This window comes from Nicotiana tabacum, chromosome 17 (genome assembly GCF_000715075.1).
Source record: "Nicotiana tabacum cultivar K326 chromosome 17, ASM71507v2, whole genome shotgun sequence".
In the NCBI taxonomy this organism is placed as follows: Eukaryota; Viridiplantae; Streptophyta; class Magnoliopsida; order Solanales; family Solanaceae; genus Nicotiana; species Nicotiana tabacum.
This window is the reverse complement of record NC_134096.1, coordinates 15719982-15792070: the sequence shown is the minus strand read 5'-3', so window position 1 is coordinate 15792070 and position 72089 is coordinate 15719982. Positions and strand designations below refer to the sequence as shown.

Below are 72089 nucleotides of genomic sequence, written 5' to 3'. Positions count from 1 at the left end.
CGGTACATTATTTCGTACTGACGTCCCTTTTTGGGGGCGCTGCATTTCATGCGTGCAGGTTCAGACAGACAGACGGGTAGACCTCCTCAGTAGGTGTTTCCCGAGTTCCGCCTGATCGGTAAGCTCCACGTCTTTCGGAGTTGCCAGGTCTAGAGTTTTGTGTACATCTTATGTATATCTGTATATATGTTATGGGTAGGTCGGGGCCCTGTTCCGATCACAGTACATCTATCAGTAAAGGCTTGTAGGCATATCCTGTTGGTTAGTGCAGTATGTTGGGTTTGTATAAATTGGTGGTTTGTCAGCTGTAGTAGCTATGACGGCCTTGTCGGCCTAGCTTTATATTGATATTTAGTTAGCGCTAGTTTCCATTCAGTTTTATATTTTGCTTCGCAAATTGTCTTGCAAGGTGGCCCAATGGCCAAAGTATGACATTATGTGTTCAGAGTCCCTTAGTCGCAATTTGGTACGCCAGGTTAGGTGAGGCACAGGGTGCTTGTCTCGCTCCTAGGTTCGGGGCGTGACAGACAGTTTCTCGTTCCTACTCTTTATATTTGTCTTTGTATCTTTGTTATTTCCGGACACACTTTATATTAAGTTGAGATCTTGTACTCTTATTAGATGCTTGTAACTAGTTGTGACACCCAGATTTTGGGAGAGCCGTTAAGACAGTTGTGGTGTGTAGACCATATCTAAGATTTATGCATATTTGATATTTGAGTTATGTCATATTTCTCTTTGCTTTTATATTATTGATCAGTTAATGGCTTAATAATTAAACTTTGTTGTTGATGTGAGAGTTGCCTTGCCTAGCAAGTGTGTTAGGCGCCATCACGACCTTTGGTGAGATTTTGGGTCGTGACGAATAGGTACTTGCAGCTCGCTCGTTATCACTAAATGAGCATTGCCCTTCATACTCTTCATTCTGTTTCTGCGTTATGTTTTTATCTATCGTACCTTCAGTCTTCCTTCATACAAAGAAAACGTAACACATATAAATGGTTCTCTATCCTTTTTTATATTGGGCTATGGTTCAAACAACTAGACAGGTGTAAAGTAAGGTATTACAAAACTAGAACTGTAAAGATATTTGGCCAATCAGCCAAAATTAATTATAGTTGCTAGTTAAACATACAAATACTGTACATTGATTATGTATAAAAATATTTATATTATATACTAATATAAGAAACATACATATATGTTGACTATTATTTTGGAGGGCAGCTACATTTGTAGATTTCACAAGAAATCCTCGATATGCGGGGTGATAGATTAGGGCTGCAGAGTCTATCTACAATCTATCTTATGGCTTCAGATTGAAGATAGACTTCGCAGCAATCTATCTTATGACTTCAGATTGAAGATAGACTTCGCAGCAATCTATCTTATGACTTCAGATTGAAGATAGACTCTGCATCCCTACGATATTCAGCCTTGATGTCCATTAGTGAGAGAATTATAAGGGCAAATAGCTAGTTCTATGTAGTCTTCTTTCTTTTTAGATTTAAAATCAAATTTTAACGCAAATTTTAAAAAAATTATTAAAGATAATATGTTTCATCCAACTTTCCATCTACACGAAGAATTAATCAAGGTTAAGTCAATAATCAATCCTGATTCTACTTTTGTCCTATGTAGCTACATCATGGGTTAAAAAACTCCATTTTCCAGTCAATAGTTAAGATAAAATATTTCATCTGTATTTTATACAAATGCCAATATAGATTAAATATCCACAGAAGCGCAACACAGAAATATTGACTTGAGGTCAAACATAACTATTTTCACCATTATATACGGTCAAAATCGAGTTTGCCCTTTGTATAATTAGTCAAGATTGGAACATAATGGACCGAGGGTTGTCATTATAATATTGAGATATGATGTGAAGCCGGGTTATCGAGCTCAAGACCCAGACCGATCAATACCGAGCTCGAGTCAATATCTAGCTATGATGTGAAGTGGTGTTATCAAGCTCGAGAGCCAGAGACCGATCAATACCGAGCTAGAGTCAATATCGAGCTCGAGATCCAGAGACCGACCAATACCAAGACCAACCAAGATCTAACTAAGAGACAAAGAGCCGTTGTAGCCGCACTAGGGGAGAGAATCTCGGCGGGAATTAAGGAAAATCTATTTAACTAATCTATCATGGGATCGCCACTATGTATTTTTTATAATATTCAAAGTAGGATTCCTCCACTATATTAAGAGTGGCTATCATTTTTGTAAAGGGCATCAGACATCAATACACTCTCACATTTCACAGACATTGATATACTTTCACATTTCAAAGATTGTTGAGATACACACACATATAGTAAATATTATCCCTTTTTTGGGCTTTAGTCATTGGTTCATCTTGTTCATTCATAGATCATTCTCTACTCAATTTGGGTTTGTATTTCATTCCTTTTTTACAGTCAATATTCGATATATTTCTACTTATTTTTTTAATTTGTATCAAGTTATACCTACGTATCCTTAGAACTACGTTTAAATTCAACTCTATCCGTTTTTCGGGTAAACAGTTTGGCGCCCACCGTGGGGCTAAGGATAACAGTAGTTATTTGGTACGAATCTCTGCAAAACACACCATTTCACACTTGCTCTTGGAAGTATCTTTGATTTCAGGTTGAAAACGACTAACTCTCAATTAATGGCCCTACCTATCGATAACAAAGTTGGCCTTCAATATGAGAACAACAACCTGACAATCGGGGATGAAAGGCCACATGTAGACCCCATTGGATATCGGGCCATAGATCCAATTGACGATAATTCACATATGGCCATCGAGGTGAACCAAAGTTCTGACCCCGAAAACTGCATTCATAGTTGAACTCGATCTGCAGTTCGAAATACCCAAAATGTTGGAGTAGACGGGATCAGCCTGCGTATGATTTTCAAAATGTTACAAGCTCACCGAGCAAGGCCGAGCCCTGTCCACCCGGAGAAGTCACCCACGAAACGGGGCCAGCTGTAGTAAGATTAAATGAATAAGAATCGGGGACTAATTCCGAAATTATTAAGGTGATAGAGGATCTGACAAAACGAATTGATTCAGGAGAAAATAGGATTGAAGAAAACGACAAAAGAGTAGAAACTTATAACTCCAGGGTTGATCAGATCCCGGGTGCACCACCAGTATTGAAGGGCTTGGATTCCAAAAAATTCGTACAAAAGCATTTCCCCCCGAACGCGGCTCCTAAATCGATCCACAAGAAGTTTTGCATGCCCGAAATTCCTAAATATAATGGAACAACCGACCACAAAGAACATGGCAGCTCTTACACATGTGCCATTAAAGGGAATGATCTAGAAGACGACGAGATCGAATCTGTACTATTGAAGAAGTTCGGGGAAACCCTGTCAAAGGGGGCAATGATATGGTATCATAATTTACCGTCTAACTATATCGATTCTTTTGCTATGCATGCAGATTCTTTCATAAAAGCACATGCCGGAGCCAAAAAGGTTGAGACCTGGAAGTCGGACCTTTTCAAGGTAAGTCAAAAAGACAGCGAGATGCTAAGAGAGTTCGTATCTCATTTACAAAGGGGACGAATGGATCTACCACCGGTCACGGACGATTGGGCTATACAAGCTTTCACTCAAGGACTGAACGAACGAAGCTCGATGGCTTCACGACAGTTGAAGCAAAATTTGATCGAGTACCCGGCTATTACCTGAGCCGATGTACACAATCTATATCAATTGAAGATCAGAGTTGAAGATGACTAGCTGGGTTCTAGGTCCGTTATTAAAAGGGACATCGACCGAGAACCAAGGTCGAACAAGGACCGATATCGGTTGTATAACGGAGATCGTAGGGGTAGCGAACCTACACGTAACTCCGTATGAGGCGAAAGGAGAAGTGATCAAGACCAAAGGTCTCGGGGGATGATGAACAGGAATGGGTTCGATAGGCATACCGGACCTAAGAAAGCACTACTGTTTTCAGAATATAACTTCAACATTGATACATCTGCCATCATGTCGACTATCGGACGCATCAAAGATACTAAGTGGCCTCGACCTCTGCAGTCCGATCCAGCCCAAAGAAATCCCAATCAAATGTGCAAGTATCATGGCACCCATGGCCACAGAACCGAAGATTGAAGGCAGTTGAGAGAGGAGGTAGCCCGTTTATTCAATGAAGGGCACCTTCGAGAATTTTTAAGTGACCGGGCCAAAAACCATTTCAAAAATAGAGATTGCAATAGACAAAACGAACAAGAAGAGCCACAACACATCATCCACATGATCATCGGAGGTATTGATGTCCCCCAGGGACCAGTGCTTAAATGCAATGAGATGTCTATTGTAAGAGAGAAGCGATCTCGGACTCAGGATTACACACCTAAAGGAACCTTGTCCTTTAGTGACGAAGACGCAGAAGGAATCATGCAACCCTATAACAATGCACTGGTAATATCTATACTTATGAATAAACCTCAAGTTAAGCATGTGTTAATTGATCCTGGTAGTTCGGCCAACATCTTTCGATCAAGGGTCGTAGAGCAACTCGGTCTACAGGATCAGGTCGTACCCGCTACCCTGGTACTAAACGGATTTAATATGGCATGTGAAACTACTAAGGGCAAGATAATCTTGCCAGTAAACGTGGACGGGACAATTCAGGAAATGAAGTTCCACGTAATCGAGGGCGATATGAGATATAACGCCCTGTTCGGGAGGCCATGGATCCACAACCTGAGAACAGTGCCCTCGACCCTTCACCAGGTTCTAAAATTCCCAACATCGAAGGGAATCAAAACGGTCTATGTGGAGCAACCAGCCGCAAAATAAATATTTGTCATCGATGAAGTGATTCAAATATCCTCGCTATCATCGACAAAGGGATCAGATTCAAAGGAGGAACGGGATACCAAATAGTAATCTCAAACATCAGCCTCGACCCAACTAGAGAATCAGAAGACTGATGACTATGGGGTCCCTCGATCCTTTATGGTCCCTGATGATTCCGACGCTACCCAATCAACGGGGTCGAAGAAATGGAGCATTTTTTTGCTTTACCAGATGGAATTTCGGATCCAAGCTGAGTCTATGAGTGGTTATTTCCGGCGGGATCCCTGTTATGTCAAGATGGGACCAAGCAAAACAGTTCATGTTAGCTATACGAAATTGAATAAGCTTATTTAGGAAAACATGCCTTCATCAAGGACGAGGTAATCAAACTTCTTAAAATAGGATCCATTCGAGAAGTAGAATACCCCGAATGGCTAGCAAATATGGTGGTAGTCCCTAAGAAGGGAAACAAACTTAGAATGTGTATAGATTATAAAGACCTGGACAAAGCATGCCCTAAGGATTCCTTTTCTTTGCCTAGCATCGATCGTATGATCGATGCCACGGCCGGCCAAGAGACTCTCAATTTTCTCGAATCCTACTCTGGGTACAACCAGATACAAATGAACCCGGAGGATCAGGAAAAGACCTCGTTTATCACTAAGTATGGTACCTACTATTATAACGTAATGTCATTCGGTCTAAAACTTATTGGTGCAACTTATCAACGCCTAGTAAATCGAATGTTCGAAAAATAAATAGGAAAATCAATGAAAGTTTATATTGATGACATGTTAGTTAAGTCCCTGCAAGCATAGGACCATTTAAAGCATTTACAGGAAACTTTCAACGTACTAAAGAAGTACAATATGAAGCTCAACCCCGAAAAATATGCATTCGGGGTTGGCTCGGGAAAGTTTCTTGGTTTCATGGTGTCCAACCGAGGAATCGAGATCAACCCCGATTAAATCAAACCTATCGAGGACATCACGGTAGTAGATAATGTAAAGGTCGTGCAAAGATTAACGGGGAGGATAGCCCCCCTGGGACGATTCATTTCGATATCCTCAGATATGAGCCACCGATTGTTCTCACTACTTAAGAAGAAAAGAAACTTTGCATGGACTCTGGAATGCCAGCAGGCTTTGGAAGAACTAAAGCGGTATTTATCGAGACCGCCTCTGCTTCATACCCCAAAAGTACACAATCAGCTTTACTTGTACTTAGCTGTCTCAGAGATAGCGGTAAGTGGAGTCCTGGTTCGAGGAAAATGAGGTACGCAATTCCCTATTTATTATGTCAATCGGACCTTAGGCGAGGCCGAAACTAGATATCTAAACTTAGAAAAATTAGCGTTTGCTTTAATAAGCGCCTCTAGGAAAACAAAACCATATTTCCAATGTCGTCTGATACATGTTGTAACAACTTATCCTCTTCAAAACATTTTGTGCAAACCCGAGCTTTCGGGTCGATTGTCAAATGGGCCATAGAAATTGGTGCATACGATATCGAGTATCGACCCCGAACCGCTATCAAATTTCAAATCTTCGTAGACTTCGTGGCTGACTTTTTATCGGCCCTCGTAACCGAGATTGAAAAAGAGCTACTGATAAAATCAGGTACTTCTTCGGAAGTTTGGACCCTTTTCACAAACGATGCCTCGAACGTGAAGGGGTCCGGATTATACATTGCACTAAAATCACCCACAGGTAATGTAGTTAGATAGTCTATCAGAACTACAAAATTGACTAACAATGAGGCCGAGTATGAGGCCATGATTGCAGGTCTCGAACTAGCTAGAAGCTTGGGAGCGGAGGTCGTAGAGGCTAAGTGTGATTCCCTCCTGGTGGTAAACCTAGTTAACGGGACTTTTAAAGTCCGACAAAATCGAATGCAAAGGTACTTGGATAAATTACAGGTGACCCTACATCAATTTAAAGAATGGACTTTGAACATGTACCCCGAGAACAAAACAGCGAGGCTGGCGCTCTTGCAAACTTAGGTTTATTGGTCGAAGATGACGAACTCAACTTGGGAATTGTCGTACAACTCATAAGATCGGTGATCGAAGAAGGTCACACCGACATAAACTCCACAAGTCTAACCTGGGATTGGAGAAACAAATCTATAGAGTACTTCAAGAATGGGAAGCTACCATCAGATCCAAAGGAATCGAGAGCTTTGCACATAAAGGTAGCACAGTTCACCCTGTGCGAAGACGGAATGATGTTTCGAAGGACGTTCTATGGACCATTGGCAATATGTTTGGGACCAGGAGACACCGATTATTTCCTACGGGAAATTCACGAGGGCACTTGTGGAAACCATTCCGGTGCCGATTCGCTGGTCCACAAAGCAATCAGAGCAGGGTACTATTAGACCGATATGGGCAAAGATGCGAGGGAGTTCATTCGAAAATATGACAAATGCCAAAGACATGCGCCCATGATTCATTAACCCGAGGAGCTACTCCACTCGGTCCTATCTCCATGGCCTTTCATGAAATGGGGAATGGACATCGTCAGCCCCTTCCCATCTGCCCCAGGTAAAGCTCGGTATATTTTGTTTATGACTGATTATTTCTCTAAATGGATTGAAGCACATGCTTTCGAGAAAGTCAGAGAAAAAAGAAGTAATAGACTTCATTTGGGACCACATCATATGTCGATTTGGGATGCCAGCCGAGATTGTATGTGATAATAGAAAATAATTCTTTGGCAGCAAAATAACTAAAATTCTCGAGGATCACAAGATCAAAAGGATTCTATCAACACCGTATCATCCCAGTGGAAATGGAAAAACCGAATCGACCAACAAAACCATCATCCAAAATCTTAAGAAGAGATTTACCGACGCCAAAGGAAAATGCAGAGAAACACTACCCGTGGTCCTATGGGCATATTGCACAACATCGAAATCCAGTACCAGAGCAACGCCATTCTCGTTGGTCTATGGAGTTGAAGCTCTGATCCCAGTTGAGGTCGGAGAACCTAGCATCAGGTTTCGATATGAAACAAAGGAGTCGAATAACAAGACCATGAACACGAGCCTAGAATTATTGGATGAAATACGAGAGGCCGCTCTCGTCCGATTGGCCGCCCAACAATAGGGGATCGAAAGATACTACAATCGAAGAACCAATCTTCGACATGTTAAAATCAAGGACTTGGTGCAAAGGAAAGTCACCCTCAACACCCTAAAAACAAGGGAAACTGGGTCCGAACTGAGAAGGACCATATCAGGTTCTCGAAATCGTCAGAAAAGGAACCTACAAGTTGACGTAATAAACGGCAAACAACTACCGAGCAATTGGAATGTGTAACACCTAAAACGATACTACTGCAAAGGTACGACCCTCTCATGTTCATTTGTATTTTGAAATTAACCCTTGCAGGTGTTCGACCAGAAACAAGGATGGATTATTCAACTCGAAACCTTTAGGACTGAAAGCATGTGTTAACTTAGAACAATTCGAGCAAGGTTTTTAATGAGGCAACCATTGATCGTATTAACTTAGAACAATTCAACAGTATCCGAGGCCTCTTTACAATCAACCTCGAATATTGGGGAACATTTCCCTCGAATATATCAAGTTCGATGCAAGAACGTTACTTCATGGCAACAGGGTCTTGATAGGAAAATTTTGTAAGGGCCAAATGGTCAAACAAACAATGCCCGCGTATTTTACTCGAGCCCTGGCACAAAACATGAACACACGTATAATGACTTATACAGAGAAATTTCTTCTTTACCAATATCTCATATCTCACAAAGATTCTTCTACTTCATGCTCTCGATCTATTATGTAAACAGGCTTAAGGGCCGACCATGATCGAAGTATGAATAATTACCCCGCAAATCGGGGACTGCCAACCGAAAAATCAACGAGATCAAGCTCCATATAGCCTAAGGGCTACTCTTAACTCGAGTTTGAGCAAATACTCACTCTACCATTAAGCCTAAGGGCTACTCTTACTACGAGTTCGACCAAACACTCACTCGACCATAAAGCCTAAAGGCTACATTAACTCGAGTTCGAGCAAACACTCACTCGACCATTAAGCCTAAGGGCTACTCTTTCTACGAGTTTGAGCAAACACTCACTCAACCATAAAGCCTAAAGGCTACAATAATTCGAGTTCGGGCAAATACTCACTCAACCATAAAGCCTAAGGGCTACATTAGTTCGAGTTCTAGCAAACATTCACTCGACCATTAAGCCTAAGGGCTACATTAACTCGAGTTCGAGCAAACTTTCACTCGACCATAAAGCCTAAAGGGCTACATTAACTCGAGTTCGAGCAAACACTCACTCGAACATTAAGCCTAAGGGCTATATGAACTCAAGTTTGAGCAAATACTCACTCGACCATAAAGCCTAAAGGGCTACATTAACTCGAGTTCGAGCAAACACTCACTCGACAATAAAACTCACTCTACCATTAAGCCTAAGGGTTACTCTTACTTCGAGTTCGAGCAAACACTCACTCGACCATAAAGCCTAAGGGCTACATTACTTCGAGTTCGAGCAAACACCCACTCGATCATAAAAGCCTAAGGGTTGTTTTCATTTTGAGTTCGAGTAAACGCTCATTCGGCCATTAAGCCTAAGGACTACGTATAAAATCTAAGGTCTACCTTAATTAAAGTCCGAGAAATCATTCTCACTCGACCATAAAGCCCAAGGGCTACATTGATTCAAGTTCGAACTATTGCCCCGAATCAGGGACTACGTGTCAAGCTTAATAAGGCTATTTTGCTTCATGTTTGAGCAATTAATTTCATTTGACATCTATCTATCAAGCCTAGGGGCCACCTCAGTTCGAGTTCGAACATTCACTCGGGGACTACCTATAAGAAACGGTCGAGTGCAGTACTTACTATCGGCCCTTACTATCTCAATCTTGGACCTTCGAATAATTATTTAATGCTAAGGCACTTTTGACATTTGTATAAATTAACAAAAAGTCAAAAGATTCAGAAGCCATAAAAGGGAAAAGTTTTATATATAAATCTTTTACAAAGGCAACTCGGCCCGAAGGAAGTTCTTTACAAAGGCTGAAAGCAGCCTCAATAGAAATAACAAAAACTACCTAACATCCTAAATGGCTTGGTCTTCATCGGAAGCCGCGTCCTCGGGATATTCCCCAGCTTCAGATTTGCTTGAGCTATCGGATTCTTCCTCAGGGAAGGCCAACCTTTGAGCCTTGTTTTCCTCCGCCTTGGCAATTTCAATCTCGGCCCCAACATCGAAGCCCTAAGAACTGACCTCCTCGAGAGCTTCCCTCTGAGCCTGCCATTTAGCATGTTCGACCATGCCCTTGGCCTTACCTTGGTTGACCTCAACATCGATCCTGAATTGAGCCACTTTAGCATTAACTCGGATATGGCCATTTCGAGTTTATTATCCAAGCTTGCCATATCGGAAGTGGCCAAATCTAACCGACTCTGAAGCTCTTTAACCCTCTCGATCAGCATCGAGGCATTTTCTTTTGCAGCCCGAAGCTGGACATCAGCCGACTCCAGTTGCGCTTGAACGGCCTCCTTTCTGGAAGCAATGGTATCCATACTTTCTTTGAATTTTTCCCCCTCGGCCATTAGCTCATCCACTTGCGAATTGAGTTGTCCGGTCTGCTCAAGGCTCTGCCGAACCTGCAGAATCGGATTGTTAGTGGTTATCTCCAATTCATCTTCACGGTCATGAAGAATTTGAAATACTTGCTCGGCTATCTCCTCGTGCTCGTCCCGAGCCGCTGCCAAATTCGCTCGGAGTTTCTCGCTAAGAAATTTATAGGAGTCACTTTTCTCAGTGAGGTTTCGAACTTCGGCCTCATGCTCCTCTCGGATTCGGAGGAAAGCCTTGTGATGCAACACCGAATCCTACATACATGAGGAAAAAATATTAGAACCATCTACAATTCTAAGTATAAAAGAAACAGTAGAGATGCCATCAGAGTTACCCGATTCAGAGCATGTTGGGCCTCGTTGAAAAGGCAGGTGGGTCCTACCACATTCATCATTGATTGATCCTCTTCGATCACCAAGGACAAAAGGTAACTGGAAACCCCTACGGGGGGGAGAGAAAATTTGGGTATCCTCCGAGACGGAGAGCACTACCTTCCGCCTACGATCGGGGTTAACACTCGGGGTCGAGAATCGGTCCACCAGTTTTAGAACTGATGAAGACCCGCCATAGCCCGACCATGATGCTTCCTTTGGTATTGGTAATCCACCAAACCCGATAACCTCCTCTGAGGCAGCTGACTCGATCACATCCAGAAAACCGTGGATATCGGTCGGCTCCTAAATGCCCTCGTTAGATCAACCTTCCAACATGCTGGCCTCATGGATCATAGCATCCAAGATCTGAGGGGATCCACTAATATCAAATATTTCGAGCTCATCCCTCGAGATATCTTCTACTTCCCGAGAAATCCTACCCTCGATAACCCTTCAACCACATCAACTCGAGACGAAATAATCTCGGCTTTTTCTTGTTCTGGGATTATGGATAGGGTTCCTTTATTTACTTTCGCCGATTTGGAAGATTGTTGTATCACAACATTAGTCCGTACACAGGCTAATTCCTTTTCTCCTTCTTCGGGCTCGTCTCTTAATCGGCAGATCGATTCCGAAGGCATGACACTGGAGCCCTCCTTTGGCTTGCGAGATTTATTAGCCGATTTTTTCTTTTCCGAGACCGGATAACTCGGTACGTCTTTTCTCTTCTTTTCTTTAACCTGCTTGGGGGTAGGAATCTTTTCATCACCATATGGGGGCCTCATGGCAACATCCTTCCCGAGTCCTACAAAGGGAAAAAAGGGATAAGCAACTAAAAAAGAACAACTTACAAACAAATTAAGAAAGAGACTTACCATGACTACGGGCCTCCCATCGACCCTTTGATAATTCCACCCAAGCACGCTCGGAGTATGGTCTCTGCAGCACCAGACCTTCAACCTATTGTTTAAGATCCGAAATTGGTTCCGGCATCCGAGCCACGGCTGTGACAAGAAAGGAAAAATGATCAAGAAAATGAAATGCATGTCACAAAATTGAAACAAACGAAGGGAAATAAGCACTCACGGTTCATATTCCATTTCTCAGGAAACGGCATGTCATCGGCAGGGATCAGGTCCAAGGTTTTGACTCGAACAAAACGGCCCATCCAACCTCGGTCACGAGTCTCATCTATACTCGATAACGACGCTTTAGTAACTCGGCGAGTAAACTTGATTAACCCTCCTCGATAAAGTCGAGGGCTATAAAGGTGCATAAGGTTATCGAGGGTGAAAAGACACCCCTCAATTTTGCTCGAGAAAAATCGAAGAAGAATCACTATTCTCCAAAAAGAAGGATGGATCTGGCCAAGGGTCACGTCGTATCTCTTGCAAAAGACGATGATGACAGGGTCTAAAAGACCCGACGTGAAAGGATAAGTGTAAACACTTAGGAACCCTTCCACGTGGGTAGTAATCGATTCATTAGGTGATGGGACTACCACGTGCTTATCATCCCAGTTGCATTCTTGTTTGACTTTCTCGATAATCTTCTAGGTGATTGTACATTGGTACCTCGACATCGGCTCACATCGGCGCGGTACCAAAGAAGGTTTTTCAACTTTGAAGTCACTGACAGTTGAACACCCTACCGAAATGAATTTTTCAGGGCGAGGCTCTGCCACATCCTCACTGTCGGCGAGTCGTGATAAAGAAGCGGCCTCTTTTTGCGGAACGGTTTTAGATATCTTGACCATCTAAATTTTCAAGAACAAAGAAGATGGGATATTGAAATATTTGGGCCATTGTAGCCGCACTAAGGGAGAGAATCTCGGCGGGAATTAAGGAAAAGCTATTTAACTAATCTATCATGGGATCCCCACTATATATTTTTAATAATACCCAAAGTATGATTTCTCCACTATATTAAGAGTGACTATCATTTCTGTAAAGGGCATCAGACATCAATACACTCTCACATTTCAAAGATTATTGATATTTACACATATATATAGTAAAGTTTATCCTTTTGGGAGCTTTGGACATTGATTCATCTTTCTCGTTTATAAATCATTCTCTACTCAATTTGGGTTTGTATTTCATTCCTTTTTTACAGTCAATATTCTATATATTTCTATTTATTTTTCCAATTTGTACCAAGTTATATCACGTATTCTTAAAATTACGTGTAAATTCAACTCTGCCGTTTTTCGGGTAAACACCATATTAGATTGAAGTAAGAAAATATTCTAAAAAATAATATATTATAGAGAGAACTTTTATTTGTGTTTATTCGCGATCATTCAATACATATTTGATATGATTACTCATCAATTGGCATTGACAATAACTGCCTTTTCTTTTGCATTAATTTGCTTGGCAAACTATTTGACATGTACAAAGGCTTTGATTACTTCCTGCAGCTGCACATGTACAACTATGAGGCATCATACTTGCTGGCCACTGGAATAGAGCTAGATTGCCACAACTAATTTTATCACATGTTTGATTAGCCTTGAAACTTCCTGGACAAAATTTAGGATCACCTAAAACAATAAAAGAGAAGACTACATGTTAATAAATGCGATTAAAAAGATGGAGATGGAAAACTTTCAAAGACATATATACTAGCGGGAAAAAAGGTTTACATATGCATTGAAGAAGACAGTCGTACCTAGTGCAGGATCAAACAAAGTGAAAAATATTGCCATAGAGAGGAGGAAAAGCATAATGTAACTCTTCATTTTTGTTCACTCTTGAACTTTTGTATATGTGAAAGTATGAATTGTTAATGCCATTTTGGCCACTTATATAGGGCTTTAAGGAATATATGGTATTACTTCAAATAAAGCTAGTAATCTGGATGATAGTAAACTACTTGCTAAAAATAAGTTACCAAGTAACTACTTTTTTGCCTCATTAAGTACCTACCAAGATATTAGTTTAGTACTAGTATATAGATTACATAACTTAAAGATTTTGAGATATTATTCATGTTCAACCAATAAAAATATGGTATTCTGATTCTCCATCTAAAATCTGCAAAAAACAATAGAGCCTAAGATTCCCTCTTATCATTTTTCTTGACTTGAGATTGCTCTACTCTACCTAATACATTGTTCTGCATACAGCAACTACGTCAAACTAGCTAAAAGAGGCAACAATGTTAAACTAGCTAAAAAAAGGCAACAATGTTAAACTAGCTAAAAAAAGGCAACAATGTTAAACTAGCTAAAAAAGATAATTATTCGCCGTCTGTGGGGATCGAACCCACGACCACGTGGTTAAAAGCCACGCGCTCTACCACTGAGCTAAGAAGGCTATTATGTCCTCCATAAACTATGGACATTTTAATCTCTAAGGCACAATTAACTCCAAATCAGCTAAAGAATTACTCTTAACTGCACTGCATAACATTACGGCTTAAAAAGATACAAAGGCTTTTTTTCTGGAAAATTATGTTCCACTCGACATCATGCTAGAATTCCTATTTCCCCTTGATAGCTTTCTTTCCAATTCTTATTCGATATAAAGCATGGAAGTAGGCTTATTTAATCTCAACAAGTGCATTATATGAAGTTCGTAAAAAAGTAATTAGGAAATTTTTAGTTGCTTGGTTATGCAGGGATTACAATATATGAATATAGTAAATACCTTGTGTCCCAATTTTTGTGAATATGTTTGTGTCATGGCCCCAAAATTACCAACCGGCTGTGATAGCGCCTAATTCACTTGCTAGGCAAGCCAAGTATAACAAAAACGAAATATAAATACCGAATTAACAGAAATAGTACAAGCCTAAGGCCAATTAACATAAATATTAGTGTCGATACATAACAAATTCCGCAGATCTGGAATAAAGAGTCATGAGCTCTAAGACAAAATACAAGTCTGAAATGACAAATAACAATACTGTCTGAAATGACAAATAACAATACTATCTGAATACAAGACAACAGTATAAAATGAAAAAAGATGCCAAGACTGCGGTTGAGATGCAGATCTACCTCGTCTCTCGGATGACAACTCAGCAAGTAAACCTCAGCTACTAGTGGCTCGGTCCAACACCAGGATTTCCACAATTAAGTCATAATAACTTTAAATACGGAACATCAGTAACATAATCCCCAAAAGCATAATATGAGTTCACCACAACGGTACTTAGTAAGTATTAAGCCTAATCTCATTTAGAGTAGTGACGAGGCCAGGTCAAGACACCTACTAGGATAGGAATAACTGAACAAAATATAATATAGTCTAATAATGTGAAGCGAGGTAAATAGATGACAATAAGTCTGTATAATAATGTAAGCTAATAACGGGAATGAACACATGATGAGAACAACAAGTAATCAAGTACGGATAAATACAAGAAAGGCAAAGGAGGAAACATCAAGAGTTGTTCAATCAACAAGCATTTTATTATAGAATGTATATCAAGAATCACAACCGAGGTACCACACCTCATAACTTCATTTCACAAATCACAATCTTTCCTTATATCGCCACGTGAGCCTTAATTTAGAATTTTTGAAAATATTTTTAACGAAATAGTAACACGTACTTTAGCCCCCTTATGTCGTCATGTGGCTTCAAGTAATTCCATTACTAGCAACGCGCACATAAATCCCACATTATGCCATCGCATGCATATTAACCTCTATTATTATACTGCCGTATGTGATCAATATCACAACACAATAACAACTCGTACCACAAGTGCCCATATGCCACAACTTGCCAAAATCAACAATACCAAAGTTACCACGACATATAGCCCACGGCTCAACCACAATGTGAACAAGAACCTCAATAATAACAAAATGAATGAGAATTATTCAACAAGGAAAGATAACTCAATAATCAACAACTTCAACCTCAATGTGATAATGGCTTTCATAACTTCCACTTCAATAACTCAAAATGAAGATATTCCCACAAAAAAATAACTTCCAATTCAATTGTATAACATAAGCTTAACAACGAAAAAGATAGTATGAAATAGCAATTATGTCTAAATGCATGAGAATAATTCAACACGAAGAGGCATTATGGGATAATAACTTCAAATGAGAATAACTCCACAATTAAAAAGGCACATAACGATAAGAGAGATAACAATATCAATTAAGGCATATAAAAGCATGTTTAACAATAAAAGAAAGAGCAGGTGATAACAACATCAAGTAAAGCATGCAAGAGCAATTTAACAATGGAAGATATAACATGTATTATAGTTTTAATTAAATGCATAAAAGATCCTAAGTGTCTAATCCGGTCAAAATCGTGTACACGCTCGTCACCTCGGGTACACGTCTTTCACATAATTCAAATAACACAAAGCCCTAAGGAGTATTTCCCTCACACAAAGTTAGACAAGTTACTTATCACTCCACTAATAAGACTTTTTCGCGAAAATCTCACTCCGAACTGCTCGAATCTAGCCAAAATATCTTAATACCATAAATACAAGCCATGGGAAGAAATTTCAGATAATAAAGTTTCAATCTTTAATGAAACTTAATATGTCAACTCAAAAAGTCAACTCTAGTCAGCACCTTGGAACCCGACCAAACTTATATATTCCGAATACTCATTCCGATACGAGTCCAACCATACCAAAATTATCCAATTCTGACCTCAAATCGACCTTCAAATCTCAATTTATGGTTTAGGAAAGTTTTTACAAAATCCCTAATTTTTTCAACTCAAATCACTAATTGAATGATAAAAACAATGATGGAATCATGATTAATGAACAAAACCGAGTCGAAAATGCTTATCCCGGTCCAATCCTTGAAAATTCCCTCCAAAATCGAGCTCTCTAACTCAAAAGGTGGAAAATGAAATAAACCCTCGATTCCATTCTTTTTCTGTCCAGTCTTTCTGCACCTGCGGGCAAATGGTCGCTTCTGCCACATCACATTTGAGGAAAATGATCGCAGATGCGGATTGACTAAGGACTCAACAAATTCCACTTCTGTGGACCATATGGTGCATCTGCGCATCCGCTTCTGCGCCAAAAATATCGCACATGCGGTCCTCCGTCAAAGTCCAAATTTCCGCATCTGTGGAGCATTGCTCGCTTCTGCGATGCATACCTGTGCGCTCATGTCTGAACCTGCGGACCCAGTTCACCAAGCCAAAAGTCACACATGCAGCCATACAGCCACTTCTGCGGCCCAAATTGCGCAGGTGCGAATGCACCAGACTTCAGCAGGCATCAAAATCCTCCAAGTCTAAAATCAATTCGGATTCGATCTGAATCACATCCTGGGCCCCCCGGGACCCCGTCCGAACATACCATCAAGTCCCAAAACACAAAACGAACCTACTCGATGCCTTAAATCACATCAAACAACATTAAATCTATGAGTCTCACCCAATTCAGGGTTATTGAACCAACGAACATTCAATTCTACAACTAACGCCAAGTCATATCAAACCAACTCCGAATGAGCTCAAATTTTGCATGCAAGTCCTAAATGACAAAACGGACCTAAATCAACTCCTGAAATCACAATCTGAGTCCGATATCAATAAAGGCAACCCTTGGTTATACCTTTCAAACCTTCAACTTTTCAGCTTTAGCCAAAAAGCACCAAATCAACCTACGGACCGCCAAATCAACATTTAGGCATATACCTAAGTCTAACATTACCATACGAAGCTATCAGAACCATCAAAGCTCCTTTTCGGAGTCGTATACACAAAAGTTAAACTATGGTTAACTCTTCCAACTTAAGCTTTCAACCTTGGGACTAAGTGTCCCAATTCACTCCGAAACCCACCCGAAACCAAACCAACTACCCCGGCAAGTCACATAACCAAAACTAAACATAGAGAAGAAAATAAATAGGGGAACGGGGATAAAATACTCAAAACGACCGACCTGGTCATTACATTCTCCCCCTCTTAAAACAAACATTCGCCCTCGAACGAGTATAGAGACATACCTGAAGTGCTGAAAATGTGAGGATAACGGTTACTCACATCATGCTCAGTCTTCCAAGTCACCTTCTCGACTGGTTGGCCCCTCCATTGAACCTTCACTGAAGCAATGTTCTTGACCTCAACTTTCGGACCTTCCTGTCCAAGATGGCCACCGACTCCTCAACATAAGTCAAATCCTTGTCCAATTGGACTAAGCTGAAATCTAATACATGGGACGGATCACCATTATACTTCTGAAGCATGGAAACATGGAACACCAGGTGAACTACCGATAATATGGGTGCAATGGAAGTTTATAGGCCACTTCCCCCACTCTCTCTCAAGGATCTCAAAAAGACCAATATACCTAGGGCTTAACTTGCCCTTCTTCCCAAACCCATAGCTTCCCAAAGCTATGGGTGAAACTGTCACGACCCAAAATCCATAAAGGTCGTGATGGCGTCGGACACCATTGTTAGGCAATACAATAATAATTATTTAATTTGGTTCTCATTTTAATATTTTTTTGAAATCATATTTCCTTCAATTAAATAGTAAAAGATAGAATTTATAGAGTGAATAATAATATTTTTACAAATTTCAATACAGGACAAACCAAATCACCCCAAAACCGGGTGTCACAAGTGCATGAGCCTCAACGATGAATGTAAAATAAAATACAACATCTATCCGGAATATAAATTCGAACAGGAGAAAGATAAGTACTTTGAAGGAGACTCTGCTGGCTGCGGACTCGTAACGTGGAATGCAGCTCACCTAAATCCCCACAATAACCGCGCCTCTACGCCCACAAGGCAACTAGACATATACGCACATGCACAAAAATGTGCAGTAAGTGTAGTATGAGTACGTAAATCAACGCGTACCCAGTAAGTATCCTGCCTAACCTCGAAGAAGTAGTGACTAGGGGTCGACCTTGACACTTACTATGGGCTATAAATAAAATATCAATGATATAATTAAGTATGGATTACGTAGAACGGATGTAAGCTCAATATCATGAAATAAGTGAATAATTATTTTGTTAATAAGAAATTTCCAAATTTATTTTTTCATCATTTATCAATTTGTATCTCAGGCCAATGAAGCAATATCAATTATCATAAATTTCAAAGCAACCAACTCAATCATGCGCAAATCATGTCGAGGTCATACGGCCCGATCCAACATAATATTTAAACTGTACACTACTGAGGATCGAACGGCACGAACCATAGATGCATCTATTTAACCTGCCAAGGTGTTCGGCCCGCTCCACAAAAGAGAAAACACATTAAACAACCAATTCAAGATTTATTAAGGTATAATTATTCCAAAATTTCAAATTCTTATTTAACGGTCAAGTAAATGAAGTTTAACCTTTTTAAAGGTCCCTTACCAAGTTTCGATATGATTTAAGCAATTTAGATTAACAAGTAGGATGCAAGCATCGCAAGTACGATATGATATGAGTCCTAGACTACCCAGACATAAGCATATTAGTAGCTATGTACCGACTCCCGTCACCTCGTACGTATGTATCCCCCCACAAATAGGAACACATAATGATTTGATTCACCTATGGGGTTAATTTCCTCTTACAAGGTTAGAAAGGAGACTTACCTCGCTCCGAAATTCCATAACCGGCTCCCAAGCCCTTCCAACAACTCAAACCGATGCACATCGCTCCAAACTAGTCAATAAATGTGCAAACCCATAAATATATACTCTAATACTCAAAATAATTCAATTTATAACAATTTCCAACTCTGCTCGAAAAATCGATAAGACAACCCTCGGGCCCACGTGCCCGGATTCCGAAACTTTTCGAAGACAAACACTACCCATAGCACTACGAACTCAAATATATAATTTATTCCAAATTCCATGTCCAATTTCGTGGTCAAAATCCAAAAATACCAATTTTTAGGTTTTTATTCAAAATCCCAAATTTCTACTAATTTTCAAGTCTAAATCCTTATATAATCCAAGTATTTAACTTGCAATAGGTGGGAATCACTTGCCATGACATAGATGACGAAAATCGCCCTTCCAAGAGCTCCAACAATCGCCCAACCAAATGAAAAAGGGGTGAAATGAACCCAAACCCCGCTTTAAAAAAATATTCTACCCAGCTCGACTTTCTGCATCTGCGGTACACCAGCCACACATGCGGCTCCGCACATGCAAAAATTCCATCGCAGGTGCGGTTCCAGCTCGGCATAACAATCCCCACATATGCGCCCCATGTAGCGCATCTGCGCGTCCGCTTCTGCGACTCTTCATGCGCAGGTGCGGTCCCGCTTCTGCGGAACTTGATCGTATCTGTGATCCCATCCTTCCCCAGCTAGAACCGCTTTTGTGACCCTCTTGGCCGCTTCTGCGGCTTCGCACCTGCGGCCAAAACCTCACAGGTGCGGTTACACCAGATACCAGCTGCCTTAGCATTTCTTCCAAGTCCAAACTTGATCCGTTAACCACCTAGAATCCACCCGAAGCCCTCGGGAACTGAACCAAATATACCAACACATCCCAAAACACATTATGAACTTAGTCGAGCCTTTAAATCACATCAAACAATGCTAACAACACGAATCACCCTCCAATTCAAACTTAATGAACTTTGAAACTTCAAACTTCTACAATCGATGCCAAAACCTATCAAATCACATACGTTTCACCTCAAATTTCGCACACAATTCACATTCGACATTACGGACGTATTCCAACTTTTGGAATCGGAATCCGACCCCGATATCAAAAAGTCCACTCCCGGTTAAACTTCTTAAAATTATCCAAATTTCCAACTTTTACCCAAATGACCCCAAAAGGACATACGGACCTCCAAATCCACTTTCGGACGTGCTCCCACGTAATTAATTTAAACAACCGAAAAGATGTTATGAACCCTCCCCAGGAACTGAGAAGAAAAACACACAAGAATAGGTATAGGGAACTGTACTCAACATCACACTGTTATGGCGTGTAACCCGATCCACACATGACACCGTTATGGCATAAAACCCGATCCAACCATGATACCCGTTGCGGCGTGCAACCCGATCCAACCATGATACCCGTTGCGGTGTGAAACCCGATCAAAATAACATCTTCATGGAGGCATGCCACCCGATCCGCACATAGTAATAAATGGGGAAATACCCATCAAGCCAGAAATGTTTATACCTTACGAAATGCCCGAATATCAACCATAAGCACGCCAAGTGCATAATACAAATCTTGAGGAGATGGGTAGCGTCATACGTTATAAAACTCAAGCACAACAAAGGTGCGATATATGATCTGCATCTCGAGAGCTATCATGCTCACATAAAACCACTGCTACGCGGGACCTCAACATATTGTACAATTAATCAAGCCAACTCACGACCCACATGGCACAATAGAGTATTACATGAAATAGCTGGCGACAAAATTAACATCCCACGCCCGAATACTCCTCCATAAGGAATGTTATGTTGAATGAACAAACCAGGATGGTGTAGAATACACATCCATATCTGGACCCATCAACGGACCCCAAACCGATTCTGATCATAGCATGATTGGGCAAATACCCTCTCAAGGGTCCATAATGACCTTTATCCCAAGACACACAAGAACAACCGTCGAATACGGAACAAACTTTCACAATTCACAATCAACTGAATAGAGCCCCTTTAAGGCCTTAACTCTCATATCAGCGATAGTACCAAAATATCCATACTTGGTTTTAAATCTTTAATCAATCAAGTGACTACATGTCACACTTATACAATATTCTCGTGGGATACGCTCTCACGACCTTCCGCACCAGGTAACAAGTCTGCACATCCATACCACCGGCCACACTAATGATGTAAAGCAAATCAAGAAGCCGTAAATCAGTACACAAAGCCTCTTACACAGGACACCGATCTCAGGTGACGCTAAGACAATACCAGCTTACTCCAAACATCTGAATTCTTCCCTGATCATTCGAGCTCGTGACATTCTTGTCAACATCAAACCGCAACCATGATCCTCAGCTTCCAATTTCCCATGCCACTCACTGCACCTAACATGTCAATACGTGAGAGTACCAGAATCCCATAATAACCCCTGATCCACTAATAGGATAAATACCTCATCATATAGAAATCTTTTACTTAGCTCATTTGAGAAGAACCAATGCAACACGCAACTGAATTCCCAAACCGCATAAAATACAACCTCATCTCGTAATCTAAACTGCTATAACTCTTCCGGAAATCCATTTACGCAACAAAGCCATACGAATCGAATACCTCCCAAATCAACCAAGTTGTGGTGGCGCTCAAGCCCAAGTGCACAACCACAAACCACATGTATAACTTCATGCTATAAAAACTGGTCACTGCCATAACCGTGTTGATTCAACTATTACCAACCGAGCCACTTCTTCTACTTTACTCGGGACTTGCCCTAGAAATAATAATAGCTCCATTCAAAACATCATGAACCCAAATCTGCACTCATCCTGAGTGGACCTCATTTCACGAGACCATGCTGTCTCACAACCCTTGAACCATCTCATACCCTTCTTGTGCGCATATTCACATCTTCAACTGGTACACCCATTCTGATAATTTCCCTATGATTCCGAAGTTATTTTCTCCCATCTTCCAATACTGTATCACATACCCAATGATAACATAAAATATCCCAAGCCCTTTTTTATAATCCACTGCAAAAGCTCAATACTTAACCATACTACTGGCTCTAAATCCTTAGGAACCACACTTTGAACCCACTAGAACCATTATTGAGAGTCACCCACTCTGACTTGTTCCCAATTATGATCAAGCTCCAAGGCCCTGCTGGCACATGAACACCTTCTCAAAGAAGCAACCAGCTGAATTCCTTTCCTTGTACATCACATCTACACGAAGCATAAACTCTAAGTATTCCCAAAACATGAACATGAATCGATAAAATATAACACACATTTCTCAAATCCTTGGCTCAAATCACCACTAATGTTTTCTTTCCTTAGTCGTAGCAACCCACCAATATGCTGATAACTAGAAACCTCACAAGTAGACAACCATGCAATCCAATCATAGACAGTGGAGCTCTCCCACTTAGCTTGAAGCTACCATTGCATAACTCTGGAACCCACTGAGACTCCTTATCCCCCATTGACATGATTTTGCACAATCAACCCGCCAAATTCCTCGAAATCCTTATATCAAATATTTCATGAACATTCTGAATCACTAGCCACATTCACATATTCGACCTCTTACTGGATAGCCAATAAAATTCTCCGTAGAGGCTTCGTCGACACCATACAACCGCCAACCTGCTCACATGAGATAACTCACCTGTGGAAAGTCCATGCCGACACCTTCCAACGACGTTGCACTAAGTGCCATTACCATGAAATCCTTAAACCCTCCTAAGCCCGTGCTCATTCACCAGTTGTACAAGCCCGTTAACTCCCCATTGACATCAACTAAACGTGTGATGATACATTCCAATCCAAAATCATATTGTATCCTTCTTCATATCAAGCAACTTCTTCCTGTCGCACCCAATCTTCCTCAATATAGCAGCCAATATTCTAAATCAAGCACGTAGACCTAGTCACTGTCCACCATGAATCCCAAATCACTCTAACTTCCCCCAAGATGTGTGGCTATACCATCACAGAACCTGTATGTTGCTCTACCACTCTCCCACTTTGGTCAAATCCTTTAAGAAACTACCCGACTTTTGTTTCTCACACTTGGCCTTCTAGAATTTAACCACCGCAAGAAACCTCCCACATGTTCTTCCTCATCCTTCATTGTTCAGTTGTTGCCTTAAATCAAAATCTACCTATGTAGCACTTGAACCAATCGATCCCTACCAACTTTAAACATTTCCGAAGATCATCTTCCTTGATCCCTCAACACCCGGACCACCGATAAAGTCCTGAACCACCGCACATTGCGATCTCTGACAGCCTCTTTCCCGGTACTATTTAACACTACCCTGCCCCGAAGGAAAATTGATGAAGACCATAACATCGGCGAACTTAACACATTCAATCCAGGGAGACGACACCACATCATAGATGAAAATTCCACCATGCTCGAAATACCAAGTCTCTTTACTCCATAAATCCAACCTGAACATTCTTAGTCTGATTGCCTTTCCCTCCGTTAGAAATAAAACACTGAACCTCTGGATCACGTATTGATAAAAACCTCCTTTCAAATCATTCATTGCCCCTATACGCAGACAAGTATCCTACCATTGCTTTAATACTGTGCCATAACAACTCGTGAACATCATAGCAATTGGTGCATAGCCCCAAAACCATTAGAAATACAGCTACTAAGCTGAGATGACAGAACTTCCTTCCACAAGTCGACGACATCAGCCCAATCGAATACGCAGGGAGAAACATCCTGCTCTACATCAGTTGTGAAATTAAAATTCCTCGATTTCAAATTTATTACAAGCGCTTCACGACGCATAAGATTGAATGGGAAGGAAATTAAGGCATAAGCCTTAAAGAAATCAAATCGCACGATGAGGAATCAAGAAGGGAAGTGCTCATAATAGTCTTGTAGCCTCTCGAAGAAAAGTACAGACTTCTCTGTACCAATCCGCAAGACTCTACTAGACTCGCTCATGACTCGTGATACCTAAGTGAACCTAGTGCTCGCATACCATGTTGTCACGAACCAAAATCTATAAAGGCCGTGATGGCGTCGGACACTACTATCAGGCAAGCCAAGAATAATTACTTAATTTGGTTCTCATTTTAATATTTTTTTGAAATCATATTTCCTTCAATTAAATAGTAAAGGATGGAATTTACAGAGTGAATAATAATATTTTTAACAAACTTCAATACATGACAACCCAAATCATCCCAAAACACGGTATCACAAGTGCATGAGCTTCAACTAGGAATGTAAAATAAAGTACAACATCTGTCCGGAATACAAATTCGGACAAGAGAAAGATAAATACTCTGAAGGAGACTCTGTTGGCTACGGACTCATAACGTGGAATGCAGCTCACCTAAGTCCCCGCAATAATCGTGCCTCTGTTCCCACAAGGCCACTAGACATATATGTACCTGCACAAAAATGTGCAGCAAGTGTAGTATGAGTACGTAAATCAACGCGTACCCAATAAGTATCCCGCCTAACCTCGAAGAAGTAGTGACGAGGGGTCGATTTCGACACTAACTATGGGCTATAAATAAAATATCAATGATATAATTAAGTATGGATTACGTAGAACGGATGTAAGCTCAATATCATAAAATAAGTGAATAATTCTTTTGTTAATAAGAAATTTCCAAATTTATTTTTTCACCGTTTATCAATTTATATCTTAGGCCAATGAAGCAATATCAATTATCATAAATTTCAAAGCAACCAATTCAATCATGCGTAAATCATGCCGAGGTCGTACGACCCAATCCAACATAGTATTTAAATTGTGCACTGCCGAGGGTCGAACGACACAAACCATAGATGCATCTATTTAACCTGCTGAGGCGTTCGCCCCGCTCAACAAAAGAGAAAACACATTAAACAATAAATTCAAGATTTATTAAGGGGCAATTATTCCAAAATTTCAAATTGTCATATTCCCAACATATTTCTTCAAAAGGAGATTCATATTCACCACCCCTATCACTTTTAATCATTTTGATCTTTTTATTTAGTTGTGTTTCAATTTCATTTTTGTACTGCTTGAATGAATCAATTACTTCATCGTTACTATTAAGTAAGTAAATATAGCAATATCTAGTATTATCGTCAATAAAAGTTATGAAATACTTTTTTTCACCGTGAGATGGTATTGACTTCATATCGCAAATATTTGTGTGAAAGTCTAAAGGATTTGAATTCTTTTCAACAGACTTATATGGATGTTTGACATACTTTGACACATATTTAACATTTTGAGTTACTGCATTCAAACTTAGGCAATACTTCCAAATTAATCTTTTTTTGCAAAGTCTTGAAGTTGTAGTGAGCTAAATGTTCATGCCATAAATTATTTGATTCAAGCAAGTAAGAAGAAGTTTAAATTTTATTCATTTCAATGGCAATTACATTTAGCTTGAAAAGACCCTCAATAAGGTAACTTTTTCCTACATACATTTCATTCTTACTAACTATAACCTTGTAGGAAACAAAAACACACTTAAAGTCATTCTTAACTAGAAGTGATGTTGAGACTAAATTCGTCTGTATTTCATAAACATAAAGGATATTGTTTAGAGTAATAATCTTTCCAGAAGTCATCTTCAAAACTATCTTGCTCGTTTCTTTAATTTTTGCAACAACAGAATTTACCATAAAAATTGTCTTGTTGGGTCCAGCGGGAGCATAAGAAGTAAACAACTCTTTGTTAGCACAAACATGGCGAGTGGCCCAGAATCAATCCACCATTATCTAGGATTTCCAACCAGGATGCATTCAGAAAGCATGGCATACAAGTTGTCCATTTCTTCCCTATTCTCAATCATGTTTGCTTGGATTTTCTTTTTGTCCTTCTTTGGTGCACTACAGTTGACAGCCTTATGTCCAATATTTCCACAATTGTGGCAATTACCTTTGAAGTTATTTGTGCTTGGGTAATTCCTTGATCCAGACAGCTTTTTCGCTTTTTGCTCGTTGAAGCTTCTTCAATAATATTTGCTCACATTATTGTTGGGTTTTCACGAGACTTCTTTTCTGCAGACTTATTGTCCTCCTCTTCAATCCTTAGGCGAACAATAAGGTTTTCAAGCGTCATTTATTTATGCTTATGTTTCAAGTAGTTCTTAAAGTCCTTCCACAGTAGAGGCAGCTTTTCAATTAATGTCGCAACTTGAAACACTTCATTTATGACCGTACCTTTAATCATAAATTTATAATTAGTAATATAATCAATATCTTTAATTAGAATATTGATTCTACTTATACCTTCAGCAAGGAGGTCGTGAACAATGACTTACAGTTTTTGGACTTGAGCTATGACAGACTTGCTATCAACCATTTTAAAGTCTAAGAACTTTGTGGCAACATATTTTTTAAGTCCAACATTTTCTATCTTATATTTCTTTTCAAGAGCGTTCCACAACTCTTTCGAAATTTTCATGATACTATAAACATTGTACAAGCGATCTTCCAATTAATTCAAGATATAATTTTTGCACAAGAAGTCAGAATGCTTCCATGCCCCCGTGACCACAAACCACTCATTATCTTAAGTTTCTTCGGTCAAGAATGGAACGTCCTCATTGATAAAGCGCTGCAAATTGAGCGTGGTAGGTAGAAGAACATTTTATGTTGCCAGCGCTTGAAGTCCACGCCGAAAATATTTTCGGATTTTTCTGCTGGTGCCATCGCCGGTGCAGGCATTGTGCGACATGAAGATGCAGTAGCCATTGCAGGAATAGTAGTCACAACATAACCATTTTGTTATTCTGTATTTGTCGTTTTTCTGTAAAAGAAATTGACACAACCGAATTTAGTAAGTCGATGAAGTTTTTATATCTTCAAACTGTATACACACAACTAAATAGAAAATCACAAAGATTTTAATCTCGGATTGAGTAGAAAGCCACATAGACTTTAATCTCAAACTGGAGTAGATAATTCGAATATTTTAATCTCCAAAGCGGGAGTAGAAAATCACTAGGATTTTACTCTCCCAAACCAGAAAGTAAGATGAAAACAGAAATATAAATTAAATTCTTTAAGCTTGTTAGTATACTGTGTTCAAAAAATAGAAAAAAACAGAAGCCGTTAGTTTAAGAAAATAAAAATAGAAAATTTTGAGCCCACGAGTTTCTTGTATATCCTTAAAGAATTTAATCCCCTCACAGTTGCCCAAGATTTCGGATTAATTCTTCTCAGAATAGAATAAAATAACTATTATGTGATAGCGGCACTACAAATCATAGAATTTCGGCGAACTCAAATGGCGAAGCAAATCACACTAGATGCTTATGTTTTGCTTTGAAAAAATAATACAGAAATACAGAAGAGAGAGGGGAGAGTTTGTAGATTTTCGGTGGTGAAAAATAAGGCTAATCATCTCTATTTATAACCAACGAACTTGAGTTCTAACAAGTGCAAAGATACATGTTTAACAAGTGCAAAGATACATGTTCGTTTGAAAAGGTGTCTATTTGGTAGAAATTATTTAAGTTTCTGTTAAATGGACAGTTTGGCCGGGAATTTGACCGTTGGAAAAATAATGTTGCAGATCCAAAACAAAGTGGTCCAAAATAATTATCAATCAATTATATTAATTGACCAAATCCGAATCTGAGCGACGACGACGATAACAACGGTGTGATACTTGCTTTCTTCTCAACTTTTTAAAAGCTAGAAGAAGTATTTCTATATATAAGCACGAGAATTTTAAGGGACAAAGTTCCTGTGTAAAAAGGAGCCAATTCAAAATTTTATTTTCCTCCATTATTCATTCACACCTCTTTTATTTAATAAATAAAATCCAACAAAACTTTTATCCGTTTTGTCTAGACCCAGTTCCCTCTAATGATGCATAACTATTTATATAAATATTAATATTAAATCTTCGTTAACCAAAAAAATCAACAAAAATAGATTAGTTAGATTGAAAAACATTCCCAATTATAATGTTATAATCTTTCCCCTTTGCTATTTGCCATTTAAGATTTCGAGAAACCTATTAAAAAGTAAGGTAATAACATTAATAGTAAAAAAAAGTACTTCATGCGTTTTAGTTTATGTTATATTACCATTTTCTTATTAGTATGTTTAAAAAATGCCATTTATAAATTCAAAAACAATTTAATTTAATTTTTTATTTTATCACTAATGAAAAAAATTTAGTAGCCACACAAATAGTATGACTTATTTAAATTAATAATTTCAAAAGTATTTCTCACTTAAATTAATGTCTTTTTTAAAAAAAAAAATTGTAAAGTGAATTAATTTAAACCAAATTCTTCTAACAAACAAAAAGCTGCGGAGGGAGTAATGTTATTTTTACTCATTCCTCCCCTCTTTTGACGCCATTATTTCCGTAGCAAATGATCTACACCTGCTCAGCTCCACTATCCTCTTTAAGCCGTAGATTTAACCTCCAACACAAATTGACGTTTCTTATATTTCCACGTCATCAATCCTCGTCTCTCTTCGTTCTCCAATCAAAACAAACCTCAATTACTTATAAATACAAAAACCACACCCCATTCTTCTCCAACAAACTTCTCATCTTTCTCAAATCTTCGGTAAATTTCTACACTATACCATGGCTCCGAAAGCAGAGAAGAAACCCGCTGAAAAGAATCTGGTACCGGAAAAATCTGAAGTTCCGGCGGAGAAGAAGTCAAAAGCTGGTAAAAAGCTCCCTAAAGACGTCGGTCCCGTCGTCGGAGAAAAGAAGAAGAAGAAGGTGAAGAAGAGTTCGGAGACGTACAAGATCTATATATTCAAAGTGCTAAAACAAGTGCATCCCGATATAGGAATTTCGAGCAAAGCGATGGGAATAATGAACAGTTTTATTAACGATATATTTGAGAAACTTGCTCAAGAAGCTTCTAAATTAGCGCGGTATAATAAGAAGCCTACAATTACGTCGAGGGAAATTCAGACGGCGGTTAGATTGGTATTGCCTGGTGAATTGGCGAAGCATGCTGTTTCTGAAGGGACTAAAGCTGTTACCAAGTTTACTAGCTCTTGAATTTTTAAAGGACTGATTAGGTTATATTGGGATTGGGAATTTGGGTTAGGGTTTCGTCCAATGGTTGATTTCAAGTATGTTGGCATTTTGATGGGAATAATGTAAAGTACAACGCTGTTCCTTATCAATGAAATCTACTTTTTATGTATTCTTATTGGTTGTGTTTATTATTCACTAATGCAATGACATGTTTGCGGTATTGGTTACTGTTTCCGTAGGCGAATGGTTATCCTTTTTTTGGCTGTCCATGTTGTTATATGATTTGTTTGAGCAAGATTTCTTGACTGCAACATGATCATCTCTTTAATTTGCTTGAAAATCTGTGGTAATAAACGGGTGCTCTGTGTTACTTGCATTATAATTTTTATAGCTATGGAAAGACTTTTATTTTAGTTAAGGCTGAGGTTAAATACATCTTGAATAACAGAATGAAAGAATAGGCTGAACGAAAGGTCAAGTTCTTATACCGCAGGCACTTTGTTTCAGTGAAAAGTGACATTATTCTTGTTACCAAAGGAAAAGAAAGGAGCGCAATTGGTTTTCAAGGTAAGCTCTTGTTATTCTGATTTCTCTTTTAACAAAGTTCAGTCCTCTCTTTCTATATTTTGTAATGGTGCCTAGGATTGAGGAGCGCAATTGATTGATAGAATTAATTAGAGCACGCGGATGAAACTACATAGAAACTTAACCAGTTCATCTCAATGTTGATGAACTTTATTTTCTTGTTTTCTTCTGGAATGTATCTCCGACAGTTGCAGATCACTTATGAGATCTGGATGAGGAAAAATGAAATGTCAAGGAAATTAGATTAGAACTGATTTATTAATTTGTTGTATGTGTCTGTTCAATTTGGCATCTGCAGTGCATGTTTATATATGCTTTTTGATTGTGTATTTTCTGAAATAAGAATATGCAATCCTGTGAATGATTTTCAATAGATTTGTAGTAAAGAAGTGCTGAGTTACTTAAAGCTGCTTCTGTATTTGCCATATTTCCTGAAAACTTGTGCAATTCTTTTCAACAGAATGATAGTGAATACTAAACTTGTTCTTCTGTCATTTTCTATTCTACTTATGTGTCCCAGCAGTGTTCCTTCTGAAAGCTTAAACTTGAACACTCTTGTAAACATCTGATCTCTCATCTCTGATACGGGAGATGGGTGTAGTTCTGTTTCTGTCTTTGACTGAAAGTATTTAGCATGTGATTTCTAATAATGTTTGATTTTTGGCCAGTTGGAAATGCAATTATGGATGCAGCATCGAACATTTGAATGGGCATTTATATCATAATGGAAATTGGGTAGCCCGGTGCATAAAGTATCTTAAGTTCACGGATCCGAGAAACGGCCGCACCTCAAGGGTGTGATGTAGACAGTCGACCCTAATGTAGCATTAGTGGCTACTTCCATAGCTCGAACCTTGGCTGTTACTAAATTCTGAATACCTGGCATTTATGCTCATATATTTCTTATTTCACAACCTCAAGGTCTTCCTTTGATTTGTTGAAGGGAATTGTGCATTCTTCTCCTTTGAGAATTTTTAAATCTGTTGTTGAGTTCTTTTATCAGTGGTGTTGTGTCATTTTTAGGCTGGAAGAAAATGATTTTGCCTCTTAATCTTTTTAGAAAGACAAGTAGAGAACTTAATCCGCTGGTACAGAAAATGTAGAGAACTTTAAATGAGTGGATAAATTATTTGTTTTAATACTGGACTAAGGCCGGCTTAAATGGAATGCCTATAGTCGAATTCAACTTATTTGGAATTAAGACACAATAATTATAATCTTAGATAAGATAGATATTATCAGTTTTCTTGCTCGGGCATAAGTAAAAATATAAGATATATATTACTAGGCATTGTAATAAAAAATAAAATAATAAAGTATGAGACATCTGGCAATTTAAAAGTTATTTGACTGTATCGGTTTAATCTAATTTTCTTACTGATGTTTATTTGTATCTTTAGCAAATCAGCAACAATTAATTAGTTGTAAGCTTATGGAAGTATTTAATAAGTGATTAACTTAGTTCTTTTAGGACATTGGATGAAATTGGAATAAGAGACTGAAGATTAATCAGCAATTAATTTTGCTTCTTGCCCACCAGTTTTATATTTGAAATTAAGGTTTTGCATAGTGGGAATTCCGTGTATAGTGATGGGCGATTTTCAGAGGATGAAAAATGAATAAACCTACAGTATTTATAAAACCTCAGAAATAAAAACCAAATAGGGTCCTTAGCTCAGTGGTAGAGCATTTGACTGCAGATCAAGAGGTCACCGGTTCGAACCCGGTAGGGCCCTTTCATAATTTGTTTTTTAAAAATTAACGTTAACATACACATTTTCTCACTTATGTATCCGGTACTGCTCTCTATTCAAATCAAACCCTTTAGTTAGTCATTTCTAGTTCAAAACGGTATAAGTTTTGAAATCATTTACGTAGTCACCTATTTGTTTTTCATTTGGCAAGAAATGTTTTAGTTTTATATATAGTTAGTGCTCGACTTATGAACATCAAAAGGTAAATTTGCACACTACCCACTTTGTTCCAGCAATTTAAAGTTTGCAACTGGCACTTAACGACATCATACTTCATTTCTATTCGAATTTGTAATTCATGAGAATCCGTTTTTACTCATTCAAACATAACATTTTTCACGAATGATAATGCCTTAAATTATTTTTTTCATAAGCCTTGTCATTTTTTGTGTTGGTTCAAAACTTCAAACTACTTAACTTGTACAAATTGCTACCACCTTAAACCATTTGAAGGTTGAATGTATCCATTTGTTGTGTTCCTCTTCAATTTAAAAAGGATTTCTGTTGAGGACCCTCTATTTTTTTAAACCCTATTTGGGCAAATTCTTACTGATTTCCTATAATTCGCTCGTAACAACTTTAGTTTCCAGACAGAAATGGGTTTTGGAAAACAGCAAAACAGAGAAATATTGGCGTCGCCCCGACTCGAACCGGAGACCTTCAGTGTGTTAGACTGACGTGATAACCAACTACACCACGACACCTTGATGTTTAGGTCGTTCATTGTGTTTAATTTCTTGAATGTATTAGTTTTCATTTTTAAACCAAAAAACCACATAATCTTTTGAAAATCACTAGTTATATGTGAAGAAAATTTTCACCATCATTTTAACTGTGTTTTCTTCCTCTAAAACCAAAAAGGAAAAACAAATTACTCCTTATGCTCTCTCGCACAATACTCTTCAAGACAATTGACTTTTTAGGAGTTATAAGACAATATATTGCTAAGACTAATATATTGTAAAATGGTCAGAATATATCTTAAATATCAATATGATAAGAGATTGAGAAAATAAAAGAGGAAAAGAGTGAGTTATATTGAAGAAGATATATATAGGTATACAGACAGTACCAACCAAACAAAACGCTCAGCTAGATACAACAACAATTAATAAACTATACAAAGGGATCGCTGATCCTTAACATGCAAAACTTTAGCAACAAACGGGCCTGGCTCACCAACCCATCAATGTTCTTCTTACCTTGTCTACAATCCGATTTCTACCAACCATAGTTGACATGTCAGTATTACAGTTGTCGTCTAACAGGAATCTGTAAACCTCCCAATCACGATCTGTTGTACAATGCCTTCCGATCTCCGCCTACAAAATAACAGATAAATTAGCATGAGGCCTAGACTGAATGTAGGTTGTTTAAAGATTTCATGCCTCTAGGTTCAGTGTTCTTAGGATGTTTGTAACCTTTTTGAAGCTTACTAGGAGTATAAAGATAATCCATTGTCTTCAAATCTTCACATAGAATCAGTAAAGTTAAAATGTGCTAACTTTTTCTTTCAAACACTTCCTTTACCAGCATATACTTACCGAGAAGATGCAGATCCCAAGGTTCTTTAATGCCAGTGTTACATCATAGAAAACACGCGGTCTACCGTTTCCAGATAGCTCAATAGGATTTGCAACCAAAAGTTCAGTATCTGGTCCACGATTTGTTATTATAACGCGTAAAGGGTGAAGCATTTCCACTTTCAAGCGAGAACAAATTGCATCTTGTTTCTCTGGATCTACAATCTTTCTTCCATCCTTCTGCCGGATAAAAAGGTCTAATTCTCGTTGTCCCTTATTGACTGGTGAAAACCGACCAAAAGAAATCTACATGGAAAAGAAATCAAACTTGAAATCAGCATAGTTTTCCTTTTGATCTGAGAAAGTAAAATCAACTATAAGCATTCTTCATTTCATGTTTTCTCTTTGTGCCATCCATTACATGTAAAACTCTAAACTGGGGGAGAAATAATGATCTTTGAACTCTAAACTCTAAACGGGAATAAAGCATTTACCTCCCAATGAGTTTACCCTTATTTTGCACTTAGCAAAAACAAAAATTTACATTGCATTACTTTAATGTCTATGAGATCAAAGTAGCCTCATTATCTGGAACAAAAAGATCCTTATTTTTTTTATTTCTTTTATTTTGTGAAATAAGCACATTTGAGGCATCTGGATTTGTAGATAGTAGGGGGAATCGCCTTCCGAGTTGTTAGAACTCCTAGTACTGGGTAAAGAAGACAATAAAACCTCAGCAAAACACATTCCTCAGATAAAATCCAGAATATGTTTGAACTTGCAATGAAGAAACCATAATCGTGTCAATCATCTACATTATGATGCAATAAGTTTATGGACTTCAAACTCATTACCAGTAAGAACCAAACTCAAGTACACCTAGCCACAAATTAGATAATTTGCAACTAAATCAACAAAAATAATGAGGAATCAATAAGTAGAAAACTGAAATCTAAAAGCCAGTACCTGAATACTGAAGTCTTTCAATGTCCGCATAATGTCATAAAGAAAACCCTTGTGATCAATGCAACTAATCTGAAGCAACGTATGACCAGGGCTCAGGGAATTATCTATTGTCACACTAGCCTTCTTCAACTTCGTCATTTCTGAACTAAGAGCTTGTGCATGAAATTCGTTATCTTCGATTTTGCACCTAAATAATTCCTCAGCAACAGATGGAGGAAGAGAAGAGATATACTGAAGGTTGTCATACTTAGGGCCAGCTAACTGAAGCTCAAAACCACATGATTCGCCCAAAACAGCACGCAACTGCTCATATGTTTCATCTTGCCTAGCTTTTGTATGTAAGAGCTCTCTGAACATGAAATGAGATATGTTAAGATTAACTTCTTTTCGAACGTCTTAAGAATAACGAAAGAAAAACAGTATTATGGATTAGAATAATATCCTTAATATATGAATTACTAAAGCAAAAGTCCCCTGCACACTCTAATTCAGATTTACATAAACCCAACTATACGAGAAATATTTGCTTGATATCACAAAATATTGTCTTCCATCAGTCATCCCAGGAAATAATTGGTAATAGTTACAGGAAATACATTATAAATTGTACATTTGAAGGTAATAAAATGCAGGGAAGGAGAATTAAAAACATCGTCCACCAAACATCTGTTTTTGTTACTCCAAAATCAAAATATGAATGAAGTAAAAGCTCTTTCAAAAGAGAAATCTTGTGATCCGGTAAACATGATTATACGTTTGAAAGGAAATACAATGCAGAAGGGGAGTAATTGATAACATTGTCCGCAAAGGAGTAACTGAAAAATCTTTCACCGCCCGCGAAGGACTATTTTGCTATTCCAGAATGAGAATATGAATGAAGAAAATAAGCTGTTCCCAAATAGAAAAACTTGTTATCCATTCTTCTGAGAGAAGAAATATAAAAACACTTGCTGGAATTATTTCTGCATAGATGGATAAGAATAAAGGTACAGAATTATTGCACCTAATATAAATGTCTGCATTGTTCTTTATCAGATTAGAAATATTAAGCTAAAGTCAAGAAACGTTGTGTATTAGTCAAGATGACAATTCAAATAAGGCACAGCCATAAAAGATAAGAAGAAATCAAATAGAATATTCAGATTGCTCCTTACAGGCTACAGCCATCATTTTAGTACTTAACTTAGTGTTGGAATTTCACGTTTAACTCACTTTTGTTCCCATGAAGGAGCTTTCGATTCATTACAACCCTATAACTCAATATTCTAAAAGCAATGCAGAAGCTATATACTTACAAGTTGTCTGTTATGAAGAAAAGGTCTACAGCATGGCCATCCGGAGTTTTTGTCACTTTTACCCTTTGGATGGTAAGCTCGAGCTCAGAGAGAACTTCATTAACATCTAGAAACATCATGCAATTGCATTAGAAGAGAGCATTAAATTAATAATCATAATCTGTGTACGAAGATTTGTCACTACCATGTAATAATCCTCTTCGGTCTGAGCTACAAAATGTCAATAAGTAAACAGAAGAAGAAATAGCGTGTGGTGATGGTTGGTTCAAATAAAATGAAACAGAGCATGATGGGCAAACTGATACAAGACGCTCTTTCAAATTCTTCCATCTTACTTTAGATGAGGAAGACTGAGGAACCACCCATAACACCACATAGCACCATAGCCCATCCGTTGAAACATCTGATTCACAGAAACACGGGGCACTTAGTTAAAGATGTACCAATGGAGAAAGAGAGATATATTTTATTTGTAGAGAGAAGGAGCGATAGGCAGGTGATTGAATTGGCAACAATTAGCCGATCGCAATAGCTCTTATAGAGAATAGGAAAACTAAATCTGTGACCATGATAAAGTCGGCCAGCTAAAATTGCACAATTCAGCAGATGTGTGTGTGTGTGTGTTTAACACATGAGAAGATAAAGAAAATCGCGATAGAACGGTATAATGCTTGTACAAATGCTACCAATTGAAATGTTGGACATTAAGCGTTTGGCTGAAAAATGTTTTCGCTGAAGAAATCATACCACAGTATTTGGTTATCTTAATGTGTTGAAGTTGTTTTCTCCCAGTAAATTTTTTTTTTCAAAAAAATCGAAAAACTAACCTCCATCAATTATGAACCGGAATCATTTTCTTTTACAAATATCACGACTCTTACTCCATAGCACTGGCCTCAACCACTACTTCACATTGTTGTAAACTTTTAATAATAAATAGTATCACTAAAACACTATCCTCATTTTCCATTATCCTTCTCGTACAATTATCATGCATCATTTAAGTTTCTTTCAAGTAAACACTACCAAAAATGATCCCGAATACATTTTTCCCAACATAAATAATTACATAGAAAATATATTTTTTTTGGGAAACATTTTCCTCCGCACAAAACGAGACCTTTTGCAAGATTTTTTTCGATATTTGATAGAAATGGATAAGAAATTAATAAGAGTACCTCCTTTGATTATGTGGAGACCGAAATCAAGAATTGTACGACAGATATCACAACCGAGGCCGGTTTTATCAGGACAATTCACCGTAATTACATTAGGCTCCTCGCCTCTCTTCCCTTTCTGAATAATTACGGTGTCGCTATCGTCGTCGTCCGGAACACCCATACCGGAATCCGATGATCAAAACACAAAAACTACGGATAATTGAACATAAAACCTATATAAGAAATATAACCGATTGGTCACCTCAGGTTCGCTCAATTGCAAAGTTGGTTCGATTTTCCTATCGGATAAAATTCCAGAACGTTCGTTGAAGCTCGTGTACACAATTTTGTGGAGAAGCATGTCGTTGGTGTTTCCACTTAAATCTAGAGAGAGCGGGGAATTATTGATTGGGCACGAAATTTAATTTTAAAAAAATAAGATTTCAAGGAAATTTAATTTTAAAAAAATTATTTAAGATGTTGGACTGGAACAATATTTAATACTTATTGTTTTAAAAGTTTATGGTCTAAAATAAATTTTGTTTACTTTTACTTGTTCGCTATGCTAAACATAAAACTTATCACTTTAAACAAATCAAGATAAAGATAATTTTTTATATTTTATCTTTTACATTAATTACTCATTTCTTAATAATCACGCTTGGAACACTGTTTCATTTATTGAGACAATTTTATTATTATTAGGGGTTATATGATAAAATACATATTATAATTTTTATTTCTTAAGGACGTGTAAAGTAAAGCGGGAGTATAAATCAAGAAATGCAAAGTTTATAATTAAATATGAAAGTGTGATTCTTTTTTAGAAACTAATAGAAAGTGTGGCCACATAGAATAGTACGAAATAATATTATCATGTCAATTCATATAACAACATGCCAATAAGGACAATAATAAGGATGCAGGGATCAAATAGATTTTAAATATAAGAATGGTGTTAGAAAGAAAAGTAAAGCCCTGTTCCAAGATTCACAAATTTTAAGAATACAAGCTTGTTAACTTTTACATATATAGTGTTCTACTCCCTCTGTCCACTACATCCGTCCACTTTTATTTGACATGTTTTGACTTTTCATATCCCTTAAAAAATAATAAATGAAGTGCATACTTTATCATGATACTCATATTAATTGATGCATATTTTATTGAATTTAAAAAAATGATTTGAAATGAGTAATAAATATTGTGGGTATAACATGGAAAAAAAAGTTGTTTTCTATTGATATGCGTAAAGTGACAAGTAAAAATGAAAATCTATTTTTAGTATATATGTCAAATAAAAGTGAACGAACGGGGTATATTTTAACTAACTTTTCAGATAATATTTGTGAGCACCTAATTATTTATCATGCTTGAATTTTCTGTACTCATCTCACCAATACCTCACTTCTCACTTCTCACTCCATCATTCTCGCTCCCATCTTCCCATGCATATCTCCACTCCACTTTCCTTTGCTCTCACTCTTTGTCCCCTCCCCCTACTCTTTATACTCCACTTTCCCGTGTCCCCGTACTTGTCCCCCACTTACAAACTCCATACCACTCTCCCTACCCATTAAAACAACCCCTAACTCTTTTCTTCTTCGGGCGCGAAAAACGGAATAGACTCCATCTCCCCAAAAAAAGAAACCGAGTCGCCCCCTCTTCTCCTTCACTCTCTCTCATCTCTCTCATCTACATGAACTCACACACTGATTTCTACTCTCACACAGATTTATGCTGAATTTTCACTCTCGATTCATACACAGATCTCACACGAAGGAGCAACTGAAAATACTCCAAATACCCCCAAAAATATCAAATTTAGATCTGTAGTTCTACCGTTTGAAAAATAGAGGAAAAAGTAAAAGAAAAAGGGATTTCAAAGAGCTGTTGCGTTTTCTTTTGATTTTCTTGATAATTTCTGGGATTCTAAGAGTGGTTATCTCTCAAAAACATTGTTGATTGCTGTTGGAATCTACTATTGATTGTTAAATCTGTAGCTGAACTCTAATTTGTGAAATTAAGCCTTTATTTGGCTACCCTTCCTTCTAAATTCAATTCCTTCGCAATTAGGTATGTATTCTTTTAAACTGTGTTCAGATTTGCTATGACATGTAATTGTGTTTATTCTCTGGCTCATTTGTTGTTCTTACTCGAAGCTATGGTCGTTTTCGACCTCATTTGCTATTGCTAGTAGAACCTATCTGTTTTGATTTAGCTTTCGATGCCTGTAAACTCAACTAGAATAAGATTACTAATTGAGTTTGATTTCCTGAACGTAAGTCACTTTATTGTATTAGCTTGATTCCTATTTTTTTAATACTGTCACGTGCTGAAATGAAACTTGTATAATCAGTTGAGTTGAAAAATCAGTGGCTCGATAGTTGTTGATTAGCGGAGTAATCATGTATTGATATCAGGAAGAGTTCATGTTTAAGAGTTGGCATCCATAGGAATCAGCAAAGGCTGAATCGAGATGCATAACTTTTGGAATTGTTTGTTACTGAAAATTGATGATATTATATTGTTTAGATAGGGATATCTTTGTAACAGGGTGTAGGCATAAAAGTATAAGTCAGTTGATTATTAATTTTGTAAGTTAAATATAATGGATTCTGATTTTGTCTTTCATGATTATGTATGCATTTTATCCATGAATGACTTAATTTCATATTTCTTTATGGATTAGAGTTAGAGCAGTAGTTTAAGACTTTGGGCATTATTTTTAGCCCATCTACGCTTATGTCTGATCTGTTGGAAATTTGAGCGTAGAGGCATGCAGGGATTGGACCCTTAATAAATTATTTCATTATTGTACACTTTATCCGCTACAACTTTCATAATTCATGCCCTTACATTAATCTTAAATTAGCGCGTTTTAAATTTATTATCGTGATTACACGTTCGCGTAACATAATTATGATTTCCAAAATAAATCAGGGTACGCGTTCGCGCGACCTTGACCAAACAATCTTGATAATAATAAAGTGTTATTAATTGTGTACACGTACGTGTGACATGGTTTTGGCACAATAAAAAAAACGAATCCACACACGTGATTTGTTTCAAAGATAATTTCATATTTTAATAATTAAAAGCGGATAGATAAAACATGGAAACCAATAAATCATAGTTTATCCAAAATTAATTCAAACCAAGTTGTAGTCAATAAAGCGACCGTACTAGAACCACGGGACTCGGGGAATGCCTTATTCGGACTTTGTTTTCACAGACCAATAATAAAAGAGTCAAATCTTACTTTGACTAAGGATTCAAATAAAAGGTGACTTGAAATACCAAAAATTAATTCCAAATGACGATTCTATAAATAAAATAATCCTTACTCAAATTTGTCACTTTAATTAAAAAAATTCTTTAACCCACCACAAGCCATAAACACATCTTTTGTGGGGGTAAAAAGGGACGTGACAATATTAATAAAAACAATTCACTATTGCAATATGTATCGATAAAATTCGATCTTTATCGTGCGGCATGACGAAATGATGATACGTAGTGAAAGTTGTTCGGGACTATGATATGAGTACGGGAGACAAAAGCATGGGTATCAGCAGAATCGTGATTGAGGCCTTCCATTCGAATTCTAAACAAAGACAACAAGAAGAGCATGCACTCGAAGCAGACTAAATGCTTTTGGTGGCGAACTACATTATACGCTGTATAATTAGATTAAAAAAAAATTATATATAAATATAATATGTATTGACTCCCCTTAATTTTTTGGTATGTTTACTTTTATATATATTGACACCCCTTAACAAAAATTCTGGCTTCGCCACTGCTTGTCAGCCCACTAAACATATATTCAGCGTGTAGGCTAGGAACCGGGAACAACCACATTCCGTCTAGGCTATGAATACCTTACTTTAATTTACTTATAAATCATCGTCTGATTACATATAACTGTATACGGTTAAAACCGATCCTCGATCATGAAGATCGATCGAGGATGGCATTTCAGTCAAGGAGTATCTTCATGGAGAACCCGAACGAATTCCAAGATGGGGCGTCGAGCTCGGGGCGTTCGAATCGACCGAGGAAACATCGACTGATACAGGTCCCGAACATCGATGCCCAAAAGTGATCACCTAGCTCGAAACCAAGGCCGAGGTTCCAATCCGATACCGAGCTCGAGTCGGTATCGAGTTCACAGACAAAAAGTTATTACAACCGCACCAAAGGAGAGAATCTCGGCGGAAATTAAGGAGGAGACACACCATCATGGGTCATCCACTAGTAATATTATTCCATCATGTTGCTATAGATAAAGTAGTGATCCTTGGCTATAAAGGGGAAGATAGATTGTAATAGAGGGCACCTTTGGCTTTGATTAAGAATACATTGTGTTTATCTTTCTAAAGCTCACTAAATATCTTTGTTCATCATTTTCTATTTTTTGCACTATAAATACGTGTATTGTTATTTTCAGATCAAAGGAATCTACTTACCCTTAGAACCATACATAAATTCAACGTTATCCGATTTTTCGGGTAAACAGTTTGGCGCACACCGTGGGGCTAAGGATAACAAGTGATTATTTGATACAAATATACAGCACACTCCAGCTTACAACTTCATACCAGCAATGGCTCTACCAATCGACCTCGAAGCCGGCCTTCAGGATGAAACCAACAACTTGGTGCCCGTGGCCGAAAGACTACCCTACAACGTCAACGAGGCTCGAATCGAGGAACCCGAAATTCGAGCCAAAATACCAGTAGATATCAATTCATGAATAGCTCTAGAAGCGAATCAACGTTCCGAGCAGGAAAGAAGCGTTTAGGGTGGCGCTCGACCCATAGCCCGAGACACCCACAGCACAGGGGAAATCAGGGTCAGCTTGCGTATGATTTTCAAAATGCTACAAGCCCAACAAGTAGCGATAGCTCAGTTGCAGAGCCAAACACATATGCGAAGTAATCCAAACTCCAATCCACTTCTTCGAGAAGTAACCCCCAGATTGGAGCCCGACACAGTGAAACCGAACGAGCGAAAATCAGGAACCGCTCCTGAAATTGCTAAACTGCTCGAGGAACTTATTAAATGAATCGAAGCCAACGACAAAAAATTTGAAACATATGATGTTAGGATCGATCAGATCCCGGGGGCTCCGCCCATGATGAAAGGGCTGGATTCGAAGAAATTCATACAAAAGCCTTTTCCATCAAGCGCGGCCCCGAAACCGATCCCAAAAAAGTTCTGTATGCCCGTAATTCCCAAATATAATGGTATGACCGATCCTAACGAACATCTCACCCCCTATACATGTGCCATCAAAGGCAACGATTTGGAAGACGATGAGATCGAGTCCGTATTATTGAAAAAGTTCGGAGAGACCCTCGCAAAAGGAGCAATGATCTGGTATCACAACTTGCCACCGAATTCTATCGATTCTTTTGCCATGTTAGCAGATTCGTTCGTAAAAGCACATGTTGGTGTCGTAAAGGTCGCAACGAGGAAATCGGATCTATTCAAAGTAAAACAAAGGGGTGACAAAATACTGAGGGAATTCGTATCCCGGTTTCAAATGGAACGCATGGATTTGCCACCAGTCACACACGACTGGGTCGTACAAGCTTTCACCCAAGGGTTGAACGGACTGAGTTCGACAGCATCACGTCGGCTGAAACAAAGCTTGGTCGAATACTCTGCAATAACTTGGGCGGACATACACAATCGGTATCAATCGAAAATCAGGGTCGAAGATGATCAATTGGGATTTTTGTATGAACCCACGCGTCAGAACCGCGCAACCACTAAAATTCTGAAGGAAACCAACAGAGAACAAATGTCAAACAGAGACCGATACCAGCCGTACGTCACAGATCGGGTGAACCACGATTCGGCACATGAGACAGTTAAGAATAACCGCAGGTATGATCGAGGGCAAAATTCTCGGGGACTTATGAGCAAGAGAGGCTTTGATAAATATGCTGATCCTATAGAAGTTCCTCGATTATCGGAATATAACTTCAACATCGATGCATCCGCCATCGTATCGGCTATCGGACGCATCAAAGATACCAGATGGCCTCGACCCATGCAGACCGATCCGGCCCAAAGGAATCCCAATCAAATATGCGAGTATCATGGCACCCATGGTCACAAAACGGAAGAATGCAGACAATTAAGAGAGGAAGTAGCCCGCTTGTTTAACAAAGGGCACCTTAGGGAATTTTTGAGTGATTGGGCGAAGAACCATTTTAAAAACAAGGACTTCGGCAAGCAAAACGAAGAAGAAGAACCACAGCACATCATTCACATGATCATCGGCGGCGTCGATACCCCTCAGGGACCTATGCTCAAACGCGCTAAAACATCAATTGTGAGGGAAAAGCGATCTCGAATTCAAGATTACACTCCCTCAGGGACTTTATCGTTCAAAGATGAAGATGTAGAGGGAATCATCCAACCCCATAACGATGCACTAGTAATATCCGTACTCATGAATAAAATTAAAATTAAGCGTGTGTTAATTGATCCAGGTAGCTCGGCCAATATCATCAGATCGAAGGTCGTAAAACAGCTCGGCCTACAAAACCGGGTCGTGTCCGCAACTTTGGTTTTAAACGGATTCAATATGGCATGCGAAACCACCAAAGGTGAGATAACCCTACCGATAAACGTCGCCGGAACAATTCAGGAAACAAAGTTTCACGTGATCGAAGGCGATATGAGATATAACGCCCTTTTCGGAAGGCCGTGGATCCACAACATGAGAGTTGTACCTTCGACCCTACACCAGGTCCTCAAATTCCCAACACCGACAGGTGTCAAAATAGTGTACGGAGAACAACCAGCCGCAAAGGAAATGTTCTCTATCGAATAAGCAAAACCAACATCTTCGTCTTTGCCAATGAATGGATCGGGTTCAAAAGGAGGCACAATCGAAGACCGGAATGCCAAATAGCAACCAAAGACATCGGCCCCGACCCAGCCAGATAAACAGAGCATCGAAGAAGATAATGATCAGTGGATCCCTCGATCCTTCGTGACCCCCGATGACTCCGATGCCACCGAATCAACTATTGAGGAATTGGAGCAAATCATTTTGATCGATCACTAGCCCGAACAAAAGGTACACCTGGGAAGGGGTTTGAAACCCGAACTCAGGAAGAAAATCATTCAATTTCTTATCGATAACATCGATTGCTTTACTTGGTCCCATTTAGATATAACAGGAATCCCGCCGGACATAACGACACATCGACTAAGTGTGTCCCCTAGATTCAAACCGGTGAAGCAAAAAAGAAGACCCCAATCGAAGGTGAAGCACGCATTCATAAAAGATGAGGTAACTAAACTGCTCAAAATAGGATCCATTAGAGAAGTAAAATACCCCGAATGGTTATCCAATGTGGTCGTAGTGCCTAAAAAGGAAAACAAACTTAGAATGTGTATAGACTACAAAGACTTGAACAAAGCATTCCCCAAAGATTCTTATCCACTGCCCAACATCGATCACTTGATCGATGCCACGGCCGGCCACGCGATCCTTACCTTTCTCGATGCCTATTCCGGGTATAATCAAATCCAGATGAACCCGGAAGACCAGGAAAAGACTTCGTTTGTGACCAGATATGGAATATATTGTTATAACGTAATGCCCTTCGGGCTAAAAAATGCAAGAGTTACTTATCAACGTCTAGTAAATAGAATGTTCGAAGAACAAATAGGTAAATCAATAGAAGTCTATATTGATGACATGCTAGTCAAGTCCCTGCCGCAGAGGACCATTTGACCCATTTGCAGGAAACATTTGATATCCTAAGGAAATACAACATGAGGCTCAACCCCAAAAAATGTGCTTTCGGAGTAGGCTCGGGTAAGTTCCTCGGCTTCATGGTGTCAAATCGGGGAATCGAGATTAACCGAGACAAAATCAAGGCCATTGAAGACATCACCATCGTGAATAGCGTAAAAGTTGTACAAAGGTTAACAGGAAGAATAGCAACCTTAGGCCGATTCATTTCGAGATCATCAGATCGAAGCCATAAATTTTTCTCTCTACTCAAAAAGAAGAACGACTTCGCTTGGACACCGGAATGCCAACTAGCATTACAAGAACTGAAACGATATCTATCGAACCCACCACTACTGCACACTCCAAAAACCGACGAAAAACTTTACCTGTACTTGGCAGTATCAGAAGTCGCCATAAGCAGTGTCCTGGTTCGAGAAGAGGGAGATACGCAATTTCCTGTTTACTATGTAAGTCGTACCTTGGGGGAAGCGGAAACTAGATACCCGCACTTGGAAAAATTGGCGCTTGCGCTGGTTAGCGCCTCTAGGAAATTACGACCGTACTTCCAATGCCACCCCATAAGCGTATTAACCACCTGCCCACTTCGTAATATTTTACATAGGCCTGAACTATCGGGCCGATTGGCCAAAATGGTCCATCGAACTCAGCGGGTATGATATCGAATATCGACCTCGAACAGCCATCAAGTCTCAAATTTTAGCAGACTTCGTGGCCGATTTCACGCCGACCCTCGTACCCTAAGTCGAAAAAGAACTACTATTAAAATCAAATTTATCAACGAGGGCATGGGTCCTCTTTACGGACGGAGCTTCGAACGTAAAGGGGTCCGGGCTAAGCATAGTTTTAAAATCTCCCGCGGGTAACATTATTAGGCAAGCTATTAAAACTATCAGGTTAACTAACAACGAGGCCGAGTATGAAGCCATAATTGCAAGTCTCGAGCTAGCTAGAAATTTGGGAGCGGAGGTCGTTGAGGCCAATTGCGACTCTTTGCTAGTGGTGAGTCAAGTAAACAAAACCTTCGAAGTCCGAGAAGGCAGAATGCAAAGGTATTTGGACAAAATGCTTGTCACTTTGAACCATTTCAAACAATGGAGTCTACGACATGTTCCACGAGAACAGAATAACGAGGTCGATGCGCTTGATAATTTGGGATCATCGGTCGAGGTGAATGATTTGAACTCGGAAACTGTCGTTCAACTTTCAAGATCTGTAATCGAAGAAGGGCACGCCGAAATAAATTCTACCAGCTTAACCTGGGATTGGAGAAACAAGTATATTGAATACTTAAAAAACGGAAAGCTCCCTTCAGACCAAAAAGAGTCCAGGACCCTTCGAACTAAAGTTGCTCAATTTATTTTGACTGCGGACGGAGTGTTATATCGAAGAACATTCGATGGACCGATGGCTGTATGCATAGGTCCGGGAGATACCAATTATATCCTCCGGGAAGTATACGAGGGCACTTGTGGCAATCACTCCGGTGCCGACATGTTAGTTCGAAAAGTGATCAGAGCATGGTATTATTGGATCGATATGGGCAAAGACGCAAAAGAATTTGTTCGTAAATGCGATAAATGTCAAAGGTTTGCTCCAATGATCCATCAGCCCTGAGAACAACTTCACTCGGTCCTATCGCCATGGCCATTCATCAAATGGGAAATGGACATCGTCGGCCCCCTACCATCGACCCCAGGTAAAGCCAGATTTATTTTGTTTATGACTGACTATTTTTCTAAATGGGTTGAAGCACAGGCGTTCGAGAAAGTAAGAGAAAAAGAGGTTATCGACTTTTTGTGGGATCATATCATATGCCGATTCGGGATACCATCCGAAATAGTATGTGATAATGGGAAGCAATTCATTGGCAACAAAATCACAAAATTCTTCGAAGACCACAAAATAAGAAGGATACTAGCAACCCCATACCACCCCAGCGGAAACGGACAAGCCAAATCAACAAACAAAACTATTCTTCAAAACCTGAAGAAGAGATTGAATGACGCTAAAGGAAAATGGAGAGAAATCCTACCCGAAGTCCTTTGGGCATACCGAACAACATCGAAATCCAGTACAGGGGCGACCCCATTCTCCTTAGTATATGGCTCCGAGGCATTGATACCAGTCGAAGTCGGAGAGCCTAGTCTCAGATTTTGATTCATGACAGAAGAATCAAATAACGAGGCTATGAACACCAGCCTTGAATTATCGTACGAAGGACGAGAAGCTGCCCTCATCCGGTTGGCCGCACAAAAGCAACGAATCGAAAGGTACTACAATCGAAGAACTAAACTCCGCTACTTCAAGCTAGGAGACTTGGTGTTAAGGAAAGTCACCATCAATACTCGGAATCCAAATGAAGGAAAACTAGGACCAAATTGGGAAGGACCGTACCAGGTGCTCGAAAACTTTGGGAAAGGATCGTACAGGCTCGGCATCATAAATGGCAAACAGCTATCAAGCAGTCGGAATGTATCACATCTAAAACGGTACTACTGCTAAGGTCCGACCTCTCCCATATTTAATCAACTGTCCCGTACAGAAGTTCGAACAAAGAACAGAAGTATTCTTTTACTCAAAAGCACGTGTTGCACTCTTTTTTCCTTAGACCAATATTTTCCCAAATGGGTTTTTTGCGGCAAGGTTTTTAATGAGGCAACCGTCGATCGTGCTACGCTTTCAAAACAGTATCCGAGGCTCTCGACCCTTAGCCCGAATGGCCTCGAATACCGGGGGGCACCAGGGCCTCAAATACATCGAGTTCAGATGCAACAAAGCCTTCTCACAACAATAGAGGAAAAATTGTAAGAGACAAAATGGTCAAAATGAACCATGCTCATATTAGATTACCCCAAAAACATGTACAATGACTTAAGATTTATTATGCAACCAGAATTAACTATCACTCGAATATTAAGCCTACGGGCTACCACATTATCTCGAGTTCGAAATAAACACTCGAATATTAAGCCTACGGGCTACTTCTACATCAAGTTCGAAATACTCAGTCGACCGTTGAACCTACGGGTTACTACAACACCGAGTTCGAAATAATCACTCGAATATTAAGCCTACGGGCTTCCACATTATCTCGAGTTCGAAATAATCACTCGAATATTAAGCCTACGGGTTACCACATTATCTCGAGTTCAAAATAAACACTCGAATATTAAGCCCACGGGCCACTTCTATATCGAGTTCAAAATAAACACTCAAATATTAAAGCCTACGGGCTGCCGAGTTCGAACAAGGACCCAATCGAATTTGAAGCATTGAAAAAGCTACGAGTTTACGATTAACCACCACATTACCATCAACTCAACAAGCAAGACGTCACTCCAAATCTGATCGATCAAAATCGACCTTGTTATATATATACAAAATTGCCTACGTAATTAATTTACAGATAATGAGAATTAGACTCTAAGCTTCTGGATCGGGGTCTTCCCCACCCTCGTACCCGTTTTTGCTACCATCATCGTTATCATCATCAGAAGCCAAGGCTTCAGCTTTCGCTTCAAGCTCTTTTGCCTTTCTTACGTCTTCGGTAAGATCGAAACCTCGAGCATGAATCTCCTCGAGGGTCTCCCTCCGAGATCTACACTTAACAAGTTCGGCAACCCAATGATCTCAAGCATCGGCAATCTTCGCCGCTTCCTGGGCCTCCACCTGAGCGGCCTCAGCATCAGCTCGATATACAACAATAGACTTATCCGCCAAAAATTTCTACGACTCAACCTCCGCCTTAGCCTCAGCAAGTCGTATCTCAAGCTCATCGATTTTCTTAGCTTGAACCGACACATTTTGCTTGACGTTTTGAAGCTTAACGTCGGATGATAATAACTTAGTTAAGATGGTTTCTTTCTCCGCTGCCAAACGGTCAATTGTCTCCTTCCACTGGTTGCATTCGACCCAGATTTGATCGACCTCCTATCGAAGTAGCCCGATCTTCTCGATCTTTTGCTGCAACTGAGACAACGGAGGGTTAACTTCCACAGTCGAGTCGAATCCATACTTTAACAGAATGAGGCTCACCTGCTGATCGAGCTCGACCCTTTCTTCATGAACCTTAGCCAAATCCGCTTGAAGATCATTTATAGTCTCCTTCTTTTTGCTACAAAGAAGCCGAAGGTCATCTCTTTCACCTAGGACCTTCCGGAGTTCAGCCTCACAATGGCTAAGATCAACTCGAAACCTACCGATGGCCTGCATAGTTAGAAATTATCATCGACACCAATAAAGCAAAAAGGGATCACTGATATCAGAACCGTCAGGTATGGAAAAGAACAAAGAAGCCAAGTATGGAAGAATCATTACCCGAGTAATCAAACGCTGAGCTTCCTCTAACAAAAGAGAAGCATCACTGATATCGAAACTGTCATCAACACCAGTAAAACAATCCTTAAAAGGATCCGCTGCACCTGAGCCAGCACCAATATCGGGAGTCTTCAGCTCTCGGGCCTCCTTCAATGCGTCCTCAGAAAAAGACGGAAGGGAAGGTGAATGACCCATTGCCATTGCCCCGAGCAAATCACTCGGAGTACTCCGATCGAGATTTAGGTCTTCGGAACCAACCCCGATGGGCACGGCCGCCATCGGCTCAGCAGCTCTAGCAAACTCGACTGCCTCCGTAGGTCGGACTACCAAAGCCGAGGAGCTATCTTCTTCTTCTACTTCCTCCCTCAGTCGTTGGACCGAGTCGATCGAAAGGGCAATGATTTTTCTCCTCACCTTTCGAGTTTTGGGCTTATGGTCCTCCGGCCGAGAGGAAGCCCTTCGTTTCTTTTCTTTTCCCTGTTCCAGGGCCGGGGGCTTGTTTCCTTCATCACCGCTCGAAGGCCACAAAACGGCATCCCTAGTTACACCTATATACAAAGGAGAAATCGATAACGAAATGAACGCAGAATATACCTCGAGGGAAACAGGAACCAAACCTCACCATGATTCTTGGCCTCCCATCTACCTTTAGCCAAATTACGCCAAGCGCGCTCGGCATAGGATGAAGTCGAGGCTAACTTTAGAACCCAATCCTCTAGATCAGGCACATCTTGTGGCATCCAAGGTGCAGCTTGACATCAGAAAATAATATTAACAAATATGGAAAAGGACTCGAAAAGCAAACATGGATCACTTACGGTCGAAATTCCATTTTTCAGGAAACAACATCTTTTCCTCCGGGATAAGATCACGAGTCCTCACTCGAATATATCGACCCATCCAACCTCGATCCTTATCTTCATCGATGCTCGATATCAAAGCCTTCGATGCCCGACGATATAGCCTAATTAGTCCACGATAAATCTGAGGCCGATACAGTCGTATAAGGTGGTTCAGAGAAAAATCCAACCCTCCGGCTTTGATAGAGAAGAAACGCAATAAGATGACTATACGCCATAGGGAAGGATGAATTTGGCCGAGGGTGACCTGATATCTCCTGCAGAAATCAAAAATCACGGGATCGACAGCTCCCAACGTAAAGGGATAGGTGTAAACACTTAAAAATCCCTCCACATAGGTAGTGACGCTCTCATCGGAGGATAGGATTTGTAACACAACCTCAGAACCCCAGCCGCAGTCTTTTCTGACGGCCTCGAGGTGAACCTCCGCAATAGAGCACATATACATCGATACGTGCCCACACCGACCCGAAACGGACGAAGGGTTCTCTACCTTAAAATCAGTTCTTAAAATACACGGGCCGGGAATATAATCTTGAACGGACGGCTCGGTCGGCCCCTTATTGTCACACGGTCGTGAGGAAGAAGCTTTCTCCTTGTGAGATACGATTTTTGAAGTTTTTGCCATCAATATGAGAAGAAAAAGTCGCAAAGAAAGGTGAAAGAGGGGACAGCACCAAAACTCTGGTATAAGCGGCACTAAAGCAACGAGATAAGAGAAAATAATCAAAGGGAATTTGGGAAAAGAGGAAGCACAAAAGTGGAAAACGTTATATGGGAAAACTATTTATAAGGCATGGCGATTCGTCTCTAGCGGTGGCCGATCACCGACTGACACACATTAAATGCCTCGATAAAACCAAATCGATGGGACAGCTATCACGCACGTCACAGCCAAAGTCGATAGAAACGTCATCATTGATTCGGTCGAACCTCAGGAAAATCACATCGTTTCTCATCATCTCCTTTCCAAGAAACGAGGGGGCTATCTGTATACGGTTAAAACCAATCCTCGATCATGAAGATCGATCGAGGATGGCATTTCAGTCAAGGGGTATCTTCATGGAGAACCCGAACGAATTTCGAGATGGGGGCGTCGAGCTCGGGGCGTTCGAATCGACCGAGGAAACATCGACCGATATAGGTCCCGAATATCGATGCCCGAAAGTGATCACCTAGCTCGAAACCAAGGCCGAGGTTCCGATCCGATACCGAGCTCGAGTCGGTATCGAGTTCACAGACAAAAAGTTATTACAACCGCACCAAAGGAGAGAATCTCGGCGGGAATTAAGGAGGAGACACACCATCATGGGTCTTCCACTAGTAATATTATTTCATCATGTTGCTATAGATAAAGTAGTGATCCTTGGCTATAAAGGGGAAGATAGATTGTAATAGAGGGCACCTTTGGCTTTGATTAAGAATACATTGTGTTTATCTTTCTAAAGCTCACTAAATATCTTTGTTCATCATTTTCTATTTTTTGCACCATAAATACGTGTATTGTTATTTCCAGATCAAAGGAATCTACTTACCCTTATAACCATACATAAATTCAACGTTATCCGATTTTTCGGGTAAACAATAACATTTTGAGATGATTCATCATGTACTCTTCATATTCTTTTGCAAGACTATCTTTCTCTTTGTATCTGTCAAGAATTGAAATTTATTTCAACATAGTCAGATCATAGGCCGACGATCAATAAGATCTCCGTTATCTTAATCTCATCTTCATTTCAGTATACATACTTTGCATTAATCAATTTGATATTGGCCTTAAAATATACATTTAATTGTTTACTTTAAAATTAATTTTTGGGTTAAACACAACAAAATTACATTTTAAATTCAATTTGTATTAACTCAACTTATTAAACGCTTTAAAAAGATTTTTTTTTTTTTAAAAGCATGGTATGTCTTCTTACCAAGCTTCAAGGTCCGGTAAGTAGGGGTGTCAATGGTTCAGTTCGGCCGATATTTTATAAAATTTGTAATGTACCAATTTTTCGATTATTCTATTATGTATAACCAGAATTAGATTTTTTGAAATCGTCTCAATCATGTCAATTTCTTTTCGGTATCGGTACAGTTCGATTAATTTCCAATATTTTTTTAAATATCATGTAAAATTCACCAGTATAAGTATAATACAATAACATATGTTCTTTTATAGGACTTAACAAAATTCTCTAGATATTTTTTACTATTTAAAGGGTGATGAATTAAAAAACAATGAAAGATGGCTAGAGTATAGATCCATCAACTATTCTACAACAACGTAAAAGAAACCAAGCAAATGCAAAGAAAATATAAATCACTCGAGTGGAAAGATATTAATCAAACTGAGACTAAGAATAAAGTTTATAGAAGATTAAATATTTAAAAAGATAAATCTAAATTATATAAAAGGAACATGTTCAATACATTATAGTTTGCTACTCATAATCGTTAGAATACATTGTATCTTGCTAATAAAGATACTTTAAATAACTTAGTTTAAGTAGAAGTAGCATAATAGGTTTTAGAAATTAGTATTTTGAGTTTAATTACTTGTTGGCTTGTAACAGTTTTCATAATTCCAAGAGCCAAAGAAAAATTTAATGCATTATTTTTAAACTTATTATATAAATTTATTTTTCACATGTAAAATTTATTCGATATAATTCGGTATTTTTCGGTTTATTTTTATAAAATAAAAAAACTACACTAATTATCGGTGCGATTATAGATTTATATAAAAACCTACGATTTCTTTAAAAAAACCTAAAAAAATTGGTTCGGTACGGTACGATTCAGTCGATTCAATTGACACCCTACTGGTAAGTAGAAAAAGCTAAGAGTAACTTTTCATCGGTTGATAACGTTAGCCTATGAGGCAAAGTGCAGAATTGGACGTCTCTCAAATTGAAAATAAGAACTTATTGAGTTATCACCAATATAAAGCCAGTAATGTCTTTGTTTATGATCCCTTTTTGGAAATTACTTTGAGTTCTCTACGTGACAAAAATTAAGTATAACGATGCTTGTGGAGTTCTTTACTTCATTTTTTTTTAAAAAAAAAAACTGTTTTTGCACATTCAGAAAAATGATAACATTTACTTGTAAATTATGACCGCTTCTCTCATTTTACTTGCCAACAATATACAAAAGACAGTTAAAGAAAAAGACTTGAAAACCAAAATATTGGATAGCATTATGTCCAATCAACACAAAGAACTCAAAATTGGCTTAATTTTTAGAAGGAATTATAAATCATGGAGTTTGCCTTTATACGATTGATTTAGTAAGTTCTCATTATTTCTATTCGATTGATTTATTCAATTAAATTTATAGAATATTTTGAACTAGCAAAAAATTTCTAAACTTTGTTACTTTGTTCGATTTCAAAATTTAACTTTAGAAACTTGTTCAAGATAGGTCGGAAACCGTATCTCTTCACTTCTTTACAAGAAAATAAACTATAGGTTTATGTATGACCTACAATATATTAATGGGATAATACTTTTTTCTTACTATCAGATGCCCAGAAATTGAAAAGACTAAATTATTAGTAAACATTAATTATCATAATATAACAAACGTAATAATTAGCTAGACCTGCTAGCCCTAAAAGCAAAATTAAAGAAAATAGGGTAAATAATGTAGAGAACAAGATATGAGTAATGAGATTCTTTTGGGCAATTACTAGTCCTTGATTATGTAATGGAGAATTACATTATCAAAGATCAACAAAAACTAACCAACCCTAATCCACATCAGAAACTAAAGAACAAATCTACAATCATTGCCCCACAAAAACCCGAATTTAACAAATCTAACCCCCAAATCCGTAGAGAGTCCTGCCCTGTCTCTTGAGTGCATAAACAACATCCATAGCAGTAACAGTCTTTCTCCTAGCGTGCTCAGTGTAAGTCACAGCATCACGAATCACATTCTCCAAAAATATCTTCAAAACCCCTCGTGTCTCCTCGTAAATCAAACCAGAGATACGTTTCACTCCTCCTCTGCGAGCCAAACGCCGAATTGCAGGCTTAGTGATTCCCTGGATGTTATCACGGAGCACCTTACGGTGTCGTTTAGCTCCTCCTTTGCCCAATCCTTTTCCTCCCTTTCCTCTTCCTGACATTTTGAAACTAGATTTTGGGGATTTTTGAATTTGAATTGAGAAGAAATGCGGTTGATTTGAAAAGAGCGCAAGGAGTCGGGCTTTATATATAGATGGTTGTTATTGGGGGTTGTGGAAAAGTTGAATCGTGGCCGTTGATGTTTTGGAGTTGAAAGTGATGATCGACGGTTACGCGTATCGATCCGTGTGGAAGGGGAGATAGTATGTAAACCGTTGATTAAATGGAGATCGAAGGTGAGAAGTGATTCTTTTGTGATAGTGTGCGGATTGTGTTTCAATTAAGTGAGAATAGGAGTTAAAGAAATAAAATTGAGACTTTTATAACGTGTGGTTTTTATTTTTTATATATTTTTTATTTTTTAAAAATAATGCTATATAGAATAGAACTTGAGAATTTAAATTATCTACCTGTTTTTGTATGGAAATTAAAAGTGTGTTTGATATGAAGGAAAATATTTTCTAATTTTCTCATGTTTGATTGATTTCAATATTTTAAAAAATATTTTTTTTATTAATTTATTTTCTTCCAATTAGAGGAAAATGATTTCCCTATCAAAAGAAAAGAAAATATTTTTCAACTTTCCTCACCTTTTTGCCAACTCCCACCCTCCATTCCCCACTACCTACCCCTACACCTAAACCTCCCCCCACTCCCTACCCCGACCCCATCACCCCTACCCTCGCCACCTCCACCAGCCCCTAGACCCAGACCTCGACCTAACATCCTTCCTTGCTCTTACCCATTTCATCTCCCATAATATTTGCTTACATTATAGATTATTTAAAAAATAAATAAAAGCTACTTATTTTTCAAAAAAATATTTTACTTCGTACCAAACACACCGCAAATAACAAAGTATCATTTCGTGTCATAATAGCAGCATGTCAGTAAGTAAGAATAAGAAAAAAACTCAATGATCAAATAGTTTTACTAATTATTAAATATGTCAATACAAATTAAGAAAAGGCGGAATAATCCAAATGACACTTGTACTTGCATGAATTGACATAATGTCACCTTAATTCGAGATTTCATCCAAACTCCTGGAACGGCAAAATAGGTGTTTTAAACGCCTCTAGTCCTGTGTGTTACTCAATTGCCAATCCGCAACAGTTAAAGCTCCATGTTAGAAAAACATATGCCACGTCATTATATATCTTCATAAAATTATTTTGTTAAAAATAAATTATCACAAAGTTAACCCATTTTCTTTTTCTATAATTACCATTTTCAACCAAAAACTTTACTTGGCCAGAACCCATAATCACCACCTTCAAAAACTTTACTTTGTCCGACTCAGTAAAGTAAACATCAAATAAGCTTGATCAACAATAGGCGTTGAAAAAACATGTTTTAAACAGGTTCAAGTGTCTTAATAAATTTCATTGAGTTGAGGGGTGGAATGTCAAATTGATGCAAGTACAAGTGTCATTTGCGCTATTCGGTCAAAACAAACTTTATGGATTATTATATTGCTCAACTTTCACAATTTCTAATAGCAAAAACACATTGACTTCTAAAACTTAGATAATGTTTTAATTTTAAACTAACCTGTCAACTAATATCATTTTAATACGTATAAATTTCCACTACCAATAATATGATCCCAAAACTAAGTTAATCTTAAAATTCATATCACAAAAACAACAGATGCACAATCTTTCATTCACCAAGAATTCTATCCGGAGTTTGCTTTGCAAATAAGCAACTAGTGATGAACTCTCAGATAAATCAGTTTTCATTCACCATATTTTTAAAACTTTTGTGTCTAGAAGTAATTAAAAAGTAGCTCAAAGGAGCTCATATGTGATAGTAATAAGGATACCAAACTTCACGGTCTGGTCTGGTAAAGTAGAAAGCGCTTCAGACCAAGAAAAAAAAGTAGAAAGAACTATGCTCTATCTTTTCATTTAACGTTAGCCTATGTCCCTTAGGGGAAATCTGTTAAAACTGAAACCATAAGCAGAGAATTAGTATGGCCATTGCGTAAAGATGAGACGGATAACCGATGAGATAAAGTCTAATAAATAACGTAAAATCTCTTGTTAAGTCTTTAAGTCTTTATTGGATGGCAAAGCTGAGCAGTCTCAGTCCACACTCCACTGGTAGATAATTGCCTAAATATGTAGATTGAAAACAAAATCAACTCTAGCAGGTTGGATAAAAGCTTACTCCATCACCCTTAACATTTGGTTTTCTATCGCAAAATCATTCATTTAAGAATGAAAATAAGACATTTATAGACAATGTACGGCATCTCTACCCAGTCAGAACCAGATCCACACATCCCCAGGTTAGTTTAACTCAGACGTAGCTCTTTTTTACGAAGACCTAACAAAGTAAACTGAAGACTACAGGGGATCATAAGAGCACTACAGTGTTCAGTTCAGGCCACACAAATTTTAAGAATTTTGATTAAACAAGCATCTCTTATAACGAAGCATTAGGACTCAATTTAAAAGTTAAGCATAAGAGAATTACCAAATTCAAGCTAAGATGAATCGAAGTAATATACACAAAGCAGCGACATTTTACTATTCTAGAGTATAAACCTTAGTCAATATAACAAAAACTAAACACCAACAATTTCCCTATCTCCTGCGTCTGCCCTTTAGATGATTATTCAATAACATACCCAATATAATCCTACAATGATTATTCAATAAGTTGAATAAATATCTCACTAAATCTCATTGAAGTTACATCCATCAAGAATAACTGAATACACATAACAAATGATGATTCAACTGATTTAGAGCAAATCAAATTTGACTCTAATATCCATCCAAAGTTTGAATCATAACTGCAAAATCAACGTCCACACTAATAATCTTCATAACACAATCAGATAATGTTCAAATAATCACTCTTAATGTGAAATATAAATTACCAGATGTTCAAATAAACACTCTTAATGTGAAATAGCGATTAAGAGAAAACATTACTGCTGACATACCCAACTGATCTTTAGCCATACTTGCCAACAAAGGGAAATTGAAAGGTAAAATTAAAGCAAACAATGTGGAGATCAGAAATGAGAACTAAGCAATTCTTCGGCAATTACTATTTCTTGAATATATAACGGAAATTACATCTATCAAGCTCAACAAAACTAAGCAATTCTAATCCACAAACGGCAACAAAAGAACAAACCTAACTTCACAAATCTAACCCCCAAATCCGTAAAGGGTCCTACCCTGCCTCTTGAGTGCGTAAACAACATCCATGGCAGTGACAGTCTTCCTCCTAGCGTGTTCAGTGTAAGTCACAGCATCACGAATCACATTCTCCAAAAATATCTTCAACACCCCACGAGTCTCCTCATAAATCAAACCAGAAATACGCTTCACCCCTCCCCTACGAGCCAAACGCCGAATTGCAGGCTTAGTGATTCCCTGAATGTTGTCTCTTAATACTTTTCTGTGCCTCTTTGCTCCTCCCTTTCCCAATCCTTTTCCTCCCTTGCCTCTTCCTGACATTTTTTTTGATAAATTGATGAAAAACTGGAAGGAGATTTTAGGTATTTTTTTGGAACTTGGTATGAGAGAGATATGTTTTTGATGAAAGGGGCGTGAGTTATATATAGCTGGTAGTTGTTGGGGTTTGTGGAGAGCTTTGAATCGTGGCCGTTAATGTTTTGGAGTTTTAAACAGAAGATCGACGGATAAGAGTGTCGATCCGTGTGAAAGGCAGATATTGTATATCAGTCGCTGATTAAATAGAAATCTAAGGTGGAGAACGATTGTTTTGTGATAGTGTTCGGATTGTGTTGTTTTGGTGAGAGAAACGAGGTAATCTCTTTGTTCCTAAGTTCTTTTACCGCCTCTTATAATTTGTTCTTTTTCTTATTACTCTTACTTATAATTTGTCAAAGTTCGGATATTAAATATTTTTGATATTTTTAATATTAAGTTTTAATATTTGAAAATATTAATATGGTCACTAGTATTTGAAATATTGATTTGGGAATGAATAATGATATTTTTCTTTTCAAATATTCAGCATTTACAACAACAACAAAAAATTCAAGCGAAATTCATTTTTAGACCTTATAATTTGATACTTCCATAGAGGCTTCTTATTATAACGACCCGGACGGTCGTTTTGAGTATTACAAGCCCGTTCCTCCATTTATTGCTCAATTTATACTTTATTGTTGTTGTATATCTTGTCGGGGTAATTGGTTCGGGTCTGGAGAGATTTCAGAATAAATTGAGACACTTAGTCTCTTAATGGAAAGCTTAAGTTGGAAAAGTTGACCGGATGTCGATTTATGTATAAACGACCTCGGATTTGAATTCTGATGATTCCAATAACTCTGTATGGTGATTTTGGACTTAGGAGCGTGTCCGGAAAATTATTTGGGGGTCCGTAGTGGAATTAGGCTTTAAATGGCGAAAGTCGAATTTTCGGGAAGTTTGACCGGGGGGTGACTTTTTTATATCGGGGTCGGAATCTGATTCTGAAAATTGAAATACCTTTGTTATGTCAATTGTGACTTATGTGCAAAATTTGAGGTCAATCGGACGTGATTTGATAGGTTCCGGCGTCGTTTGTAGAAATTGGAAGTTTCAAAGTTCATTGGGCTTGAATCTATGTGTGATTCATGTTTTTAGTGTTGTTGGATGTGATTTGAAGGCTCGACTAAATTCGTATAATGTTTTAGAACTTGTTGGCATATTTGGTTGAGGTCATGGGGGGCCTCAGGTGAGTTCGGATGCTTAACGAATCGAATTTGGATTTGGAGGAGGAGCTGAAGCAGCTGGACATCTGGTATGATCGCACTTGTGTGAAAAAGGGCCGCAGGTGCGAGCTCGCGAATGCGAGGCATTAGTCGCAGAAGCGGAAATGCATGGGCTGGCCAGGCATCGCAGGTGCGAAATATTTTTACCGCGGGTGTGAAGACCGCATGCGCGAAGAAATCATCGCAGGCGCGGACACCGCAGGCGCGAAAAAATCATCGCATGCGCGAACATCGCGGACGCGAGAATTTTACCGCGGGTGCGAAAACCCCGGGCAATACAAAAACATAGGGGTTCCGGACTTTTGCCATTTTTGGGCGTTTCAAGCTCGGGTTTGGCGATTTTTGAGCAAAGTTTTCACGGGAAAACTTGAGGTAAGTCCCTTGTAATCATTTCTACTCTATAATATTGAATTATCATCGAATAATCCGACTAGATTACATATTTTTGAGGTGTAAATCAGGGGTTTGAACTTAGAAATTTAAAAATAAGATTTGAAGATTTGGAGGTCGAGTTGAGGTCGGATTTTGGTAAAATTAGTATGGTTAGACTCATGGTTGAATGGGCTTCCGGATTTTGTAACTTTTATCGGGTTCCGAGATATGGGACCCACAGACAATTTTTGAGCTAAATTTCGGATTTTGATGGGAAATTAGTATTTTCTTATGGAATTAATTCCAATAAATTTTATTGGCTGAATCGAATTAATTGTGGCTAGATTCGAGGCGTTTGGAGGCCAATTCACGAGCCAAAGACATAACGGAGTAAAGAATTACATGGTTTGAGGTAAGTAACACTTCTAAACTTGGTTCTGAGGGTATGGATCCCCAAATTTGGTATGATATAAATTGTTCGGAGGTGACACACACGGTAGGTGACGAGCATGTGGACGTGCACCATATAAATTATGTATTGAATAAATCCTGTGCAATTGTAAGATTAATGAATTATTTTATTAGTTGAACATTCTCCATGTGTTAGAGAAATTGAGTTGAGGCTCATATTAAAGATCATGTTTAGGATACGTGCCAATATTTTGGGACCCATAGGGTCATGTTGCTGTTGAATTAATTATTCAAAAATATACATTTCACACTCAGTAATATTTGTCCATTGTGAGGATATTTATGGGATCGAGCTACGCGACGCAGCAGGCCATAATGGCTTTATACATTATTATTATTATACGGATCGGGGTTGCTCGCCTGCAGCAGGCCTTATAGGCTTTACTATTTTATAGATCGGGACTGCCCGCCTGCAGCAGGCCTTATAGGCTTTATTATTATACGGATCGGGATTGCCTGCCTGCAGTAGGCCATATTGGATTTATATTACGCTTGGGCTGAAGGAGCCCCTCCGGAGTCTGTACACCCCCAGTGAGCGTAGATGATTATATATATTCGAGATGGATTTCTCAGGGTATGGACTTGCCTTACTTATTTGTATTGTAATGAGTTTTCCTGGACATGGATCTTGTCTGTATCAGTTATATTTGGGGATAAAATTATCCCAGAGATGGATTAGCCTTATACGGTATTGGGTGACTGACCGTCAGTCAATGTGTATTTATATACAGGTTGGAACACCCCTAGGCTGGATTGGCCATAAATAGTACTGAGTGACCGGATAATTTGTGACCAGTATTTACATGAGGTCTTTCTACTGAGATGTCACATTCCTTATATCATGCAGTATTGATCTATTTCACTTGTATTGAGTTTAACTGTTGAACTTGAAAGCATGCCTACATTTTTGTACCATTATTTATACTGGACTGTACCTGCGGAGCTCGTCACTACTTTCAGCCCAGAGGTTAGTCTTGTTACTTATTGAGTTGGTTGTACTCATACTACACTCTGCACCTTGTGTTCAGATCCAGGTGCTTCCGGATACGGCGATTGTTAGACCTCAGTGTGTTACCAGTTGGAGACTATTAGGGTAGTTGCTTGGCGTCTGTTGGCCTTGTCTCTCTTTCCTTCAGTTATTGTACTGTTCTATACTTTCAGACTGATTTTTATTTTTATCAGCCAGACATTGTATTCATATTATATGCTGCATGTACTCAGTGACACCGGGTTTTGGGAGAGTTATATTTATATTTGTGAGGTTTCTTCCGCTTAATTTAATTATTATGTTTTCAAATTTAAAAGATATGGTGGTTTATTAATATTGTCGGCTTGCCTAGTATTGAGATAGGCGTCATCACGACATGTGAGATTTTGGATCGTGACACTTATACACTAACAATGTATATACATCCTTATAAACTAGGGACGGGAATCGGTCGGTTCGGTTCGGTTGTGAATGTTATCGGTTTGGCATATCGATTATCGGTTTATAAATATGCTAAACTGATAACCGAACCGATAAGATATCGGTTATTGGTTAATGGATTATCGATCTTTATCGATTTACCCGTAAGATAACTCAATCTAAATTCTAGAGGGAAGAACTAATGAAGGATAATGTGTACCGTATAAAGAATATGATAAACTTTCTCTACTGTTGTAAACCCTCTCAAAGAATATGATAAACCTTACAATATTATTTCTTTATGTGTTGAATGACAAATTTGGGAGGGTTACAACAATAGAAAGAGAATTGGGAGAACTGAAAAATTTATATACTTAAGGATAAAATCATATCTTTATAAAGTTTATTGGGTTATCGGTTACACCGTTTATAAAATTGGACAAACCGAGACCCAAATCGATAACCCAATAGAAAAATAACACTAAACCATTATCGAACTGTTAACCCAATAATCCGATACCGATAACCCAATAAGCTTTTTTCAGTTCGGGGTATCGATTTTACCGATATATGCCGAGTCTCCTTATAAACTAAAAAAATATATAATTATACAACATTATACAGAAATAAATACATTTGCACACAATTATACATAACTATACAATATTGTATAAGTGTATATAAACATCACTTATACAAACGCGTGACCTCCACTTCTGCTACGTTACTCTACGTGAACGCAACCTTCTTCACACGTTCGCGAGTTACAAAATCTCAAAGCTACGTGGTCGTATTCCGCTTCACGCGATCGCGAAGCACAAAACTCAGCAACCCTCAATTACCCTTACGCGATCGCAAATAATGCCACGCGATCGCGATGCACAGACTGGCCCAACCTACGCGATCGTGGTTGACCTCACGCGACCGCGAAGAACAAAATCAACACTGCCTCAACTAAGCATATGTGATCGCGAAGAAGGCTTAAAATACCAGAAATCAGCAGCTACCAGCAGTGCCAAAATGAAGAAAAATACTCTGAATACCATCTGAAACACGCCCGAGCCCCTCGTGACCTCAATCAAATATACCAACAAATCCTAAAACATCATACGGACTTAGTCGAGTCTTCGAATCACATCCAACAACACTAAAAACACGAATCACACATAGATTCAAGTCTAATGAAGTTTGAAAATTTCAATTTCTACAAACGACGCCAGATCCTATCAATCAAGTCCGATTGACCTTAAATTTTGCACGCAAGTCGTAAATAACATAACGGAGCTGTAAAAATTTTTGGAACTGGATTCCGACCGCGATATCAAAAAGTCAACTCTCCGGTCAAACTTCCAAACTTAAATTCCTATTTTAGCCATTTCAAGCCAAATTTAACTACGAGCCTCCAAATAATTTTTCGGATGTGCTCCTAAGTCCAAAATTACCCTGCGGAGCTATTGAAATCATCAAAATTTTATTTCGGGGTCGTTTACACATAGGTCTATATCCAGCCTACCTTTTTAACTTAAGTTTTAAACTTTGAAACTATGTGTTCCAATTTATTCTAAAAATCTCATCGGACCCGAACCAATTTGCTCTAGTAAGTCATTTAACAGTTATAAGGTACAGAATGATCATTAAATAGGGGAACGGGGCTACAACTTTTAAAATGACTAGCCGGGTTGTTGCAATGATGAAATACAAATACAATTTCCTACATAATTCGACATAAAACAAAATAAATACTTAAATCCAATAATTTTTCACATAAACATAATTAGAGTATCATTAGTTCTAGAATGACGAAGTGTATGTCTATTGATAAATAAAACATGTCTTAAGTTAACAAATTAATTACACAAACTCTATTATTCTAAGATATGTTTGGGGAAGAACCATAGCCATTTGGTGGTGGTTGATTTAAACCAAGCATCTCACGCACGACAACACCAGCCGCAACTTTTACTTCTTCTCGCATATCTTCCCAAATACCCGCTTGCATATTTGGTTGCATATTCTCCGTCCGTTGCTCCAATGCACGATCAAGAAGTTGCTGAAATTCGGGTGTTTCAAAAAATTGTTGGGTAGGAATATTTGGAGGATTAGGAGCACTAGAGGATGCACAATTAGCCTTCACTGAATCTGCCAGAAGACAAGTTTTTGGACCAAGTCCATATATTCTTCCTTTTTTTGCTCCTTCAACTGTTTCAATCCAAGTTTTCAGTAGCTGTTCATCTAGTATAGTTTTCAATAAATCCATAACGTTGTCTTTGCTAGTTTTTTCTCCTTCCTCATCTTCATTTGTTGCCATGTTTCTTTCCATGTCTGCATCATCTATTTCAAAACCTTCTTCATTCCTTGATGTTGAAGTTTCACCTACCTTCTCCTTAATAATATCTGTAAATATATTCTGAAAAAAATTATAATTATTAGTTATCACATAGAATATCAAAGTCGCCAAGTAGTAAATCTTAATAGAGCAGTTATATTTGTTCTGTAATGAAAGAAATGAACAACAGAGAAATAGACTTTTGTAACTAAAGAAGTAGATGAAGAAATAGAGTTCTCTAATAAGTAGAGAATTAAAAATATATATAGAAACTATGCCATCTAATCAATCTTATTTTCTTGAGGTGCACCAGAGAAGGTGCTATAAAGTTGTTGAATGTTTTTCAAATCTAGAGTGCGCAAAGACTTAGAAATTTTTCTTATACATCATAGACAAAAGAATAGCAGGGTAAGACCTAAAAAGAGGGTGCTTATGATATTCTACCATGATAGTGTCCATGAATAACAACTCTAACACTACTCCTGGAGATATATTCTTGGGACAGAAGAGAAGAGTCATAATAGTATGTCAGCAGCAGCATAATAATAATGCAAACAATAAGAATACAGAATAGACAAAATTATTTACCATTCACTTTCAGTTAAACCATTTTCTCAGTTTGAAAAGCGTAAAATAAACAAATATATAGACAAGTTTTTGATATCTTAAGTTCCAACAACTTGAGATGATTTTTTAAAGTATCAAACTGAGAAGAAAAGTAAATTTTTTCCTTACTTCTTTTCTCAGGTTGTCAATAAGTGTAAAATTATTCTTTTAAAAAAGGCTTATATCTTCTCTGACTCTTATTTCAAATACTTGAGAGAGTAGGGAAGTGCTTGTCAATCATTCCATGTTAAGAGGGTGAGTACTCACTATTTTTAGAGCTTTGGATTCTATTTTTCCACTTAAATATTTTGTTTGATATTGTTCCACTATGCAGTAGTGCACCATCTTCTTGTTGATTAAAAAAAAATTAGGAAGGCATAATTTGGTTACTTTTGTAATTTAGTTAGATCATGGACAAAAATTGAAGCACCAGATAGTTTGTCAACAATCTACAAGTACATCACAACTTTATCAGTCTTATATTTTTGTAATATATCCATTTTCTTCAGTAGCTTTATATGGCTTCAACACTTCAGACAAGTACTCAGTGCACATAAATTTGGTGAAGGAAAAGTAATTATTGAAAATATTAATCCATTTATTTGTAATTATCTTTCAATGGTTAAGGAGAATCTTAAAGGAATTACAGTCTAAAGATAGATACACAATTGTAAATATAAAAATACTTCCTACATCTGAAAACTTAGTACTTTTGATGTTCCCTAATTTCACTTCCCAAAATTCCTATATCTGAATGTCATAGAACTGTAATCTGACAACTACAAAAATATGTACAGATAGTTAAGAAAAAGCAGCAATTTTATATGCATCACTCCCTTGTCTTTTTTCGTTAATGCATCTTAATTATCATATTCTATGGATGGAGCTAATCTATAAAGAAAGCTTATCTACTGTATTAGTGTGAAGTAGATAAAGACTCAGCAGGTGTTGCAATGAAGAATGAAATAAAAACATACCCACATCCTTTCTAACTTTCCACATATCCACTTTTTATCATTTTTGGTTCTGTGAGTCTTCAGAAACAATTCATCATTACAAAGATCTTTCCCCGTTAACTCCTTTTACAATCATTAAAGATATTGTTAGTTTACAGGATAAATCATAAAATAAATTTAGACTAATACTGATAATACTAAAAGATAGAGAAATACATGTCTTCTTCTGTACTCAGCAAATGCAATTGATCCTCCCGTATGTAAGGAAGGACCTCCTCCATTATTAGATGACATTCTGTTCTTGAAGTTGATTGTTGATTTTCTTTTAAAAGCGTCAGATTCCCAATATTGCATCAAAGCGTCCCAGTGAACTTTAGCAATCAATCCGGACATTTTCTTTGTTTTTGAAAATTCTCTTTTTGCTTTTCCCAAACTGTCACTTAACTTTTCACTCCCCACATGCTCAAAATTCCTTCGAATAAAAAATTTGTCCTCACTAGTAAAGGAATATTTTTTTTGCAATTAGAAAGTAAAGATTAAATTTAATATCGTTTATCAAGTTAAGTCAATTAATACAGTTAAGTATAAATACCTCGAAGTCATTAAACCATCTATCTCGTACATGCTCCGGAACTTTGCTCCAACAATTCCATGATCCACTGAAACTTTTCTTAAAGGCTATTGTTACATCCCGAACAGCTTCATGTTGGCAGAATCTACAAAATAATCAATATAACATTTTATTCAAAGATTATTAAATACAAATATATTTTACCACAACTTATATAATTAGATTTACTTACGTATCTCCGTTTACTTTTAAGGATCTTATGCCACAAATAATATCTCGTCTTGCCTGTGGATTACTACTTCCATAAGATGCATGCGTTTGTTCAGTTGAAACATCTTGAGGAGTTTCTTGTTGAGGACCAACATTCTGAGCAGAAGGAAGTGCTTGTTGTCGACTAATATTCAGAGAAGCAGAATTTGTTGGTTGAGTATGAACATTTTGAGACGTATGTGCAAGCTGTCGAAAACTACTTTCATAAGACGAGTCAATGTGTTGGTTTGAACTTACTTTTTGAGATGTAGGGGTTGATGGTTCACTAATATCTGACTGAGAAGTGTTCGGTAGTTGTTGGTATCCTCCTCCCCTTTTATTAGATATGCCCCAACGACCTCCCTAACTACGTTTAGTGCCTCTTCCTCTTGTCATACTTCATGATCAAAATCTAACAAAAAGAATAGAATAATATACCAACCAACCATCAAAAAATTAAGTTGTATAGTATTGAAATGCAACCTTGAGGTCATGGACAAACAAAACAAAAATTAAGTATGAAAAGCAACAAAGCTCATAAAGGAAAGGTATGTGCAGAAATTGTTGCAGTAAAAAGCCATCTGCTATACCAACAATAGCAATAAAAGAAAACAGACAAAAAAGTTGCAGTAAAAAGTTATCTGCTATACCAACAATCTTATTATCATTCAATATCATCATTTTCACTATAATTTTTCTCAAATTTCATTCACTTTGTTCATATTCTTCATCTTCATCTTTATCAGATTCATAATCAGATTCTTCTATCTATTCATCATTTTCAATAGCATCATCATGTGTTCTTTCAGTTTCGGCAGTCTCTTTTTTAATGTCATGTACTTCCAGTTCACCATTTTCATGGTGTAAGCAATCAAGATCATCAATGACATTTGGAAGTACTGCGGGTAAATCCTCATCTTCTTGGTATGGGATATTTGGGGAATCAATACGGCTTCTAGCTTTTATTTTGCACACTGACCACCAATAAACTCTATCTTTTCTTTTAGTGGGATATTCTGCAAAATATACTTGTTGTGCTTGTTCAGCCAACACAAAAGGTTCATAGGCATAACTCGAGAAACTTTTCTTATGATTGATATCGATTAGACCATATTGATTATGGACCTTCAGTCCTCGACCCACTGTTGATCAAACCAATCATATTTGAATAACACAAGAGTAGTTCTTTTCTTTTTCGGATTAGAATACTCTAGTTGTATCACGTCAACGAGTAATCCATAGTAGTTACTTTCATAGTCACTCCAACCTTTTCCTTTGATGCACATACCACTATTCATAGTTGATTTGTTAGAGCCATATGTTAGAGTGTCGAACTTATAGACTTTCGTGAAATACTGCGGCCATGTTTCCACCCACTTATATGGACCAGAAGCTAAGTGCTTCAACCGCTCATCAGTTATGTTATTAGCTGGATTAAGAACCTATTAATAAAACAAATAGACCAATAATATGTTTAGTTAAATATAAATTTCAAGTCAAGACAAATAAAGACTATAATCCTTTGATTCAATTGTAATTTACTCACATAAGTTTCAAACCACTTGGCAAATCTACTATTTGTCTCTTTATCAATTTGCTCGAGGCTAATATTTTCTAAATTCCTTTTCAATTCATCTTCAAAGATACTACAAAAGCAATAAAATTATAGTTAAGTTAGCCCATTCATGCAATATATATGCACTATATTGGTAAAAAATATCAACTTACAGGACGAATTGTTGAACCTCCTCACAATTTAACAAAATATACAATTGTGCCGCATCCCACTCATCATCGGTCAAATATCGACCTTCTTTCCCCCCACTCGAACGTCCTGGATGCAAAAAGATGGACAAACAACCATCAGGTGCATCAACTTCATCCCCATCATCATTTCGAGTAACTTTATTAAGCCTAGTTTGCACGTTAGGCTGGAAATAATGGGAACTGAATGTTGAAATTTCTTGAATGATATAAGCTTCACATATTGATCCCTCGATATGAGCTCTATTTTTCGCCTTCTTTTTGTAGGTGTGCAGCTCCCTACAATTAAAATATATTTTAGTATATTGTTAAGTAATTATCTAATCAAGATTCAATTTAGACTCTTACCGCTCAAAAGGATACATCCATCGAAACTGAACTGGACCACCGACTATTGCTTCATATGCTAAATTAATCGACAAATGTTCCATGGGATCAAAGAAACCAGGAGGAAATATTTTCTCTCTTGAAATTTTTTATCTTTATGCTTTCTTCAAGTTTTTGTAAATCTTCTACTTTTAAAATAGTTGCACATAAACCTTTAAAAAATAAGCTAATCTCTGTTAAGGCATTCCAAATTGGCTATGGTAAAAAATCTTAAAATGCAACTGGTAGCAACCTTTCTAGAAATACTTGACAATCGTGGCTCTTCATCCTTGATAATTTATAATCTTTCATATCTACATATCTAGACAAATTGGAAACATAACCATCTGGAAATCTTAAGCTTTTCACCCATTTACATACCAACTTTCTTTGTTCTTTTGTCAATGAATATGCTGCTTTTGGCTTCAAAATTTTCCCTTGATGCTCCTTCAATTCAAGATCGGGACGATTGCAATAAGTCTGCACATCCATTCTAGCTTTTAAATTATCCTTCGTTTTATCCTTTATATCCATTACTGTGTTGAATATATTATCAAACACATTTTTCTCGATATGCATCACATCGAGATTATGCCGAATAATATTCGTGCGCCAATATGGCAATTCCCAGAAAATACTTTATTTTGTCCAATTATGTTGATCCCCAAATCCTGGCAACTTATTGGAGGCGCGATCATCAAAAATATTTGGTAAGTCACGCACTTTGTTCCAAACTTCTTCACTAGACAAACTAGGAGAAAGAGCAGAGTGCTCAACTCTTCCTTTTAAAAATAATTTTTTATCCCTGCGAAATGAATGACTTATTGGCAAAAATTGACGATGACAATCAAAAAATATAGCTTTTCTTCCATCCTTTAAGTGAAACGCCTTACTTTTTCCCATAAAACAAGGGGATGCCAAATGACCATGGGTGCTCCAGCCAAACAACATTCCATAAGTTGGAAGTCATTGATAGTCCACATAAGTGCAACTCATATTTGAAAATTTTGTTTCTTATAAGAGTCATAAGTCTCAACCCCATCAACCCATAATTGTTTCAATTCATCAATAAGAGGTTGTAAGTATAAGTCTATATTCTTTCCGGGACCTTTTGGACCAGGAATGAGAAGACTTAAGATCATGTACGGGCTACTCATACATATTCTGGGTGGAAGATTGTATGGTGTAATGATTACTGGCCAACAAGAATAAGGATGGGCCATCTGCCCATATGGACTAAACCCATCAGCTGCAAGTCCAAGCCTAATATTTCGAGGCTCAGCTGCAAAGCCAGGATGGCACTGGTCAAGCTTTTTCCACGCCTCTCTATCACTTGGATGACTCATTACCCCAGGTTCTCGACGAAATTTCCAGTGCCATATCCAAAGGCGGATCCAAGATTCGAAGGTTGCGGGTGCCACAATGTTATGCATACAGTATACATGTCAGTAGCTACAAAGACAGATTAGGAATAATGGGTCGGTTCACTTAGTTTTTGGTTAATTTGAATAGGCCTTTCATTCACAAAGCAAATAAGTTCGATTGTGGTTCAAATTTTTAACACTTAATTTAAACACATTCTAAATAAAAATACAAAAGAAAAATAATATTTCATGAAAGAGCGCCTCTAATATAAATATTTGCTTAAAGAGTAGCTTAACTACACTATATATTCTTTGTTTGACTAGATTAATTTACTTGTATTGTTCTTTGTTTATTTTTTCATCTTAATTGTTGAGTTATGTGATAATTATTTTTAAAAGAAAAACCTTCAACATTCAACCTATGATATTCGACTCAAAACGAGTATCAATCAAGCCATTTAATTTTTTTTTCAAAATTCAATAGAAGATATTGCTCATATTATATTCTAATATATAAATTAATATCGTTTCATTAAAAATAAAAAAAATTATATGCTAATTAAAATCAATTCAAATTACCTATAGAAAATAATTATTCATAAAGTAAGATATAATGATAGAAACAAAATGAGGACTGAAAGTTAAAAAAAAGAGACTTAGCAAGTAATAAAAGGAAGAAAAGAAGGGAAAGAACCGAAAAATATTAGTAATAAAAGGAAGAAAAGAAGAGAAAGAACCGAAAACTCTACAAATCCCTACACACCCTTTAGGAACTCAGTAGTGACTCCTTTTCAACTAGGCACTACTCTATTATACATCCATATATGATCAGCTCTAAAGGAACTCATGCTTCTAGGAAGAAACCCTTCATCGATCCCATGCCGATGTGAGCATGTGTCGATGTACATGTGCTCAATATCGAAGAGCCACCTCGAGGCCGTGAAGAGGGATTGTAACTGGAGTCCCGAGGTCGTGGTAAAAATTCCTGCTCCCGAAAAGAGCATCACTGCTTACGTGGAGGGGTTCTTAAGTGTTTACACTTACCCCTTCGCATTGGGTCCCCTCGACCCAGTGATTATTGATCTCTGTAAAAGATATCAGGTCACCCTCGGCCAAATTCACCCCTCTCTATGGCGCATAGTAATCATGATGCGCTTCTTCTCTAGCAAGGCCGAGGGGCTAGAGTTTACCCTAAATCACCTCATGCGGTTGTACCGGCCTCGAATCTACCGAGGACTAATCAGGCTCCAACACCGGGCAACGAAGGCCTTGATCTCGAGCATCGACGAGGACAAGGATCGGGGTTAGATGAGCTATTTTATACGGGTGAGGATCTGCAACATTATCCCAAAAGAGAAGATGCTGTTCCCTGAGGAGTGGAACTTCAACCGTAAGTGATCTTTTAAACTTTGTTCTTCTTACCTTCTTCGACTTCGTCTGATATCCCCTTTCGACATGCAACTATTCCTTGGATGCCTCAAGCGGTACCTAAGCTCGAAGATTGGGTTCGAAAGTTAGCCTCAACATTCACATATGCCGAACGCGCATGGCGTGATTTGGCACAGGGCATATGGGAGGCCAAGAACCACGATAAGGATATCCTTTTTCATGTTCTGAAACACTTTTTATACTCCATTCATCATTAATTTTCTTTCATGCAGGCCTGACCAAGGATGCCATTTTGAGGCCTTTAAGTGGCGAGGAAGAAACCAAGTCCCCGGTTCCGAAGCCAGGGGAAGACAAGAAGAGGAAAACTACCTCGCAGTACGAGGACCCCAAGCCCAAACCTCGAAGGGTTAGGAGAGAAGTAATCGCTCTCACGATGGACTCGGTCCAAAAACTGAGCGACGAAGAAGAGGAAGAATAGGAAAATGCCTCGACACTGACGGTCCGACCTAGGAAAGCCGTCGAGGTCACCAAACCTTCTGAGTCAACAACAGCTGCTAAAATCAAGCCTTGTGTCGAGGAGGCTTCCAAAAAGGAATCGGGTAAGGATCCCGAATTACCAGAGATCGAGACCGTTTCTCGGCCATCTGCAACTACACCAGACGTGGACGGGTCTGAGACCCCGAAGATCGATCAGAGCGTCCCGAGCAACTTGCTCGGGACCATAACAGCAGGTCACTTGCCTTCTTTTACGACCTTTTCTGAGGAGGCACTAAGGGAAGCTCGAGAGTTGAAGACCCCTGATATAGGCGGAGGCTCTAGTGTAGGGGATCCCTTTCGGGATTGCTTTACTAGAGTCAATGATGCCTCTGATATTGGTGATGCTTCTTTTCTTTTTGAAGAGGCCTAACGTCTCTTATCTCGGGTAAGAATCAGTTTACTGCACTTTTTTTCTTTACTCTTTTTTTCTTTTTCTCTAAATCTGACTTGTGTTTTCCTTTTTTGTATAAGCCTTCACCAAGTTTCGACCTGACCTCAGCTAGTGTGAAACCGAGCTCCAAAAGGTCTCGGAGGAGAGGAATGCTCTGAAGCTTCTTTGCGACTAAAATGATGAAACTATAAAGGACCTTCAAGCAGATTTGGCCAAGGCTCATGAGGAAGAGGCCGATCTAGTTAAGCAGGTGAGCATCCTTTTGATAAAGTACGGACTCGACCCAACTGTGGAGGCTAATAATTCATTATCTCAGCTGCAACAAAAGGTTGAAAGGATCGAGCTGCTTCGGGGAGAAGTCGATCAGGTAAAGGCCGATTGTGATCGGTAGAAGGAGAATATGGACTGCCTGACTGCGGAAAAAAGAAAATACCTTGGCCAAACTGTCATCGGCCGAGGTTCAACTTCGGGGCATCAAAGAGAAAAGTTCGGCCCAAGCCAAGAGGATTGAGGAGCTTGAAACCGGGCTTGCTAAGGCCAAGGCGGAGATCGAGAAGACAAAGGTCATGGCGGACAAGTCCATTGCCATGTACCGGGTCGATTCTGAGGCTGCTCAAATGCAGCTAAGGGAGGATTTTGACCGAGAGCAATGGATCATTGACTCGATAAAGTGTCAATCCCGGAGGGAAACCCTCGAGGAAATCCATACTCGAGGTTTTGACCTCTCCGAGGAGATAGCCCGAGCCAAGGTACTTGAAGTTGAAGCCAAGCAG

At 38.2% G+C, this 72089-nt stretch overlaps 3 protein-coding genes, 1 long non-coding RNA gene and 4 other non-coding genes across 9 annotated transcripts; 4 read left to right on the top strand and 4 right to left on the bottom strand.

Annotated features, from left to right (window-relative positions):
- Positions 1 to 14063: 14063 nt before the first annotated feature.
- Positions 14064 to 14135, bottom strand: TRNAK-UUU (transfer RNA lysine (anticodon UUU)). Its single transcript has one exon. It is a non-coding gene; the product is annotated as a tRNA-Lys (tRNA).
- A 14819-nt stretch (positions 14136 to 28954) lies between these two features.
- On the top strand, positions 28955 to 29592 carry LOC107764049 (histone H2B-like). Its single transcript, XM_016582576.2, has one exon. It carries the CDS (start codon positions 29013 to 29015, stop codon positions 29442 to 29444), a length of 432 nt encoding a protein of 143 aa, XP_016438062.2. The 5' UTR covers positions 28955 to 29012; the 3' UTR covers positions 29445 to 29592.
- Positions 29593 to 31672: 2080 nt separating this feature from the next.
- On the top strand, positions 31673 to 31744 carry TRNAC-GCA (transfer RNA cysteine (anticodon GCA)). Its single transcript has one exon. It is a non-coding gene; the product is annotated as a tRNA-Cys (tRNA).
- A 648-nt stretch (positions 31745 to 32392) lies between these two features.
- Positions 32393 to 32466, bottom strand: TRNAV-AAC (transfer RNA valine (anticodon AAC)). Its single transcript has one exon. It is a non-coding gene; the product is annotated as a tRNA-Val (tRNA).
- A 309-nt stretch (positions 32467 to 32775) lies between these two features.
- Positions 32776 to 37124, bottom strand: LOC107764041 (ACT domain-containing protein ACR9). Of its 2 annotated transcripts, XM_016582568.2 has the most exons (6): positions 36725 to 37124; positions 35731 to 35949; positions 35547 to 35652; positions 34252 to 34600; positions 33307 to 33591; positions 32776 to 33084 (listed from the first exon to the last, which is right to left on the bottom strand). In XM_016582568.2, the coding sequence occupies exons 1-6, from the start codon at positions 36885 to 36887 to the stop codon at positions 32938 to 32940; spliced, it is 1269 nt and encodes a 422-aa protein (XP_016438054.2). In that variant the 5' UTR covers positions 36888 to 37124; the 3' UTR covers positions 32776 to 32937. The 2 variants fall into 2 exon arrangements, with proteins under 2 accessions (XP_016438054.2, XP_016438055.2); XM_016582569.2 differs by lacking the exon at positions 35731 to 35949.
- A 1141-nt stretch (positions 37125 to 38265) lies between these two features.
- Positions 38266 to 39446, top strand: LOC107764040 (uncharacterized). The gene is made up of 2 exons (XR_001643162.2): positions 38266 to 38782; positions 39066 to 39446. It is a non-coding gene; the product is annotated as an uncharacterized LOC107764040 (long non-coding RNA).
- Positions 39447 to 55727: 16281 nt separating this feature from the next.
- Positions 55728 to 55830, top strand: LOC142172329 (U6 spliceosomal RNA). Its single transcript, XR_012701692.1, has one exon. It is a non-coding gene; the product is annotated as a U6 spliceosomal RNA (small nuclear RNA).
- A 1139-nt stretch (positions 55831 to 56969) lies between these two features.
- LOC107764046 (histone H4) lies at positions 56970 to 57281 on the bottom strand. Its single transcript, XM_075235401.1, has one exon. It carries the CDS (start codon positions 57279 to 57281, stop codon positions 56970 to 56972), a length of 312 nt encoding a protein of 103 aa, XP_075091502.1.
- Between the last annotated feature and the right edge of the window lie 14808 nt (positions 57282 to 72089).

Excerpts from the sequence above, each read along its gene's own strand:
- LOC107764049 (XM_016582576.2), top strand. The coding sequence starts at position 29,013 with ATGGCTCCGAAAGCAGAGAAGAAACCCGCTGAAAAGAATCTGGTACCG.
- LOC107764041 (XM_016582568.2), bottom strand. The coding sequence starts at position 36,887 with ATGGGTGTTCCGGACGACGACGATAGCGACACCGTAATTATTCAGAAA. Across the intron at positions 35,950-36,724 it reads TCTCCACATAATCAAAGGAG|ATGTTTCAACGGATGGGCTA; the intron begins GTACTCTTATTA and ends TCTGTGAATCAG. Across the intron at positions 33,592-34,251 it reads TGAAAGACTTCAGTATTCAG|ATTTCTTTTGGTCGGTTTTC; the intron begins GTACTGGCTTTT and ends TTTTCCATGTAG.
- LOC107764046 (XM_075235401.1), bottom strand. The coding sequence starts at position 57,281 with ATGTCAGGAAGAGGCAAGGGAGGAAAAGGATTGGGAAAGGGAGGAGCA.